The sequence below is a fragment of the Helianthus annuus genome, chromosome 1 (genome assembly GCF_002127325.2).
Source record: "Helianthus annuus cultivar XRQ/B chromosome 1, HanXRQr2.0-SUNRISE, whole genome shotgun sequence".
NCBI classification, from domain to species: Eukaryota; Viridiplantae; Streptophyta; class Magnoliopsida; order Asterales; family Asteraceae; genus Helianthus; species Helianthus annuus.
This window is the reverse complement of record NC_035433.2, coordinates 90,900,260-90,972,348: the sequence shown is the minus strand read 5'-3', so window position 1 is coordinate 90,972,348 and position 72,089 is coordinate 90,900,260. Positions and strand designations below refer to the sequence as shown.

Here is a 72,089-nt window from a genome sequence, read left to right as displayed (position 1 = left end):
AGTTCACTAATTGGGTCGGGTTGATTCCCGTCCGATCAGGAGGACCAAGTATTGACAAATTTCCTGTTGTTGGACTCGTTATCAAAAAGCCTCGATACAACGACAAACAATCAAAACGACCAAGTGAAGGACGAACGGGATGACCAGCACGGAGTGTTATCCGACCGGACTACTGTCCGACCGAACAGCCATCCGAGCGGCCGGTCGCCCGAACGACCGACACTTTGGGTCCCACACTTAATCAACCTCATTTAAAAGTTGAGTATTGACGAATTGCTATCCGATCGGACTACCATCCGATCGGACTACCATCCGACCGAATTACTCTTTGGATCATGAGATACTTGACTTTAACACGTAATCGATTTTTTGACATGTTCAATGCACTTAGAGATGCCACCCGACCGGACTGCTGTCCGATTGAGTGACAACCGGCTGTGAACTTGTCCTCACTGAAGTGTCAACCTACCGGATTTTTGTCCGATTGGACAACCGACCGATCGACCGAGCTGAAGGGTAGAGATACTTCAATGTTTTTCAAATGCTACAACAAAAACTTCAAAAGTCAAACCATCATACACAAACACATCCTTCTCATAGGAAGAAACAATCCACTCGAATAGTCATCCGACCGGACTACTGTCCGACCGGATAACCATCCAAACGGATTGTTATCCGCACGAATTGACCATCCGATCGGATTACCATCCCACCGAACTACCATTCGACCCATCAGCGCTATTTCTCGTCTTACGCGTCACTTATCGTTATGTTAACGTTCTGATCAGCCTAACCCTACTCTCAAGCGCTCCTTTTAATCCATCCAACCGCTGTGAGTATACTCGATCCCTTTTTGCTTTATGCACTTTTGAGTGTTACATACGTTACATATACAAAATTACAATCGAACACACTACGCAATGCTTTAAATGCTAACCGTTACTGCATGTATTACGTGACTAAATGAATGCTTGTTGTTATGTTTACACGTGGAATGCTGTCTACCTGCCTTAACGACGATGGTACTATAGTTTGGACTCAGCACCCGTTCACACGGGGGTTGTTAAGGACAATTATTTGCATGGATTACGGTGGTGATCATGTATTACGAACTGCCTTGGGCAGTCAACCCGCAGTCATTGGTATCGATAGATCCATGTTGATAATTAACATGCTTCGTTTTCCTCTGTGTACGTGATGGTTATACATAAACTATTTCGAACTCTATATGCTACTATCAAACTTGTATGCTCACCTTTACACTATGTGTATTGACTTTTACTTTAACGTATGTGACAGGTTTTTAGGATGCTTAGCTGCTAGGAAAGCGAGGCTATAATAAGTTTCTAGAGGCCAACAAATAGTTGTCTGTACTAATGTAACCAAGAGTCTCTAGAAGCAGATAAACAATTGCTCTATTTGAAAATCTGAGTTGTCGGAATAGAACTATTTGCCTAGAATTTGTCTGTAACAATTTGTTTACCTTTTGAGACATGGTATGGGACATGTTACTTTAAATTGAATGGTAATGATAATTGTTATGGAAACTTCTGGACAATCTGTTTCGCTCAGTGCCGCGCCCCGATGATTCCGCCATTGGTTGGGGTGTGACAAATCAAACCGATGGGTTTGTTAAGTTTTACATAAAACGCCATATTTTGGTGTCAGTTCTTGTACTATTAAAGAAGAGAGAGACTGATGACAGTGAAGATTGTGAAGAGAGATCCGATTAGGATTTTTAATTTATTTTCTTCGCTTGTATTTTCTTTTCTTTTCCTGTGGCTGAAATATAATCCAACAATTGTAAAACGCCAAGATAACCCAAACGCCAAAATGTTTATAAAAAATAATAGAACAATGGGCTATCTTGTTTAAAACCCCTTGAAAAACGCCATTCAAATAGATCTCCTGCCCCCTGGGTTCCAATGGCATACGATGTGAATAAATGCCATAAACGCCAAGATGTTGATACAATGAAACCACTAAAACGCCATAAATTATTGAATTTGGTTAACGCCAAAAATCTTAAAAACCAAAAATTAAAACAATATTGGGAAAAGCGGAACTGGAAAAGAAGAAGATGAAAGGACAAAAAAGCCCCTCCGCCCTTCTCTAAGCCGCATGACATGTGTTGGGCCAGGAAGCGTTCTCACCGTTCTCACACTTTTGAACGTTTTCTCCCAATCCCGTTTCTATATATATATATAATAAGTGTAGAATACAAATCCCCTAATCATACATTACGTACGCGACGATAACAACCCTATACGTGTCCTTGATTCATTTTTCTTACATAAGGGTATATGAGACAATCCACTTAATCAGCAGAGGGCAAATTAGACAATTCTTTCAATAAGCAGATCGCGGGAAGTTTGTTACACCCCTATCCCGGTAATTATGAATCGTATCAGTTTAAAATTTTCATAATTCTTAAAACAATACATTGCGGTTTTCGTTTCTGTGCGTTTAGGGTTTAATCGATTGTTATTTTCAGTGGATCCACAGAGCAACACCGGACGGAACACGGATGTTGATTTTGAAGATGCTGAATTCGTCAGTGATCACGTTCAATTGGCTACTGATCAGAGAGTTACGATTGAGGAAGTCAGAAATCCTAATTCTACAAAAGCAAATGGTGTAAATGAGTGTTCCAATAGTAAGTTTGTTAATTCAGATGTTTAAATGTTCAATGTCAGTTGTTTTGTATACTGGGTGTAATGATTTTTGTATGACTGTAATTGATTGGAAGATTTTCAATGTTATTAGAGGTAATTGATATGGAATCATAATGTTTTAACTTCACATGTTATGAGTCTAACAATTCGCATGTGACGAAAGGCATAAATGCTGGTTTCGCATGTTATGATATCATAAATCGCATGCATAAAACATGGAATCAAAATATCTAGTTCACATGTTATGAGTCCAACAATTCGCACGTTCATAACATGTTGGTTTCGCATATGTGACAACTGTCAAATTTCCATGTATCCGTACAATAATTAAACAGTAATTTGTAAATTAATGACTGTGCTTTATCTGGATTAATGACATGAATGCTTTCTGATTATTGTCATATACATACAAGTGCATCACATATTGCATGATGTCATATCATTATTGCATGCAACACTTTATGATTCAAATGATGCACGAAACAAAGTTAGCACATTTATCAGACAAGCTAGAAGTACTGACAGGAGTTCAGTACTCAGACAGACATGATGTTAAGACACAGAATGAGCCCAAAACCAAGAGTTACACTAGTATAGTGTGTAGGAAGGTAAGGATCATAAAACTGCCTTCCTAGAGATAGTTTAAGTGCTGGAAAGTGCCTAAAACTTACACAAACTGCAGAATTCAGCAATTTTCACCAAAAATCAGCACTTTAACACTACAATATTATGCAGAATTATGGTTTAATGGTCCAGAATACCTTCCTAAGTGTCGGGAATCAAAACTATCACAAAAGGGAACATAAAGTACATAAAACTGCGTAGTTTAGCACCTTAACGAACCAGTAACCAACCGAACAACCGGACACTACCCGAAACACCAAATTTTCACTAGAAGCATTGTTTTAACATTTCTGAACTAGTTATGGTCACCGAACATCATAACATGTATTATAATTACATAACATCTAAAAACACTAAATGATACACTTAGATTCTAACTTAATAACCTAACTATCCATTACATCACAACCAATACCCTCCCTAGTTCGACGGTCACCATGAGGGTGGACCCACCCTTGATTTGTTGAATTGTTTAATAGATCATGTTGGATACTTAGAAACACTAAGACCTTTGGTTACTTACATGTTGGAAGTTTGTTTAAATCGACCACAAGATCACACAACTCCTCATTTCACAAACACAACACACTTTAACTCTGTCTCCCTTCTCTCTTGGTCTCGGTTGTGAGCCACCACACCACCACCACCACTTTCAAGTCTTGTTCATCCATTCCAAGGTGTTACAAAGGTGCAAGAAGCTAGATTAAGGAGCTTGGAGCCATTGGAAGTTGAAGGACCTTTCTCAAGAGCTTTTAACCACCTAGTTCATCTTCTTCTTCATCTTTGATCTCTTCCCTAGCCTTGTGCTAGTAGTAAGACTCTCATAACTTCATTTTACTTCTCATTATGTTGGTTAAAAGGTTATGTAAGTAACTAATCATAAAGATCCTGAAAGAACAAGAAGATAATCTTTAACATAAAGCTCACTAACATAAAAATCTTTGTTGTTTTAGTGTATGTATGAATCTTGATTGTTGATTTCTTGTGATTATGATGTTAATCATCATAAGAAACTTGCTAGATTGTGATTAAACACATGATCTAGCAAGTGAGAGGATGATCTTGTGAAAAAACAAAATGATCATCCTATTATGTGGAACATGAACTTGAAAATGAAGATGTTTTTGAACATGATGATGATCTATACATAATATAAGTCTTGTAGATGGATGATTTTCTCAAGAAACCAAGTTTATATATAAGATGTACATCGTCATGATTTTTAAAGAAACTAACCATGTTTTTAGTGTTAAATCAAGTATAGAAATATGTTGTTAACAAGAAAAATTCAAAAGAATGATTTTTAGAAAAATCATCTTATAAGTTGTAAAAGACTAAATCTTTCAAGAAAGGGAGTTACAAACAAATAACCACACTTTTAAGGGTAACTAAGCTTACTTAACAACCTACTAAGTTGCTACAAATTTTTACAAAATTTCAAGTTCATGATGTAGTGTAAATTGCATGATTTTGGCTCATGGTAAGTATTGATTGAATTGTTGTTGATTGATGATGATTTTAAAAGAAAATGATATGCTTTGAAAGCATGGAAACCACCATTTTTAAGGGGAAACTATGGCAAAATTTTTCTAGAATTTAAACACTTAGAAAAAATATTTTTAAACAAGTGGTTACAAGTAGATTTTAACCATAGTTTTTCATATAAAGTTTGCCATAATTCTTGTTACAAAAATTACAAATGTTGGAGGTTGTTTTTAATAAATAAAAATGACTAAGTATATATTTAGGAAAATATATATTTAGATGTCATAATTTGTGTGATTACTTGTATATTATGTGTATTAGTTATATAATTTTAGGACTTGAAATAATATAACTTACCAAAATACCAAGAATTATAATACAAAATATTACCAAAATTCCAAGGAAATGAATATATAATTTATATCCGAAAATTGGACAAACCGAACAAGGAATATGGATTACATATATATATATATATATATATATATATATTCCAAAATTAAGTTCATATATATTTTGACAAATAAGTTAAACGGTATTTTGGAAACCAAAGAAACAGGAATTATAATTTATACAAGTGTTACAAAAATATATCATATTTTTTGTCAAGAAGAAAATATATTATTTTTGAGTAAAGGAAAAATATATATGTTTTCTTGAACTATTAAGAAGATATATTATTTTTGAAGAAAATAAATATTTTCTTAAACAAACCAAAAATATATTATTTGGGGTGAAAAATGGAATTATGAATATTTTCTAAGTTAATCTTGAAAATATATTATTTTTGAGGTTTATACGAAAATATAATTATTTTTGCCAAGAAAGGATTTTAGATAATTTTCTATAAAAAGTTTTCTTAAAATATATATATATATTTTAAGAATATAGATTGGTGACTTTTATTGGTTAAAAATAATATTCCGGAAATTTAAATACAAAATTAAGTATAAGAATACTTAATAAATACAATAAAAATACGTATCCTCGTACGTACAAATACACACCGGAATACGCCACCAATACTTAGCAAAATACACAAGTCTAAAAATACAAGTATAAGTATACCCATCCTTGGGGAAAATATTCATGGAAGGATACAAGGCAAAATAAATTAAAATATATTATTTTAACTAATATTCCAGATAATTGTTAAATACAATTTAAGTTAAAATATTATTATTTTAACAAATAATTATATACTTTGAAATAATATTTATTACATCAAAACGTAACTCAAGGATACTAAGTCATAATGATTAAGACTAAAAGCCGTGGCACGACCCATCCGTCTAATAGAACGTAACACGTGTGTAGGTAGTTGCACGACTCCAGGACCAGATCTTTGAGTTACACCAGTTTGCAGGACGCAAGATTGTGAGTTCATGTCCCCTTTTTCTTTTAACTGTTTTCAGTTTTATAACTTCGGGGGTGAAATACATGTTACAAATGTTACAATGTTTACAAATGGTATGGCTAGCTAAGGAATGAACTGTTAAATCATGTGGATGGGTAGGCGTTAACTTGAGACCATTAATCCTTGTATAAGGACCCAGGGGCATGAGTGATAGATCTATTTGGGTGTTGCGAGCCCCACCCATGGGTCCGCGAGTTGGCCGCATGTGGTGACCATGTTGTTCCAGCCGGGTGGCCCGGTATGAAATACACAAAGGATTGAGCCTTCTTACACCGTTGCACACATATTAATGACCTTGCAAATCATTAATTAATCTATTCATAAATGCCTTCATACCGGTTTTGCAAATACATACTTACAGTGATTACAAGTTTATTTCGAGCTCACATACAAAACACATGAACTTGCTCAACTTTTGTTGATGTTTTTAAACTACATGTATTTCAGGAAATTGAAAATGGATCTGGCGGGCGTTCAAGGTTTTCAAGTTGTGTCTACAATAAACGATGTAATCCGCACTTTTGTAGGGTTTGACTTGGATGTTTTATCTTAGATAAGACATTCAATTCAAAGCCTTGTTTTATCAATGTATTTTGTCAAGTCCTTTATGGAACTTTAAACATGTGGTTGGTTTGTATTTTAAACTCGAAGTCTTGGTTGGTGTTAAACAATGTAGTTGTAATATTTTGAATCATATTTATGGATGAACATCGTGGTTTTAATCATTTAGTTGTTTGGTATAATTGAATGCAATGACATTAAGCAAGTCACACATAATACTCTTCCGCAAAAGTCAGGGTGTGACAGCATAGAATGATACCATAAATCGCATGTAGTTTTCATTATATATAAAACATGTTGGTTTATCTTTTTATTTAATTTTGTAGATGAAAGGCTTTATATTCCGGTAGTTGAAGCATCAACTATACCTGTGGTTGGCATGATATTTAATTCTATCGAACAATCATACGTGTTTTACCAAACATATGCCAAGTTAGCTGGTTTTTCTGCCCGCAAAGGTGGTGAAACCCACAGTGGTGGCATAATCAAAACTAAATATTTTGTGTGCTCAAAAGAGGGCATAAGCCATTGGTTATTGACGATGCTTATTCGAAGTCTAGAAAGCCATGCAAAACAAGGAATAGAGGAAACATTAGAACTGGGTGCAAAGCTCAACTTATGCTTGGTTCGGTGGATGGGACATCATTTACAGTCAAGAAATTTGTTGATGGTCATAATCATAAGTTTGTATGTCCTGAAGATATTCATATGCTACCAGCTTGCAGGCAATTGTCAGAAGTACAAGAGGAAATAATATGGATATTAGGTACTCTAAACCTTGGCCCGGTTAAAGCTTTTCATATAATGAGAAAACGATATGGTGGTTTTGAGAAAGTTGGCGCCACTGTCGATGATTGCAAAAACTTTAGAGCTCGAATTAATAGCTATATAGGAGAATATGATGCAGACATGGTGATCAATAGGCTGACTGATAAAAAAGAATATTTAGTTGATTTTTCTTTTGAATATTCAGTTGATGAGGACAAGCGGTTAACTGGTTTGTTCTGGGCCGATGGGTTATGCAAGCGTAACTTCATGGAGTTCGGGGATGTAATATCGTTTGATGCTACTTTCAAAACAAACAAGTAAGTGTTACTTTAATGTCTTTTTTAACATTTTCGCATGTTGTATGATTTCGTAAACTGGCAAAATCGCATGTTAATAAACATGAAAGTTAGGAGTTCAATATATCGCACATTAAACTGGCAAAATCGCATGTTACTAAAACATGCTCCAATGCGAAGTGTTTCTTTTTTGTAATAATTTTTAATTTCTTGGTGTGTAGGTATAAGATGGTGTTTGTACCGTTTACTGGGATAGACAACCACTGTCGAAATGTAACCCTTGGAGCTAGGTTGTTGGCATCGGAGAGAATTGAGTATTATAAATGGCTTCTCAATTCCTTTGTAAAATCATTTTGACGTCAGCCAAAGGTTGTAGTGACAGACCAGGACCCTGCGATGAAACAAGCTATCGAGGGTGTTTTTACTATCAGCAGACATAGAATGTGCATGTGGCACATAATGAAAAAAGTGGCAGACAAGGTTGACTATGCTATATTGTGTGTCATTACCATTTTTTTACATTATATATCCGTTACATGTTGATAAGAAAAGCATTTTTTCGTGTAGGTTGGGTACGAGTTGTGCAATAATGAGGATTTTAAAAGGAAAATGTGTGATATTGTATGGACAGATTCCGTTGAGCCAGGAGTATTTGAGAGAGAGTGGAAGTTGGTAATGATTGAGTTCGGTCTTACCGAAATAAATGGATTGATGATATGTTTGTGATGAGATCCATGTGGATTTCGGCTATTTATCGGCATGAGCCGATGTCTGGACTGATGCGAACAACTTCGAGATCAAAGAGTGAGAACCATTTTTTTGCCAGGTGATGAATTCACAACTCACTCTTCTGTCACACCCCGACCACGTATAACATGCAACCGCGGCGGAAAACGTCGGGGAGTGTTGTGGACAGAATTAAATTGTTTCATAACCATGGCATACAAGTTGTATTTTATTTATAAACAAAGGTGTTACATTGTCTTGGAAAGAGAGTACGGAAATCAAAACATAATTAAGCTAGTTCAAACTTCATTTTTAGGCTCTAAGGCACAGGTCCGCCCTAGAATCATGATCATCGTCCTATGGAATAGCTCCTGAAAACACATGTGAAAGTAGGTACGTCAGCAGAAAAATGCCTGTGAGATACATAGTTTTTTTGTGAAAATGGGATTCATGACTTGAGCTTAAAGAAATGTTTAATAACAGTCAGTCATGAACCTTGTAATTTGTTTTGCTTTGTAAACCATTTGGAAAACGATAACATCAAACGATATGTATAGATAAGTGCAAGGTTAAACGAATAACCAAGTAAAATGAGTTGAATAAGATAAGTTGTTTGTGAAAATAATGTCTTGTGAAGAATATGTTATTTATGTAGAATGTAATGTGTCTAAACTGAAATGACTTAGATAACGCCACGATATGTAATATTATACAAACATTTATATATAGGAAGTACCAGCGGCGTATCCACCATGTTAATATCATATTACATACGCCCCGTTAGTTGAATCATTTACCCAAACTAATCCACCATGTAAATTGTTCATGTGTAAACCAAATGTCAAGTGTTATTGTAATCCATGTCAAGTGTTTATGTTCAAATGTAAACCACCAAATGTATATGTCAATGTCGACGTGTTTATGTTCAATGTAAATCATGTAATGTGTAATCCCAAAATGTATCATGTATGGTAAGCGAAATGTATCAACTTAAACCATATGCACAAAACAAGTCGTTGAAGTAAAACGTGGTTTAAATCAGCGTTATGTTCTGCGGGAAATGCATGCTCTATTGATATTAACATTTATGCGGTATTGTAAACTATGCATACATCCAAGCCTTGAGACTGCGGCGATAAACCCTTAAACAAATTAAAGGTTTATCTAAGTTATGTATATCGAATTCGGTCATTCCTTCCAGTCCTATCAAACCCAGGACTTCAGGAATGGGAGTTGTCAATTCCTATGGTACCACTACCTACTAACGAACGGCGTGATCAATGTTAATGAATGCATTGTCCCATGTTAAACAAACCAAATGTCATACCAAAATGAAGGCATGTGATGTAAACAATTGTACTAAGTATGCTAAGTAAACATACGAAGCAGAAATGTTCATGTAAATCAATGTGTCCATATGCTGAGTAAACATATGCAACAGAAATGTTTATGTAAATCAATGTGTCCATATGCTGAGTAAACATATGCAACAGAAATGTTCATGTAAATCAATGTGTCCATATGCTGAGTAAACATATGCAACAGAAATGTTTATGTAAATCAATGTGTCCATATGCTGAGTAAACATATGCAACAGAAATGTTCATGTAAATCAATGTGTCCATATGCTGAGTAAACATATGCAACAGAAATGTAATGTAAATCAAATGTACTAAGTACGCACACAATGGGCATACATAGCATGAAATGTAATGAAATCGTGTACTATAATGTACTAACAACATAGCAGGCATATGATGTGAAAGCATGGAAAGCATGAAAGTAACAGATAGGCACATGTGTTTCACCCCAAAACAGTTTGGAAAACAGTAAAAGAGGGGTTCTATGTACTCACCTGAGATTGCTTTGAGTTCCTTGTATAATAACCAGATAATGCTAAAGATCACGGAATATCAACGGCACCTAATAGGTAGCTTATGTTAATATACCGGACCAAATCGGAAGGATCGGACAGTACGCGGGTTCGTAAACCAAACGAGTATGGAGACTCGTGTAATATGGTTTAACAAAGCCTACATACAAAAATGAAACTTAACCTAAGTGCTTACGGTCCATCACGACCCGTTTAGGTAGCTTATGCCACCTTACGCGTCGTTCGCGTAGAACGCGTTCGGAACGCCTAACATCGTGACCACAAGGTATAACCTCGGAAGGTTATAGCTATGGTCACCTAATGTGTTTGGTCGAATCCTAAAGATCGACCAAATGGGTCGGGTTCGAAAGCATAAGCGATGGTTTAGATCGCTTACCTTACGACCCTATATAAGCACTATACCAAACGTGACGAGCTAAGCATGTTAGAACATACTTAACTAAGTTTAGAAACAGGTTTGACATCAAAACAAAGGGCTTTGATGCCCACGAGTAGTTTGGTTACAAAATATGCAAGAACGCACATTTTGGCCGAAACTACGACTCGTCACCGAGCCTAGATAACGTGGTGATCAGTAGGTATGGTCACTATGGACCATAATCATCGTGATCACGCTCACGTTATGAAGTTCCAAGAACTTCGCATCGACCATAAGCTGGTCAATGCAGAAAGTCAACAAAACGTTGACTTTCGGACTCGAAAAGCGAATAAAAGAGCGAAAGAAGACTTACGAAGGGTCCCCGAGTGCAAATCAAGATCAAACAGCTCAGGTATGAAACAATGGTTTCAACTTAGAGCTTTAGGATCTGATTTTGTGATTTTTACACTAAAGGGGGGGGGTATTTATAGGAAAGGTGGAACCGTTAGGATCGTTTTATCGAATATCATGCCTTGATCTCGTGCGTACATGTGTCCAGGGGTTAAATACACTGAACTTGGCCCTTGGCCCTTCATTTGGGTGAAAAGGCATCGCCCTTTGATCGAACGAAAGGCCAGATTCTGCATTAAATGCAAAATCTTTCTGTCAGACATCCCCACGCGGCCCGCCTAAACATTTAGGCAAAACTCACGCGGGCCGCCTGGCCCTCTCTGATCTGCACCACTTGCAGAATTTACACATTTGGTCCCTGTTGCATGTTTAAGCTATTTCCAGCCCTTCTAAGACCTGTAAAGCCATCTTTAAGGCCCCAAAATGATGCCTAAACATTGTGGACATGAAACATGCCCAAAAATATGTCGGATGTCGGTTCGTTTGGCCGTACGATCGCGATGTTCGCTTAATTACGACGGAATGCGCATAAGCGCGAAAGACGATCCAAATGACGCGACGAATGGATTTTTCTCATGCCAAACACTAAGGCATAATATAAGGATGCTTACATAAATTTTTGGATGTCCGGATGTATTCAGAACATAAGTTATGCGTGAAAGTGCAAACTTATGCACTTTTTGACACTTTTAGTCCCTGAATGATCCAAAAGTTTGTTTTAGCATACCAAACCTCTCAAAGCCTATTTCTAAGCTATGTAAAGGATATTTATGGTATGTTTAACTTATGGACATGTTCCGGAATGTTCGTTACAGTTCAAATTGGCATACTTTCGCAGTTTGTCAAGTTTAGTCCCTGTAAGCGAATTAACTTGTTTTTGCTATACCAAAGCCTTCAAAACTTATTTCTAAGTTATGTAAAGGTTATTTAAGGTATGTTGAGTATATGTTGATGTTCCGGAGTATTTGTCGCATTAAACTGAGTACGTTTACGCACCAGTTTGCGTATAATGCTCCAGAAAGCGGTGTAGAGTTTGAAATTGAACGAAAGTCAAAACATGAAAAATGTAAAACACAATCACACAATCATTGGGATAAAATAACATTGTTTTATTGATAATTGAACTGTTCATAATGATTACAAGCACAAATGTTACAGTCTCCCCTACTTGTGGAAATTTCGTCCCGAAATTTATTTAGAGGAAACTGATTGAAAAAGATGCGGATATTTTGCCTTCATTTGATCTTCACGTTCCCAAGTAAACTCGGGTCCACGCTTAGATTCCCAACGAACCTTGACCAAAGGAATGCGCTTGCGTTTAAGCCACTTGACTTCACGTTCCATGATTTCCACTGGTTTCTCGACAAATTTCAGGGTTTTATCAACACGAATTTCGTCAAGCGGTATGTGGAGGTTTTCATCAGCTAAACACCTCTTGAGATTGGACACGTGAAAGGTTGGATGAACATTTCCAAGTTCAGGAGGTAACTCAAGTCTGTAGGCTACCTTGCCGATTCTTTCGACGATCTTAAATGGTCCAACGTATCTAGGTGCAAGTTTTCCTTTCTTTCCAAATCTGATCACACCTTTCCAAGGTGAGACCTTAAGTAATACACGATCACCGACTTGAAAATCCAAGGGTTTGCGTTTTAGGTCCGCGTAACTCTTTTGACGGTTTCTAGCTGTCTGAAGGTTATCACGAACTTTCTTTACCTTTTCTGTTGTCTCTAAAATGAGGGCAGGTCCAGTAAGTTGAGCCTCACCGATCTCATTCCAGCAGACTGGTGAACGACATTTTCGACCATAGAGAGCCTCGAAAGGAGCCATGTTGATGCTGGAGTGATAACTGTTGTTGTAGGAGAATTCAATCAACGGAAGATGTGAATCCCAACTACCACCAAAGTCGATCACACAAGCTCTAAGCATATCCTCCAGTGTCTGGATTGTTCTTTCAGATTGACCATCCGTTTGCGGATGATAAGCTGTGCTCAGATTAAGTTGGGACCCCATAGCAGATTGCATGGTTCTCCAAAAGTGAGAAGTGAAACGAGCATCTCTGTCAGAAATGATGCTCAAAGGAACACCATGTCTAGCTACAATTTCATCCACGTAGATTTGAGCAAGTTTGTCAGCCGAAAAATCCTCACGGATTGGCAAGAAATGCGCTGACTTGGTAAGACGATCCACGACTACCCAGATGGCATCGTGACCTTTCTTTGTGCGCGGAAGTTTAGTAATGAGATCCATAGTAATGTTTTCCCATTTCCAAACTGGGATCTCCGGTTGCTCTAATAATCCGGAAGGACGCTGATGTTCAGCCTTAACCTTAAGACAAGTAAGGCATTTTGATACATATAAGGCAATGTCTTTCTTCATACCAGGCCACCAATACTGAATACGAAGATCCTTATACATCTTATCTGAGCCAGGATGAATAGAATAACGAGACTTATGGGCTTCATCCATAAGCAAAGTACGAAGATTATCTTGGCTTGGGACCCACAAACGGTCCATGAAGTAATATGATCCATTGTCCTTCATCTCTAGAGCAGGAGTTATGTGATAAGGAAATTCCTTATCCATTAAACCTTGTGAAACACAAGCTTGTTGAGCCTGAGAAATACGGGCTTGGACATCGGTTTGAATAACAGATTGGACACGTACACAATGAAGCTTAGTACGTTCCTTGCGACTCAATGCATCGGCTACGACATTCGCCTTACCAGGATGGTAGCGAATTTCGCAGTCATAGTCGTTTAGAAGTTCAACCCAACGTCGTTGTCTCATGTTGAGCTCTTTTTGATTGAAGATATGTTGAAGACTTTTGTGGTCCGTGAAAACCACACATTTTGTACCGTACAAGTAGTGTCTCCAAATTTTGAGAGCGAAGACAACTGCACCCAACTCAAGATCATGAGTGGTGTAGTTCCTCTCATGTATCTTCAACTGCCTTGATGCGTATGCTATGACTTTGTTTCTTTGCATTAGGACGCAGCCAAGGCCTAATTTAGATGCGTCGCAATAAACGACGAAATCATCATTGCCCTCAGGCAATGTTAGGACAGGCGCGTCGCAAAGTTTCTGTTTCAAAGTCAGAAACGCTTCGTCTTGTTTGACTCCCCAATCAAATGGCTTGTTCTTCTGAGTTAGAGCGGTTAGAGGAACTGCAATCTTTGAGAAATTCTCAATGAAGTGGCGGTAATAACCCGCTAGACCAAGAAAAGAACGAACTTCAGTAGGAGTAGTAGGCGTATCCCAATCCTTAATGGCACTGATCTTGGAGGGATCCACATGAATACCTTGTTCGTTGACAATATGCCCTAAGAATTGAACTTCTTTAAGCCAGAATTCACACTTGGAGAATTTGGCGAAAAGTTGCTCTTTCTTTAGGAGTTCCAGAGTAAGACGAAGATGTTGCTCATGTTCAGCTTGCGTCTTAGAATATATCAAAATGTCATCAATAAAAACGATGATGAACTTATCTAAGTAAGGTTTGCAGACCCTATTCATTAAGTCCATGAAAACAGCAGGAGCATTAGTCAAACCGAATGGCATGACTGTGAACTCATAATGTCCATAACGAGTACGGAACGCTGTCTTTGGAATATCTTCTTCATGTACCCGAAGCTGATGATATCCAGATCGTAGATCGATCTTTGAAAATAAGAAGCGCCTTGCAATTGATCAAAAAGATCATCAATGCGAGGTAGGGGATATCGATTCTTGATGGTAAGCTTGTTAAGCTCACGATAATCGATACACATCCTAAAAGATCCATCCTTCTTCTTTACAAAAAGAACGGGAGCACCCCAAGGTGAAAAGCTAGGACGGATGAAACCTTTATCGGAGAGCTCCTGAAGCTGTTTAGATAATTCCTGCATCTCCGATGGTGCAAGAAGGTATGGAGCTCTTGCAATGGGATTTGCACCAGGTACGAGATCAATACGAAACTCGACTTGGCGTGCTGGAGGTAGACCAGGTAAGTCTTCAGGGAATACTTCGGAATAATCCCGAACGACAGGAATATCTGAAATAGACTTACCCTTGCCTTTATCTGCTGTAACATGTGCTAAGAAAGCCACATAGTGCTTTCGCAGATACTTCCGTGCTTTAAAACAAGACATGAGTTTGAGACCACCGGCAGGCTTCTCACCACGAACCTGTAGGATCTCGCCTGTAGACAGCGGCACACGAACAATCTTCTCAGAACAAACTATCTCTGCGCGATGCTTGGATAACCAATCCATTCCCACTATAACGTCGAAGCTTCCAAGTTGCATTGGTGTGAGGTCAATAGGAAAAATATGGTCGTTAAGATTCAACTGGCAGTTGCGTAGAACAGAATTAAGAACAATGGGTTCACCACTGGCAACCTCTACTGTCAAAGGTTTACCTAGTTTTGTTCTAGACACGCGAAGCATTGTCTCAAAAGACAATGACACAAAGCTCTTGTCGGCACCCGAATCAAAAAGAACAGATGCTGGCTGATTATTAATAAAGAACGTACCGTTCACCACCTCGTTGTCTGCTTGTGCTTCTTGTGCATTCATGTTAAAGACTCGACCTCGAGTCGGTGCCGGATCCTGGATTGCATTCTGGTTCTGGTTGACTAGTCTTGGACACCGATTTCTGTAGTGGGTCAGATCCCCACAATTATAACATGCACCTGGTGGGTAGTTTGGTCGTGCAGCCTGACCCTGTTGTTGAGCAACTTGTGGAGCAGGGTTCTGTACTGCGCGGTTCTGAGCAAACCGACAAACATTGGCAAGATGACCTGACTTCCCACAGTTAGTACAGAAACGGCACTGATATTGCGGCTGATGGTGACTGTTGCATTGATTGCACAAAGGTGCACTTCCTGAGTAGGGTTTCTTTGCTGGAGGCTGGTTGGGAGCTGCCTGGTTTGTTTGGGCAGTGACAGCATAGTTTTGGGAAGCCTTACGCTTCCTTGACCCCCTTGAGGAACCAGAGTCCTTTCCCTTCTTGTTCTGACCTTTCTTACCGTCCTCCTTGTCTGCCGACTGCTTCTTGCCCTTGTCACCCTTCCTGTGTAGTTTATTCTTTCGGATCTGCGACTCAGTCAACGTCGCCGATAACTCGATTGCCTGACGGAGTGTGGTAGGGTTGCTACCAGTAAGGATATCTTGTACTGAGTCAGGTAGGCCGTCGATGTATCTTTCGATGGCCTTATCGAGTGTGGTAACCATAGTCGGGCAAAGAAGACTCAGCTCCTCAAACCTATCTGTATAAGCCCTGTGCTCGCCACTATCTTGCTTCAACACATCAAATTCTTTCTCCAACGCTCGTTGCTCATGACGAGGACAAAACTCCCTCATCATAAGAGCTCTCAGTTCAGCCCATGTTTGAGCTAGAGCAACTTCTGCACCTTGATCTCATAACCCCATTCCACCATGTAAGAGCCCTCTTCTGAAACACGCTTGAAGAAAACTCGACTTTGCGATTGTCAGGACACTGCACATGACGGAAAGTGTTCTCGATGCTCTCGAACCACTGAAGAAGCCCAGTTGCTCCCTCAGAACCACTAAACTTGAGTGGCTTAGCCGAGCTAAAATCCTTGTATTTGCATGTACCATTGTTGTTGTTGGCCTGGTTCCATTGAGCAAAGAGATTCGGAAATTGAGCAGCGATCTGCTGCGCAATAATCTCCGCCAGCTCGGCAGTAGCTATCTGGTTGTCGCGTCGAGGAGGCATTCTAGAAGAGAAAAACATGAAATGAAACGAGTGAGATGATTGGATGAAGAGAATGAGATGAAGCAAAAGCAATCAAAAGCAAGGATGGCGGTTATGCATCGCAAAGCAAATAAGCGGCGTGAAATGTCTAGTCAAAGTAAATGGGTCAGGATTAGTGTATCGCGAAGACATGCTCGCCTATAAGTGAACACTCACCCCAAGAGTTCCCAGGTAAGAGTGACTGGTCCGATTATGTGGCTTTGTACGAACACTCTAGCCTTAGACAGAAAACCCAGGGTACAGGCATTCACTCTTCCAGTTCGCACGTGTTCACACTATTAACCCAAAACTTTGACGGGATTTTTGAAATCCAAAGAGGTTCAAAACCATATAACAGAGGGTTCAAAACCTTATAATAGAGGGTTCAAAACCTTATAATAGAGGGTTCAAAACCTTGTAATCAATCATCCTAGAACAGATGATTAATTTTCAAAGCGGATTCGGAACCGAAGTTCCCGTTGTGGTTATCACCTAAGGATAGGTGATGTGCATGTTTTAAACTCTAAACACAAGATAACTTGTGTTAGGGTCCTAAAGTTATAGTCTAGGTCAAAGCATTACTAATAACCTAATTCCCTATAACCAATGGCTCTGATACCAACTCTTCTGTCACACCCCGACCGCGTATAACATGCAACCGCGGCGGAAAACGTCGGGGAGTGTTGTGGACAGAATTAAATTGTTTCATAACCATGGCATACAAGTTGTATTTTATTTATTAACAAAGGTGTTACATTGTCTTGGAAAGAGAGTACGGAAATCAAAACATAATTAAGCTAGTTCAAACTTCATTTTTAGGCTCTAAGGCACAGGTCCGCCCTAGAATCATGATCATCGTCCTATGGAATAGCTCCTGAAAACACATGTGAAAGTAGGTACGTCAGCATAAAAATGCCTGTGAGATACATAGTTTTTTTGTGAAAATGGGATTCATGACTTGAGCTTAAAGAAATGTTTAATAACAGTCAGTCATGAACCTTGTAATTTGTTTTGCTTTGTAAACCATTTGGAAAACGATAACATCAAACGATATGTATAGATAAGTGCAAGGTTAAACGAATAACCAAGTAAAATGAGTTGAATAAGATAAGTTGTTTGTGAAAATAATGTCTTGTGAAGAATATGTTATTTATGTAGAATGTAATGTGTCTAAACTGAAATGACTTAGATAACGCCACGATATGTAATATTATACAAACATTTATATATAGGAAGTACCAGCGGCGTATCCACCATGTTAATATCATATTACATACGCCCCGTTAGTTGAATCATTTACCCAAACTAATCCACCATGTAAATTGTTCATGTGTAAACCAAATGTCAAGTGTTATTGTAATCCATGTCAAGTGTTTATGTTCAAATGTAAACCACCAAATGTATATGTCAATGTCGACGTGTTTATGTTCAATGTAAATCATGTAATGTGTAATCCCAAAATGTATCATGTATGGTAAGCGAAATGTATCAACTTAAACCATATGCACAAAACAAGTCGTTGAAGTAAAACGTGGTTTAAATCAGCGTTATGTTCTGCGGGAAATGCATGCTCTATTGATATTAACATTTATGCGGTATTGTAAACTATGCATACATCCAAGCCTTGAGACTGCGGCGATAAACCCTTAAACAAATTAAAGGTTTATCTAAGTTATGTATATCGAATTCGGTCATTCCTTCCAGTCCTATCAAACCCAGGACTTCAGGAATGGGAGTTGTCAATTCCTATGGTACCACTACCTACTAACGAACGGCGTGATCAATGTTAATGAATGCATTGTCCCATGTTAAACAAACCAAATGTCATACCAAAATGAAGGCATGTGATGTAAACAATTGTACTAAGTATGCTAAGTAAACATACGAAGCAGAAATGTTCATGTAAATCAATGTGTCCATATGCTGAGTAAACATATGCAACAGAAATGTTTATGTAAATCAATGTGTCCATATGCTGAGTAAACATATGCAACAGAAATGTTCATGTAAATCAATGTGTCCATATGCTGAGTAAACATATGCAACAAAAATGTTTATGTAAATCAATGTGTCCATATGCTGAGTAAACATATGCAACAGAAATGTTCATGTAAATCAATGTGTCCATATGCTGAGTAAACATATGCAACAGAAATGTAATGTAAATCAAATGTACTAAGTACGCACACAATGGGCATACATAGCATGAAATGTAATGAAATCGTGTACTATAACGTACTAACAACATAGCAGGCATATGATGTGAAAGCATGGAAAGCATGAAAGTAACAGATAGGCACATGTGTTTCACCCCAAAACAGTTTGGAAAACAGTAAAAGAGGGGTTCTATGTACTCACCTGAGATTGCTTTGAGTTCCTTGTATAATAACCAGATAATGCTAAAGATCACGGAATATCAACGGCACCTAATAGGTAGCTTATGTTAATATACCGGACCAAATCGGAAGGATCGGACAGTACGCGGGTTCGTAAACCAAACGAGTATGGAGACTCGTGTAATATGGTTTAACAAAGCCTACATACAAAAATGAAACTTAACCTAAGTGCTTACGGTCCATCACGACCCGTTTAGGTAGCTTATGCCACCTTACGCGTCGTTCGCGTAGAACGCGTTCGGAACGCCTAACATCGTGACCACAAGGTATAACCTCGGAAGGTTATAGCTATGGTCACCTAATGTGTTTGGTCGAATCCTAAAGATCGACCAAATGGGTCGGGTTCGAAAGCATAAGCGATGGTTTAGATCGCTTACCTTACGACCCTATATAAGCACTATACCAAACGTGACGAGCTAAGCATGTTAGAACATACTTAACTAAGTTTAGAAACAGGTTTGACATCAAAACAAAGGGCTTTGATGCCCACGAGTAGTTTGGTTACAAAATATGCAAGAACGCACATTTTGGCCGAAACTACGACTCGTCACCGAGCCTAGATAACGTGGTGATCAGTAGGTATGGTCACTATGGACCATAACCATCGTGATCACGCTCACGTTATGAAGTTCCAAGAACTTCGCATCGACCATAAGCTGGTCAATGCAGAAAGTCAACAAAACGTTGACTTTCGGACTCGAAAAGCGAATAAAAGAGCGAAAGAAGACTTACGAAGGGTCCCCGAGTGCAAATCAAGATCAAACAGCTCAGGTATGAAACAATGGTTTCAACTTAGAGCTTTAGGATCTGATTTTGTGATTTTTACACTAAAGGGGGGGGTATTTATAGGAAAGGTGGAACCGTTAGGATCGTTTTATCGAATATCGTGCCTTGATCTCGTGCGTACATGTGTCCAGGGGTTAAATACACTGAACTTGGCCCTTGGCCCTTCATTTGGGTGAAAAGGCATCGCCCTTTGATCGAACGAAAGGCCAGATTCTGCATTAAATGCAAAATCTTTCTGTCAGACATCCCCACGCGGCCCGCCTAAACATTTAGGCAAAACTCACGCGGGCCGCCTGGCCCTCTCTGATCTGCACCACTTGCAGAATTTACACATTTGGTCCCTGTTGCATGTTTAAGCTATTTCCAGCCCTTCTAAGACCTGTAAAGCCATCTTTAAGGCCCCAAAATGATGCCTAAACATTGTGGACATGAAACATGCCCAAAAATATGTCGGATGTCGGTTCGTTTGGCCGTACGATCGCGATGTTCGCTTAATTACGACGGAATGCACATAAGCGCGAAAGACGATCCAAATGACGCGACGAATGGATTTTTCTCATGCCAAACACTAAGGCATAATATAAGGATGCTTACATAAATTTTTGGATGTCCGGATGTATTCAGAACATAAGTTATGCGCGAAAGTGCAAACTTATGCACTTTTTGACACTTTTAGTCCCTGAATGATCCAAAAGTTTGTTTTAGCATACCAAACCTCTCAAAGCCTATTTCTAAGCTATGTAAAGGATATTTATAGTATGTTTAACTTATGGACATGTTCCAAAATGTTCGTTACAGTTCAAATTGGCATACTTTCGCAGTTTGTCAAGTTTAGTCCCTGTAAGCGAATTAACTTGTTTTTGCTATACCAAAGCCTTCAAAACTTATTTCTAAGTTATGTAAAGGTTATTTAAGGTATGTTGAGTATATGTTGATGTTCCGGAGTATTTGTCGCATTAAACTGAGTACGTTTACGCACCAGTTTGCGTATAATGCTCCAGAAAGCGATGTAGAGTTTGAAATTGAACGAAAGTCAAAACATGAAAAATATAAAACACAATCACACAATCATTGGGATAAAATAACATTGTTTTATTGATAATTGAACTGTTCATAATGATTACAAGCACAAATGTTACAACTCTTGTAGAGTTTTTAAATCATTTTGACGGTTCAATGGATGCCCAAAGGTTCAATCATAGAAAGAATGATCATATATCAAGATATACTGAGCCTGACGATTGGCGCAAAACTACTCTGGAAGCTGATGCTGCTAAAGTCTACACCAGGTCTATATTCTTCGATCAGCAGACAGAGATATATGGAACTATTAGTGAATGTCTGCCAATGGAGACCAAAATTGAGGGTGACCAGTTAAGGATATCGATGAAAGACTTTAAAGCTGATGCCTGATGGAGAAGGTTTTTTTTAGAGGTAATACAGAATATATTTTTTACTTATGAAAAAACATCCGTTTTTACAACATGCGATTTTAATTCTTTTTCAAGAAACCTTTTTTACAAATGCGATTTTGTTAACCACCCATGCGATTTTATGTTTTGATTTTGTTTTTGTTTTCTGTAGGTGTGTTTCAAGAAACTTGAAGAAGATGTAACTGCGCAATGTAGTTGTCTGCGTTTTGAACAGTACAGGCTGCTTTGTAAACACATTTTTTTGTTTTCAAGATGTTTGGAGTTAAAGAAATACCAAACAAATACTTTATGAAGAGATGGACGAAATTTGTAGTTCCGAATGAATTAAACTCCACGTTTGATATAAAGGTTGATGCAAAGGACGAGTTATACAAGCTAAACAGATTGCTTGTGAAATCATGTATACAGGGGAGTAACTGGTTAGCAATTTGATTACTGACCTTGATCAACTCGTTCTAGTTAGGGATAAAATAAAGGAGATTAAAGAAAAAATGGACCAGAGTCGCATAACCAAACCGATTGATCCGAAGTATGACCGGTTATCAAAGTTAATTGGTTATCAATAACCAGCAACCGATGCACCGCCTACTGTCTGTGTCCCAACTTGTATAAGAAACAAAGGTCGTGGCTCACATAAAAAGATTAAATCAAAGAAGGAACAAATGATTAGTCGCAAAGGGAAGAGGAAAAGGACATGTAGTGTATGCAATGGAAAAGATATTCGGACTTGTAAGGAATTGAAAGGTAAAAAACAAAAGAAGATGAAGGGAGTCCAGATTGACAAAGATCCCGGCCACGAAGTCGATGAAGTGGAAGATGATTTCGAAGATGATAATGGACAGAGTGATGATGATAGTGAAGAAGATGTTTGGGAAGAGGTTTCAGAAGATGAAGATTAAAAAAAACCTGCAATTTTAACGTTTGTACATGTGATTTATGTGATAAACATGCGATTTTATATACATGAGGGTTTATTATAGGAACATGCGATTTTACGCGTTAAACATGCGATTTTATATACATGAGGTTTTTATTATTTGAACATGCTATTTAATGTGTTTCCATGTTATAAAATGCGATTTTTAATAAGTTGTGTGTGTTACCAACATGCGATTTTTTATAAATCTAAGTGATGCGATTTGATATAACACATTTGCAAGATCATAAGCATACAAAATAAGCATAATTTTTACATTAATCACAGTTAAAAGTGTTCAAAATTACAACCATCAGAAGTTATCAAAACAACCATAGTTTCAACATAGTATTGATTAACACAACAAAAGACAATATAAAGATGAAGATAACCTAGTTTCTTGTAGCAAAGATCTTGTCACGTTCACTCGAGCTGAACTCCATCTTTTTCTTTCACTGTAGACAGAGCATCCTTCAGAAAAGAGAAGACCAAGTCATCAGCTCGAGACTATTCCTTAATGTGCTCCAACGCGGTGTCTCTGAAGTTCGACGGTGGTTGTTCAAGGAGTCTTTACGACATGTCTTGATTTTTCTTTATCCCGGCAAGAACCTTTCCCTACACATCAAGAATCAGGTGAGAAGAGCTGACATCGGTGCTCATTTCTATCAACATGCGAGTTGACAATAGTTCTTTGATTGCAATGTTCTTTAATTCCTCAGAATCAGAAGACATTTTTTTTGTCTTGATGAACGATTTTTTGTGTGTGTTGTTTTGGTGTCTTAATCTGGAAGTTTGTTATCTATGAGCATCATATATTAAAACAGTAAATTTCTTAGTTAGATGGGGTGGTAAGTTATGGTATTTATTTTACAAGTGATCATTATAAGTCGCATTACAGTCACATCGATATTAATTCCTTTTTTTCCTTTATATAGAGGTTTTTAATATTTAATAATTACATTGTTCACTTCACAATTTTCTTGTTGTGCACTTTCATTAATGTGGATATTGGTATATCAAACTCATCATCATAATCAGTTTCTACAAAATCGCATGTGACTCAAAAACAGACTTCGCATATTATAAGAAACCACACTAATATTTTCACATATGTTTCGCATGTTATAATAAACCACACACAATAGTTTCACATGTATTTCGCATGTTGTAAAACGTTGTTTTCAAGCACAAATATATGCAATGTATAATTAGAATTCGCATATTACAATAATCCGAACATTATTTTTACATCTATTTCGCATATTATAAGAATCATAACCAAGACATAACCTAATAGTTCAAATGTATTTTGCATGTTGTAAAAACCCTGCTTTCAAAGCACAGAAACATGCAACGTGTAATCAGAATTCACATATTACAATAATCAATAACCTGGATTCATCTTCTTCAATTTTGGTCGATCGTTGTTAGTCTTGTTTCGTTTCTCCATTACAACTCCCAAATCAGTATTCCTCATTAATGTTCGATGAAATCGCACCGAAAGGGACGAACAGAGGTTGGGGAAGAAGATGTAAGGTTTTTGAATTTGATATAGGGTTTGTGAACTATCTTCAGTCAATTACAGAGATTTATGATCTCGCAATGACGATTTTAACCTTCTTGGTATGATTTGAAGGTTAATTAACATAATTTGTCCTAACATCAACAACGATGAAGTTGACCCTTTAACACATATATCCTTGTAGTTGATCACCAACCAAGCTTAATTATGCATGCATGCATCATTTTCACAGCTTTAAAAATTAATCATGTCCCCCAAATTCTTAAATACATCTAACATTTTGTGTTAAAACTAGTGAATCAGTTGCTTTCAACATGTCTATTGTAGCATACAACTTATGTCACCATATCTTATAGAAAGATGCTCTTTATACTTTAGTACTTATTTATGAAAATAATTTGATTAAACATATTACGTGTCATGTTAACACCGGTCGACTAACATCCTTTTGGAATGCCCATGTCACGCAATCTTGTTCTTTAGCAATCTAGATAGGTGTTTTGTCGTATACTAAGAATTATATGGCAAAATTGTGAAAATTTTAGTATATCATATAAATCTTTGAAAAAATAAAATATATTAAAATTATACTTAAAACATTCACATTTTGGTCTTCTTTTTTATATTCATCTCTAAGTTTTAGATGGTCTTCTTTTTATAACATTCACTTTTCCAATGGTTGTTGAAGAGCATTCACATTCTTTATATGCATCCCTATAAGTTAGTTAAAACTAACATGTATCGAGTTGTTCATCTTAAAAAAAAAAACTCTTAACGGACCTCTCAATTGAAGAGCTTGATTTGCAGCAAATTCGTTTTAACGGAGTTGACATAATTCACACATCGTACGCTGATGAAATCCATTATTTGAGGACTCGTCGAATTCAACAAAGTAGATGGAGGGGGTCGTCGACTATTGTGTAAATGGGGGTTGTCGACAAAATGGAGGTGTAGCTAATTACAAAGAAACAAAGCACCTCTCTTATATGTACGGGAGGTTTGGGCAAATTATGGATTACAATGAAACTTTAAGAAGTTTTATGATGGTAATGTTAGTGACATATGAAAAATTTATACTTGAATATCCAGATCAAGTTAAGAATTATTTTTGGCTAAAAGCAAGTAAGGAAGTAGAACTATTTTCGGTCATTTATTCTTAAGGGTGAGAAGGGTGCTCCCCTATAGGTGAGTGGTAAACTTTCACTAGAGCCAATCACAACATGTCATTTCAACTCCCATAATACACTCAATCACAAGAGGTGCTCTGTCCATTTCTTTTTTTATTTATTTATTCTAAATTATGTATTAATAATTAAAACATGTTTTAAATAAAATAAAATTACATTAAATTAAAAAAAGACATTACGTTAAATTTAAAAGAAAGACATTACATTAAATTAAACTAAATAAAATTAGACAAAATAAGGAAAATACATTTTTAAAACCTAGGAAAATAAAAATTACAATAAATTAAAAATGACCACTCATCGTCGGAATCCACCAATAGATGTGGTAAATCTAGTGGTCCAAGATGCTCCACGAGATCATATTTTTGTCTCCAATACGTATTTTCTTCAATGAGCTCGTCAAAGGCAGTATCATCGAAAACGGGCTCGATTGGAGAATCCCGAATGTGAACCGATGCTATCGCGTTTCCGTCATCTTTTAGAATCATGTTGTGTAAAAATGCATGTATATACGATATACCTAATCTTACTCACACTCCTAGAACGCATTGGTCGATTCATGATACCCCATTTTGACTTTAAAACACCAAAACCCCGTTCCACGTCTTTTCTTGAACTTCTTTTCGGTAAGATAAAATCCTCGTTTGTAAAAGTGGTTGTTCACGTAAAACGAACATTTTGGTGTGGTCCCATTTCGCTTAGTAAGAAACAATGGAGATTGTTGGAGCACATTGAGGTCATTTTGTGAACCTGGTGGACCACAAAAGCATGCCAAATCCACAAATCTTGGGAGGCCACCGCTTTGAGCATAACTGTCGGGTCCATGTGATCTCCTCCCATATATTGGTCACACAACTCAGTTGGACACATTCTCCAAACTAAATGTGTACAATCAAGGCTACCCAACATATAAGGGAGGTGACGCTTCTCCTCGTGAGTTTGATACAAAAGCGCAACTTCGTGGCTTGTTAGTCTACGGAAAAACTCGAGACTGTAAATGCTACATATTGTTTAACATAAATATTGTAGACATTCACGCAAAGTCCTTTCGGACATATTTAAATATTCATCGTTCTCTCGTCTGGCGGGTTACCGGTTGCAAGTTGTTTAATTGCTGATATAACTTTTTGCAACGATGTAAAACTTTTCTTCATCCTCCCACCAATGCCCTCTACAAATCACGGATTATTCGCTTCCACGTCAGTCCCAATTTGTAAAAACAACTTCTTTGACATACGAAACCGATGAAGAAAAATATCATCATTGTATTTCTGCTTCTCGACAAAATAATCTTTCATAAGGGTTTCGTGGCCTTTCTCCCGATCACGACGGATAAATCTTTTTTTACTAGACATGCCCGTGTCTTCAAGCTCGGCTTGTTCGATAATATTATTTCATATATTAATAAGCAACTTATATGTGCTATCATGACTTGTAACTTGTGCTTAGGGAGTGTTTCAAAAAAAAAAACTTAATTTTCCACTTCTAACCCAAAGATTTCATATTTTACATTTTTACCCCTTTTCATTTTTTACTTTTAACCCAAAGTTTTCCATCTTTTATAATTTAACACAACACTTTATTATCTACAACTTTCGTACCCCATACTTTTTATCCTTCGCAAGTTTTTCGTTTTACATTTCGTTCTAAATTTTGCTACCATGTCGTAGCGTGCATGTGAGATTCAACGTTTTTGCTCTATTTTTTCATATTTGACAGACCCGTTGCAACGCGTCCATTTTTCCCCTTTTGAAAAGTTCGCCGAAACGGGCAGGTCGTAGATCGACTAAGTTATTATTTTCTACGTTTTACGTTTCTGGTTAATTTCTTCGTATTAAGACACTGTAAAGGGTGTGAGTGGTTCAACGATTTTAGTCTGCTTTTCGTTCAGTGTAATTTTTACCATTTTATCTATTTTATTTTTACGATGTTCAGAGTCGATGTGGTTGTGGCATTGGTGCTACTTGGCACGGTTTTACGAATGTTTTTAACCTATTAATTTTTTTAATAATTTTTTGTTACGGTTTACCCCTATATTTCCTTTACTTAAAAACTATTTTTACGTGCATATTTTATGTACGGGTATGCATAAATATGATTTCTTCTACATTCCGACGTAAACCTTTTTTTTATAGACGAGTCAGGTCAAATATAATACGTTTTCGTTTAAAGAAACCATTTTTACGTGCATATTTCTATGTACATTTTTGTATAAATTCAAGTTCTACGTTTCGACGAAAACTTTTTTGAGAAATGATTCAGGTCAAATATAATATGTTTTCGTGTTTATTTTATGTACGTTTCGTAAAGTTTGTTACGAACCGAGTGGAGTCAAATTATGGTTTCTTTTTCTCGCCTTTTTTTGAAAGCTCTAACTAATCCCTTTCGATTACATGTGCATACTTTCCTTCATACCCGTTACGTTTTCTTTGTATAAGTTCAGTCACATATAATACGTTATGATTGTTCGATATGAATTCCATTTACTTTATGTTTGATCCAATCACAATGCTTATACAGGTTACACTGAGTTCAACTGGATACATCGAAATGTGTGTTTTCATATGGTTTATGCATCATATAACGTTTGGACTAATCCATTCAATGTTTACGATGTACTCGCGCCGCAACGCGGGCGGGTCTTAACCTAGTTTTTAAAAAATATTAAACTACTATTGCTTGAGGAGCTATCATCATCGGTAAAGTCAGGTGGAAGAAATAATAGTATTTCGCCCGCCATATTCAAAAATAGATTTATGTAGGTTGCGAGTGAGTGGTGTTTTAAAGTTGTGAGAACAATGAATTGGAAAATGGTGGTTTAAATAGAAAACAATTTTTTTTGAACGACATGTAGCCGTAAGAACTTTCCAACGGTCAAAAAAAGCATCACAACGGTCCTTTGTACATCGGTGAGTAGTCACAGAGATTTGGGGTTTCACCGAAGGGGAGGGAGGTAGGCGACGGTGTTAATGCTCGGCAAACCTTCACCGATCCCCTCCCCGCATACGCCCCTCTCACCCTAAATAAAGTCTAGTAATTCATTGTTTAAGAAATATTTCGTATATCTTCTCTCTTTTAATTTCATTTTTTATTTCGTTGTGACACAATCTTTTTTTGGACATATTTATAAGCTAATATTATTTTTGTTAAATCAAATACAATGAATCTTACGGGGAACACTTATCAAATCACGGAAATCTATAAAGATACACTTATCAAAAAGATACACTTGCTTTTCTAATTTTAAAAGCTGTAAAGTCTAATAGGATTTTAAAATTAGAAATTACGAAAATAAATTATATCTCTGATTATGACTGTTTACGTAAAGAAAAGGTTTGTAAAGTGTTTAACTATTTATGATTTCAACTTTCAAGTGGCCGTTGAAGAATCATTGGCTATTGTACAACTCAATCATATGTAAAAATAAAAAAAATATTGATGAGTTTACATGTGATAATTTAGGGTATAGCAAAGTGAATTTTCTATTCATTTGTTTGTTATGGTAAATCACTATAAGTGTACGTCTATCCACCCTGCATATTGCAAAGTGAATTTTCTATTCATTTGTTTGTTATGGTAAATCACTATAAGTGTACGTCTATCCACCCTGCATATTATTATGATGTAGAGCAAATATAGTTACTTCAAATCAAACTTAACTTTAGTTTGTTTACTAGTTTATTACACGAAGTAGTATTGATGCTAAACTGGTGGTGGAGTGATAAGGGAGAGACATAGTATTCTAAGTGGTCCAATCTCGATTCTTGTCCTCAGGATTTAGTTTCGACAGCACTCGGTGATGATGAGAGACTAGGCGAGTATGCGGCGATCGCTAGTTAGATCCTTGAGCTAAGCGAGTTTTGTCTAACACACTGTCGTGCCTTCGGGCGAGTGTTCATGGGCTTCAGCCCTATGTGAGGGTTATCCCTGGTTCGGATACGAGTATATCCTGATGTGGTGAATTTCGCCAGTAGCACATTTGGAGGCTTTTTTGGCCGTTAAAGTTGTTTAAATACAGACTATTTGTTAAAAACTTTAGAGAAGTGTTTAGCAAACTCATGCTCATTTTTGGGTAAGTCTAAATTTAGGTAAAAAGGTGAAACCGTGGTAACTTTTTTTTTTTTTTCTTAAATTGTTGCACAAAGCTAAAAGATTGAGTTTCCACTTTATTAATATAACCTTTTGTTTTAAAATAATAAAATGTTATTCTTTCTTTTCTTTATGGAGAACAAGTTGTATTGGCATGCAAGATCGAAACCATGGGCTGCATTCATTGAAAATACTGGTATTTGACGAAAGAAGATGATGCGAATAGTGGCCGTGATAGAAACTTCTTGAAACCTTGTATCCTGAAAAATAAAAAAAGATTAAAAAAATGAGTAAAATAAATAGGCCACTCTTGGTCTATTAAATGTTAAAAATATCACAGTTTTATAATAGTTATGTAGGATTTGTAATGGGGTGTGTTACGCACACATGGACTACATTGATTATGAATACAATATATAATATACTGATTCAATGATTTTATTGATGAATTACAAGTTTTAAAATTAATGTTTTATTGAAGACAAAAGGTTTTTTTCTTTTTTTTTTCTAAGTTTTAAAAATGCTTTAAAATTACAAGTTTTAGCATTTCATTTATCCATTACATATTTAACTCTAAAAGTGATTTTTGAAATGCTTTAAAATTACAAGTTTTAGCATTTCATTTATCCATTACATATTTAACTCTAAAAGTGATTTTTGTTAAAAATGCTTATTAACTTATAACATTTTTAAAAATTGTTTTTAAAAAGGTGTTTGGATTAGCTTTTGTGATGGAAAAAGTAAATTAAATTGACTAAAAATGATACGATGAATTTTCATGTTTAGTTGTTATTTTTAACGGTGAGGTTATATTGGTAATTTTATGTTCAAAAAGTTAAAAATCATTTAAAAAGCCAGGTTTTTGCGGCTTTTGAAAAAACAACTCTTTTACTTCTTCTCAAAAAGCCAAAAAAAAAAAAACATTTTTATTATTGCCATTTTGGTCCCTGAGGTTTGGACAGTTTTGCCACTTTAGTCCAAATCTCAAACCTTTAGCATCTGGGTCCCTGTGGTTTCAGTTTTATTGTCATTTTGGTTCAAAAATAAAATCAGCTCATATTCCTCAAATTTAATCCTGATATTTTGTCATTTTCCTTATAGGTAAATTAGTTATTATAATTAATTAAAATAATTAAACTAAATAAAAGCTTTGACCTTCATCTTCATCTTCCCCAGGAGCATCACCACCATCTTATATCAACTCAAACCCAATGAATCCTTCAAAAAACCCCATCGAAAACCATCGCAACCAGAGGTCTCTAATATCTCTCCTGATTCGATTTCGATACAATACAATCACTAATTTCACCAACTGATCATCCAAATCTCCACAACCCATCATTAATAATTCGATCAAAGCTTCAATTTCATACCTTGATTTGTGTGTACGTTGATTTTGCAGGTCATAGTGTTCACATCTCACCCAATTCATTCTCCAAAAATTGATTCGTTCATACGATGATCTGGGTTTGTGATCTTTAGATGCAAAGTTTTTGATCAATCAGCTATTTTATCTTTCAACTTATTGCACTCATGGGGTTTGTAACACCCCGTGTTTCGAAAGTCAAAGTCAAAGTCAAGATTGAAGTCAAAAGAAGAAAAGATTGCTAATTGTGATCTGTCTCTCCTTGCTCAATTCATGTTTTGACTTCTTTGACTTGTAGATAGTCTTTTTATGCATTTACGTTAGTTGTATTATGTGGAGTATATATTACGAAGTTTTATCGCTATTTATCGATGTGTATCGCTTATTTTATTGCTTTATCGCTTATCGCAATCGCACTCGCAACTCGAATTACGCATTCTGGATATTATTTTACGTGTGTGTGTGCTTTTATGTGTTACTTTTGCATGTTTATTTATGTTTATGTGTGGTCATTAATCGAAACGCAATCGAAACTCAATCGCAAACGCTAAACGCAAGTTATTTAGGATGATTGTATGTTAGATATAGTAGTTGGGATTAAAAGTAATTGAAATAGGGAACTCTATCGCATCGCAACGCTCAACACACGAATCGAAACTGCAAAACTCGTCGCGCAAATCACTCCAATCGAGTGGCCAGCCGACCGAGCTGCCACCCGATCGAGGTGCCCCTCGATCGAGCTGTCACCCGATCGGGCTACCACCCGATCGACCAGCCACCTTACTCCTTTTCCTTTTATGGAAACCCTATAAATACCCCTGTCAACATCACAAACTTACCTTTTCTGCACCTCTCGTCCGACAAGCGCTTCTTGCCCACTTTTCTTCAGATTTCTCGTGATTCTTGTAAGTACTCAACCTAAATCTTGTACTTTCTTGATCTACACGCTCTCCTACACCTTTCTATCTTTTGAATCTTAACTTGTAACCGTGAAATCACTAGATTTGAGGTGTTCTAGGATGATGTCATCATGGTGTTCTTATGAACTTTATGTTTTCGCTTCAATCCACCAAGAACAACTTAGATCTGAACGATTTCCACACAAATAAACAAAGATATTGCATAGATCTGAACATATTCATGGTGAAAAAGGATTGAAATATGGTTTTTAACTTTCTTTCAACTCTTTTACACTCAATGCACTCAAAACCGATGAAATCGGATCTTGTTCTGACCTCTACTCATTCTTAGTGTTGTGTTGGTTCAAGTTCTGGATTCTATCCACGAGACCACCGATTTCGGGTTAACCAAGAACAACCGTCTTGAACCGGTTAACTGGTTGAACTTGGGTGATTCCTGTTCGATCGGGTCACTGGGGTCAAATGGGGTTCTGTTGATTAGCACGTTGTCACACCGTCTCGATGCAACTACAAAACTATCAAAACAACCAAGTATAAGATGATCAGGTCGACCAGGATGGATTGCCGTCCGATCGGATTGCCACCCGCTCGGGTTGCCACCCGCTCGGGTTGCCACCCGCTCGGGTTGCCACCCGATCGGCTTGCACCTTGGGTCCCACACTTAACTATTATTTCAACTTTTGAGGTTTAAACATTGAACGACTTGCTGTACGATCGGATTGCCACCCAATCTGATTACCATTCGACCATGTGATGTTTTGACTTCAATACAGTAGAAACTCGATAAATTAATACTCGATTATTTAATAAACTCTCTAAGATAATATTTTTTGCCGATCCCGACTCGGGGATAGGGTGCTAAATTAATAATTCGCTAAAATTATAAGATAATACATTTTTGATAATTTCTTTAGACCCCATATAAAATATTAATTAATAATTCCTTGTTATGAACCCATTCTTGCAATTGCTTTTAAGTGAGACTTGGATTATCCTTGTTGTGCTTGCATAATGCATTTCGAATCTCGTCTGTCATTGTTGTTTTTTTTCACACCTTTAAGATGGGAAGCCATGTTGTGTGTATGATTTGTTTGTGTTAACCTATTTTGATCTTGTATTTATATAGAAAATATTTTTAATGTCCATAAAGTGATACACTGAACACAAGAAGCATAATAAGGTGGGAGATTGAAGGTTTCTTTCAAATTGGACCGTTCATTTGATATACATGCATTGTATACAATAATTAAGTGGAAGCTTGAAAGGTGTTTGTAAACTAAGTATTCTACTATAAATTAATAAAATATTAATTAATATATAAATTAATAATTATTAATTTATCGATTAATTAATAACACTTTTAATTAATAACTTTTGGTGGTCCTAAATGTATTATTTTATAGAGTTTCTACTGTACTTAAAGAATTTTCAACATGTCTGTACAGAATGTCACCCGATCGTACTACAACCCGATCGAGTGACAAACTGTTGTGAACTTGTTCTCACTAAGTATCCACCAATCGGATCATCGCCCGATCGAACGATCGTTCGATCGACCGACCTGAAAGGTAGAGATACTTCTATGTTTTCAAAATGCTACAACGAAAACTTCAAAAGACCAGCCATCATACACAAACACATCCTTCCCAGACGAAGTAACAATCCACTCGAAAGGTCACCCGATCGGATGACCGTCCGATCGGATTGTCACCCCATCGGCCGGCTACCCGATCGGATTGCCATCCGATCGGATTACCGTCCGAGCCACTGACACCTCTCACCGATTTACGTATCACTTATCGTTATGCTATCGTTCTGATCAGGCTAATCTCACTCTAGCGCTCCCTTCAATCCATCATCGCTGTGAGTATACTCGATCCCTTTTTGATTTACGAACTTTTGGGTCTTACATACGTTACTTATTCTAAATCACATCGAACACACTACGCAGTACTTTAACGCTAACCGTTACCGCATGTTATACGTGACTTAATGAATGCTTGTTTGTTATGTTTACACATGGAATGTTGTCTACATGCCTTAGCAACGATAGTACTATTAGTTTGGACTCAGCACCTGTTCACTCAGGGGTTGTTAAGGACAATTTGTTACATGGCTCACAGTGGTGAGTGTGTATTATGAACTGCCTTGGGCAGTCAACCCGCAGTCATTGGTATCGATAGGTTCATGTCAATAACTAACGTGTTTCATTTCACACTATGTACGTGCTGGTTATGCGTAATAGATTTCGAACTCTATTATATCTATTAAACTTGTATGCTCACCTTTACACTATGTGTATTGACTTTTACTTTAACGTATGTGGCAGGTGCTTAAGATGTTATATTGCTTGGCTTGCTGTGAAATCGAGGCTAGGAAAGGTCTAGAAACCAATAAACGAATTGTCTGTATTGAAATCTGAGTTGTCGGAACAGAACAATTTGACTAGATTTTGTCTGTAATAATTATGTTATCTTTTATGTCATGGTATGGGACGTGATGCTTTAAATAACTGGTAATGATAGTTGTTATGGAAACTTCCGGATAATCTGTTTCGCTCAGTGCCATGCCCCGATGTTTCCGCCATCAGTTGGGGTGTGACAGATTGGTATCAGAGCCATAACTATAGGGAATTAGACGAGACTCGACCTAGTCCGGGTCGATGTCTTAGAAACGACCTAGTCTATAGTTAGGTACCAACAGACCGACTTGTGCATACCCTTAGGGGAATTGTACGAGCTTACTTGCTATATCTCGCTATTCTCGCTACACTATCACTGCACACTAATTTTCGAAAATGAACGAGCGATTAGGTCGAGATTAGGTGTGAAAACCGCAAACTCTCGACTAAATTGCTTGTTCGACCCGCATTTTTATCTATAAACACAAGAATTTGCGTTGAATCAGGAGTGAAATCCGTACTTTAACGCAGATTTTCGTCTCCATTTTATCAAAATAGGAACAAGGTTGTTAAGTCAGGGGTGACACCCGAACCTTGACGACTTATCCGCCCTATTTTTGTTTTACAAAACTCTCACCAAAGTCTCGACGGACTCCAACGACTTGAAGTCACAATGTAGCTAGAAGGATGCGTGTCATTCGCCCAGATTCGAGGCGAGAGCACAGTCCCGAAGGTCGAAGTGTGTACTGCAGGTCCTTGTGAATAGTCGAATCACTTTGGGTAGTCGACGTCTAACAGCCGCAGACAATCTATCTCTCGATTTTTTATGTATCTCGATTCTGAGATCGCTACTGTCGACTCTGATATTTGTCGATTTTATGCGTTTTATGTGATTCATCTGTTTATGTGTTACGATTTTTGGTGATTTATTCGCTTTTCTGTCACACCCCCAAAATCCACACGCGGAGTATCACCGCTTGGAGGCGTGACATGACCAGGATCAAGCCATCAATCATATTGAACATTGCAAGTATTAAATAAAGTTCAACCCATCAATATAAAAGGTGTTCAAAACAAAACATAGTTAAGTGTTTAGCGGAAGCATAATTGTGAAAACCCAAACATAAGTAACAAGTTCAAAATGTCATAATGTTTTTAACATGGCATCCACTGTCCATGTCCCACAACGACTGCGCCTCTCAGTGCAAGCTTCATGAGTACCTAACGTCCTGCAAGGCATGTAACAAAGAGTCAACAACAAAGTTGAGCGAGTTCACAGTTGATTGTTCAGTAAATGAGTTCGTTCAGAAATCGTAAGTTCGTTTTTAACCATGCGTTTACCCAGTACCCTTGTTCCCAAACCTTTACAGTAATAAGTGGGGGCTTCCCATGTCGTATGTACTAGACTAGTTGTATCTATAAGTGTCCTTCCCAATCCGTGGACAATGATAAGTATAAGTTTACGTAAGTGCCCTTCCCTAACCAAGGACAGTACGTAGCAAGTACGTAGGTTTAGCACTGGCGTCCTTCCCAAACCGAGGACAGTGTTAAGTAGTCTAGTAGTCTAGTAGTGATGTAAGTACGGGCAGTGGTGAGTGTGTATTACGAACTGCCTTGGGCAGTCAACCCGCAGTCATTGGTATCGATAGGTTCATGTCGCTAACTAACGTGCTTCATTTCACACTATGTATGTGCTGGCTATGCGTAATCGATTTTGAACTCTATTATATCTATTAAACTTGTATGCTCACCTTTACACTATGTGTATTGACTTTTACTTTAACGTATGTGGCAGGTGCTTAAGATGTCTTATTGCTTGGCTTGCTGTGAAATCGAGGCTAGGAAAGGTCTAGAAACCAATAAACGAATTGTCTATATTGAAATCTGAGTTGTCGGAACAGAACAATTTGACTAGATTTTGTCTGTAATAGTTATATTATCTTTTATGTCATGGTATGGGACGTGATGCTTTGAATAACTGGTAATGATAGTTGTTATGGAAACTTCTGGACAATCTGTTTCGCTCAGTGACATTCCCCGATGTTTCCGCCATCGGTTGGGGTGTGACAGGGTTAGTCTTTATTCCGATTCTATTACAAACGTATCGATCTTGAAGTTAGTTTTATGATTTAATTGACATGGGGACAAGATGCAAATGTGTCTGTATTTTTGTGAAATTAATATCAATTAGGGTTTTTATGTTATTGACTGTAGAATTGGGGACTATTTAATTTAACGTTTTGTTAAGTTGTTGGTGCCATATGTGATATATTCTTTACCTTGTTGGTGAACTTGTCTACCAAACAGCTTTAATTATGTAGGGGTGGGGTGGATAAGGATTCATTGGGTTTGAGTTGATGGAAGATGGTGGTGATATTCCTGGGGAAGATGAAGATGAAGGTCAAAGCTTTTATTTAGTTTAATTATTTTAATTAATAATAAGTTATAATAAAATCATAATGACTAATTTACCTCTAAGGAAAATGACAAAACATCAGGATTAAATTTGAGGAATATGAGCTGATTTCTTTTTTAGACCAAAATGGCAACAAAACGTAAACCATAGGGACCCAGATGCAAAAGGTTTGAGATTTGGACTAAAGTGGCAAAACTGCCCAAACCTCATGGACCAAAATGACAGTTTACTCTTTTTTTTTTTAACTTATTGGCTTTTGGAAAAAAGGCAATAAGTCATTTACAAAATGAATCCCAAACACCCTCTAAAATTATGTTATGTTTTGTAAAATAACTAGTATAACCCTGTCCCCTTTATTAAATAAACATAATAAGTAAAGAGTAAATTGGTGTATAGATTTAGAGACCATTAGGTCCTGTATTCGATTCCCACAAGAAGAGTTTTTTCCAAATTTATTGGGTTTCCTCCTGAATTGGTGTATATGTATTATTGCCTACTAGAGATGGATATAACCGAGTGGCTCCGCTGGTGACACGATGATAATTCAATAGACCAACAGTGATCCAAAATTGTCATTAAAAAAAGTAAAGAGTAAATTCTATGATTGTCCTTTTTTCTTTATACTAAATTTTAGGTATTGTCATTTGCCTTTAAAATTAACGAGTTATGTAGTTAATGTTTCCAAATGATACACGTTATGTCTTTAGTCTTAACCATGTTAAATTTTTTTTATTAAATCTGGTCACGCAATGGTACTTTAGCCTTTTTACCCATTTATGTAAAAATACTTTAACAAATAAAACAACAATAAACTAAATAAATTTAATATAATATAATATAATATATGTATATGTATATGTATATGTATATGTATATGTATATGTATATGTATATGTATATGTATATGTATATGTATATGTATATGTATATGTATATGTATATGTATATGTATATGTATATGTATATGTATATGTATATGTATATGTATATGTATATGTATATGTATATGTATATGTATATGTATATGTATATGTATATGTATATGTATATGTATATGTATATATACATATAACCCCTTTGTCTCTCTATCTTTCTATCTCTCTGACCCCTTCTCAACCTCTCTTTACCACCACCAATAAGCGCGAACGTCAACCACCACTTTCCACCACCAGATCTGCAACCACCCACCCTTAAACGTCGTAGCCCCCTTCACCACCATTACCACCCTCCATCACCCACCCTCAACCACTGTAGCCCCCAGATCTACAGCTACCCACCCACCACCACCGTAGCCCACATCACCACCATTCCAACCATTGTAGAACCCACCACCAACACCGTAGCCCTCATCAATCACCCACCCTCCACCACTGTAGCCCCCATCAACCACCAACAACGTAGCAAACTAAGCACCACCACGCACCAACAACCCCTAGATTTGCAACCACCCACCCTCATCCGTCATAGCCCCTTCACCACCATTACCACCCTCCACCCTCAAACACCGTATCTCGACCACCGTAGTCCTTCGATCTACAACCACCTTCTAGAACCACGTACCCTTCACCACCGTAGCCCCCATCACCACCAGACCCCGTTTTCCTCCTCACCTTTTCCTCTCACGTGATAATATTTAATAGAAAATTTAATTGGGTTAAATCTAGAGAAAATTTAATTGGGTTTAATATGAAGTTTATCAAAAGGTTTTCGGATTTGTTTGAATACAGAGAAACACCACTTTGGGGATAGAATGAAATCAGAGTTAGACCACCACTCTAACTCTGATTTCACCTTTTCCTCCTCATCACTTTCTCTACTTCGAAGGTCGTCAAAAGGTTATGTTCTTTCTCTAGGGGTTGTTCATCCTCCTTCATTACCCTCATCCCCAAAGTTAAAGACCCCAGTGATTTGAGCGATTTCCGCCCGATAAACCTTGTGGGAATTATTAACAAAGTTGTCTCTAAAGTTTTAGCTAATAGGCTCAAAGTGGTTATCGGGTCGGTTATTTCTAAAAACCAATCGGCTTTTCTCAAGGATAGGCTCATTTTGGACGGTCCCCTCATCCTCAATGAAGTTTTGGCGTGGGCTAGGAAGAATGGTTTTGAGTTGTTTTTATTCAAAATTGATTTTGCTAAGGCTTACGACAATGTCAATTGGAATTTCCTTTCGTCGATAATGAATCAGCTCGGTTTTCCTCCGAATGGTGTCTTTGGATTCATGGCATCCTCTCATCGGCTCGTTCCTCGGTTCTCGTGAATGGGTCGCCTACCTTCGAGTTCCCGTGCTAGAAAGGTATGCGTTAGGGCGATCCGATTTCACCTTTTCTCTTTTTATTAGTTATGGAGGCCTTTTCTAGTATGATCAGGAAAGCTTGTGGGGTTGGGGCGTTTAGGGGTATCCAGCTTCCGAATGAGGGACCGGTGCTCTCTCATCTTTTATACGCGGATGATTGTGTGCTTGTCGGTGAATGGGCTAGTAATAATATTAAAAAGGTGGCGTTGTTGTTAAGATGTTTTTATATGTGTTCTGGTTTGAAGATCAATATGAACAAATCCAGTCTTTTCGGGGTGGGAGTGGCCGTTTCGGAAGTTGAAGACATGGCGGCGGCTTTGAATTGTTCTGTGGGGAATCTCCCGTTTTTTCATCTTGGTATATTAGTGGGGGGCAAGATGAGTAGAGTTTCAAATTGGAATTTTATCTTCGATATCTTTGAGTCGCGTTTGGCGATTTGGAAGGCCTCTTTGTTGTCTATTGGTGGTCGGGTGATGAATGCTTACCAAATTATTATTTTTCGCTGTTTAAAGTTCCTGTTTCAGTTGCTAATAAACTTCAGGCGATGATTAAGAGATTCCTTTGGTGTGGTGGGAACTCGGATCGTAAGCTTCATTGGGTCGCCTGGGACCGGGTGTCGGCTCCTATCGATAAGGGAGGTATTGGGCTTTTAGATCTTAAAGACATTAACATCGCTTTGCTGAACAAATGGATCTGGAGATATCGAAAGGACAGCAATGCTCTGTGGAAAAAGGTGGTGGATTCCATCCATTTTTCTAGTAGAAGTTGGTCTTTGGTTCCGCTGAACAAAAATATTGATGGTGTTTGGAAAGGAATTGTTACTGTCTGCTCTAAAACTAAAGTGGGAGGAGTTTCGTTGTTTCAAAATTTCAAGGGCTTGCCTGGTAATGCGCTCTCGATCAGGTTCTGGCTCGATTCGTGGGTATGTAATGTCTCGCTTAAGGAGAAATTTCCGGCTGGAGTCGGAAAAAAGTTGTTATGTTGCTTCCAGGTTCAATTGGTCGTTGTAGGCCTTCACGGGAAGCTGGGGATGGTCTCGAAGCCCGGCCTCGGCTGAGGAATGGAGAGAATGGAACGAGTTTTTGGTTCTTATGGATTCGGTGAAGCTTTCCGGCAACAGCGATAGGTGGGAATGGATCGGCGGTAAGGATAACACCTTCTCGGTTGGTGCGGTTAAAAGGTATCTTAGAAGCAATGTCGATTTCAGTAATAATTATGTCTTGCAATGGTCGAAGTGGGTGCCGAAGAAGGTTAACATCTTGGTCTGGCGGGCCCAAATGGGTTAGATAGCTACTTTGGATGCTCTTACAAAGCGTAATTGTTTTTTTGGAGACGGAAATTGCGTCATGTGCAGCGATGGATTAGAGACGGCGGAACATCTTTTTTGCTCGTGTGAGGTGGCGTCGGAGGTTTGGTATCGTGTCAGTAGATGGTGCAACGTCAGTCCGATTTATGCTTTTTCGCTGAATGACCTCCTTGATGTTCATGAATTCTCCGGGTTGGGCGCTAAAGCGAAGGACATTCTCAAGGGCATCATTATGGTGGGTTGGTGGTGCATTTGGATTGCTAGGAACGAAAGAAGATTCTCTAATAAGCAAAGATCGGCTGCGAGCATCGTTCAAAACGTTAAGTCGCTTGGTTTTTTGTGGTATAGTAATAGATCGAAGGATAGAGATGTTTCTTGGGAAAACTAGATTTCTTTTGTTGTGATGTAATCGGTTTTGTTGTGTTGTTGGCTGCCCTTGTGTTTGGGGGGCTTGCCTTTGTGAATAATAGTTACCTTTCAAAAAAAAAGTACAAAACTTATTAATTCTAAAGGTAAAGAACATCGTCTAAAATTTGGTATAAGGATAAATGACAAAACTTACAATTTACTCGTAAGTAAATAAACCAAATAACCCTCACCTTAGTTCTTCTTTTGATTACCAAATAACCCTCACCCTAGTTCTTCTTTTAATTCTTTGGCTTCCCGGCAACCTCATGGGCTCCTTTTCTACTTTGTCTTCTCCGACAACGATGGCGTTGTTAGGCGAGCTCAACGATGTTGGATTAAGTTTCTTAGGCAATTCGTATTTTTAAGTTCAAACGTTGCAAAACATTTAAAATCTAACAATTTACTGGATTTAATGATTGTTATGATCTATGTGTTTGACACACTTTAGATGAGGACCACTAATACAACCACCACAAACAAAGAAGTACCCAAAGAAGAGGGTACGACGGTGGGGCGAAGGTTAATTTATATATTTTCTTTTTATGATATAAGAGTTTATTGGTAATATTATGGAAATTTAACTATGTTTTTTAACGTTCACTGCGAAGGATCAAATTATTATGGTTGAGTAAACAATAAAGAATATTAGTTTAATTTCTGAAAAGTTGGAATTAAAAACGTAATATAGGATTACCAGAGATCATTGTGTGATATATTCTTTTCTATTATTTTTAACCAAAAGAGTTTGTATCCTAACGGTATCTAGGTATATAATATGTTACTTCCTTTATTGAGGGTTCAAGTAACATCGTAAACATATATATAAATTTAGTCGTTTGTAAGATCTACGTATGTTAAAATTTATTCAATATATGTATATTATTAATATTAATTTAAACTAATATTATATTTATAGATCTAAAATACATATATTTACATAGTTTAAATGGTTATTTTTAGACCTTCAAAATCTGTTATATTGAATATTGAGGTATAGTTTTTTTTTGCTGTAACCTAATTTTTTAGATAGTCTTATACGTTAAAATTTTAACTAACAAATATATTACGAGTGTTTGGGTTGTGTCAGCGAGTTAGGTGTTGAAGAATTTAGAACGCAACGGATGATCTAAAAGTCGTGTAATAACTTTCAGATCGAAATATTTCGGTGGTTCCCCGAAAATCCAATCGAATACAACTCAAAAGTTGAAAACAAGAACCTAGTGCATGTGTACTGTGAACTCGTTTGAACAATAAAAATTTTAACAAAATTGATTACGAAGTTTTTTTTCCTGGGATAGGGTTCGTAAGTGCCATCAGGCAGTTATCCATTTAATTATGGGTTATTGGATTTTAATAATCCTAAGTTTCATCAGTTGGCCGATAATAATCCAAACTTTAAAAATTCCCTCTAATAATCCCATTGTAAAAGTTTGGCTGCCATTGATCATTTTTAAACATATAAGAATTTGGTCTAATAGATTCAATTACATCTAGAGACTCCTTAATTGATTTAAGTGCGCCTATGTTAGAAAATGATCAATGGCAGCCAAACTTTTACAAAATTGGAGGTAATTTTTAAAGTTGGGATTATTATCGACCAACTAATGAAACTTAGGATTATTAAAATCCAATAACCTTTTAATTTTCAAATTGCTTCAAAAGAGAGCCAATTTTTATCTCGAAAGTAAAAAGAATTTTCTTAAAAAATATATTTTTTCTAATGCATTTTTAATGAAGCAATTTAATTAAAATAAGATTTTTTCATGCGACCACAGCCAGGGGCTCTGCCCCCTTGGACTCTGCTATCAGGGACGCTGCCGCCCCTTTGGAACCACCATTGATTAGGGGCTCCGCCCGAACATTTTGATTTATAACAACTCAAGCAAGCGTGCATTCTCACACCTCCTAACTTGCTTGATGTTTATTGTAATTTACTTTGGTCACCAAGTCTATCCCGATTATACTAAAATATCCAACATTAGGTTGGACACGAATTGAAAATCTAACACGGACCCTAACACAACACGAGTCTTCGAGGGTTAACACAAACATGCACCGTTTGGTGCTCAAATTCTATGTATATTATGTTTTTGCATATTAATACTCTAAATTTGAAAACACAAGCACAAATCTAAGTGTATCTACAATAATTTACATACTCAAAATTTGGGAGGTTTAAAAAAAATATTTTTCATTTTTAACCCAAAAGTAGTTTTTTTTACTTATAACATCAAAATTTTCATCTTTTTCAATTTAACCTCACAACTTTTGTATTTTCAACTTTGGTCCCCTATACTTTTCATATTACGCAAATTATTCGTTTTACGTTCTGTTCTAAATTTTGCGAGTTAACACGACGCAACGTATTTAACGTTTTACGTCGTCTATTTTTTCCCGTTTGACAGGTTCGTCGCAACGCACGTGCTAAATCAACTTAGTTATTTTATTCTATGTTTTATTTTTCGGTCTAGGTTATTCGCATTAACACGCCACAAGATCAATGTTGGTGGCCCCGTCGCAACGCGAGGTTGTTTAATACTAATACCAGTTAGGTTTAAAGTACAAAACTTTATTTTTATCATTTAAATTCCAGACATACACTACCCACTCATTTAAATTATATCATTAAAAGCATTTTTTGACACACAAAGTATCAAATTAGGGAGTTAATATTCTCACATTCATCCTCTCTATCTCTCTGTATACATACATAGATATATATAAAGAGAGATAAGAGTGAAAAGGGATCTGAAAATAAGATTTAGGGGTGTAAAAATAATGAAAGCCTTAAATTAAAAGGTCAAACCACGAGCCTATCGGGTAAAATATAACATGACCTTTTTAGCTAAGGGGTTCGCAAATTCAGTCTAAAACTGACCCAAAATTGTCTAAACAAAATTCAAATCCGTGAATTTTGGGTTATTATGTTAGAAACTAGTATTAAGCCCCTGCGTTGCAGCGGTTGTCATAAAACTGTGTTAAGTAGTAGCAATACTATACCATTGTCAGCGACCACCAACACCTGAAAAGCTCGTAAAAACAAAATAAATAAAAACAGGAAAAAAATAACACCATGCGAAAAGCAGACGTAAAATCTTTGAATCACGCACGCTCGTTGCTGAGAAATTAAACTGAAACGTAAAATATTGGAAAAAATAACTAAGTCCATCCAGGATCTGCGTGTTGGACGAATTTGTCAAACGCAGAAAAATAGATGTGATGTAACGTGGCAGTCAAACGGGAAAAAAATATACGAAAAAATGTTGAACCCCACACGCACGTTGCGATGCGTTAACTCACAAACTTTAGAACGAAACGAAACACTTGAGAAAGATGAAAAGTATGGTGGACCAAAAATGAAAATAAAACAGTTGGGATTAAATTACAAAAGATCAAAATTTTTGAGTTAAAAGTAAAAAAACAAAAAGGATCTAAATTGCAAAATTGAAGTTATTTATTAATTTTAGATAAAGATAAGGATAAAATTATAAATAAAATTTATAAGGTTGAAGGAGAGAATGCCATGTGTTATTATTTTAAGTCTTTTATTATAAGTTAGATTATCTCCTAGGTTATATTTCATAATTACGAATAAGTATAAGTGTTTAACTAAGAAGTATTCATTAAATACGATTTGCATGGTCCGGCTGAGTTGAAATTCATCACAACTAAACCGATAAAGGCTTATAAATTGATTTAATCAAAATAGTTAGTTGTTAAATGAGATATTATTGTTGTTGATGTTGATAGCTATATGAACCCGACCAAAGCCGATTTAGACGCTTATGAAGCGGACCCCTATGCAAATATTGACCCGGCCCAAACACGTTAAACCATTTTTTCTTTCTCCTCAATTCTGTAAATTACAACTATTAATTAGTTGCAATTAAAAAAACAAATGTATGTTATTGTAAATTACCACAATTAGTTAGTTACAATTAAAAAACAAATATATGTGTTATATCCTTCAAACTGTGCTTATCTATCTTTGTTTTGTAACTAAACCTAATGAACTATTCAATAAACGTTTTGGTTTCCTATAGTTTACCAAAATTTTGGATTTGCTCTCTAGCTATCCAAAAGTACACAAATGGTCCTTGTGGTTTGTATTTTGTAACGCATTTATTCCCTAACTTTTTTCTAAAATTACATGCATGGTCTTTATGGTTTGCACTTTGTAACGCATTTAGTCCCTAACTTGGACATGCTAAAACTATTAGATTTGTTGGCTAGGGACTAAAAGCGTTACAAAGTGCAAACCACAGTTACCGTCCGTGTACTTTTAAAAATCTGGGACCAAATTAAAATTTTTGATAAACTACAGAGACCATCCGTGTATTTTACTCTATAATCTATCTTGATGTTGATATGTTATATTTCATAATCTATAATTTTTCATATATTTTGCTATATGAGTTATAAAATGATGTATTTGTTTTAACAATTACATAGTTTAAATGATTTTTTTAATGATATGGTAACAACTAGAGGAGGGAGAATATATTATTTTGAATTATCTTTAGAGTAAATTACGGTTTTCATTAAATGCATATTTTAGTTTATTGTTTGCCTAAAAGACATTATGATAATTCAGTGTCTATTTTTTATGTTAAATTTAAGGGCATTTGAATCTTGATGTACCTACTAAAGGACTATTTATGTACTTTAGACAAAGGAACGTAAAGGAAAACATTTATTGAATAAATTATCACCACCTAAACCCTGCTACAACTTCTATTAAAAAAAGAACTCAAAATTTATCACCATCTAACTACACTTGTACATGAGAATTGTAGGTGGTGATTGTTTTTTCAGATGTAAAAGGTCTACAGTCTGCGGAGCACATATGCAAATGTCTGCACGAGAAGAGATGGACCAAATGTCTGCAGAGTGTAATAAAAAGAGTGTTTGATTATCTCACATCTTTTTAAAACCCCACATCTGCAAACGTATTCTCCGTATCTCTTCTCCCAAACCCCTTTCTCTTGAAAACATTTTAGATCTGCAAACGTATTCCAAAGGAGGCAGATGAGGAAGATCGATGTTGCAGCCGTCGACTGCAGGCCATTTATCCCGTCGATTTCATGTTCGATTTCCAGATCTTCATGTTCGATTTCTCCCAAGTTCTTCAAGATCGATTTCATCTACCGTTGATTTCATCTTCATTTTCGTTTGGATTTCCAGATCTTCAACTACCGTCGATTTCATGTTGGAGCATCCATGGCTGCATAGAGGGTTTGGAGAGGTGGGAAGACATTAGACCATGTCTACGTGGGAAAGAGGACGTGCAGAGGTTTAAAGACATTTTTTAATGAAATGTCTTCTAAAAAACAAATGGACTGCAGAGCTAAACATCTGCGCATGGTCTGCGCAGCACAGACATAAAAGGCCAGAAATAATTTTTCTAAAAAACAAACACCATCATAGTGTATTGATATAAAGGTGTAGTGCATGAATACAACACTATTTTAGGTTTTACCCTCGTAAAGCTAATAGCTAGCCATATACCTCAAATTAAATGTCAAACTATATAATTTTAATATGTTAAAATGAGTAATAAAGGTGTAAGGTGGCATGTGAAGGACAACAATTTTGTTGTAATAAACTATCCGTGTTTATTTTATTTATATTTGACTTTTAACATAATAAACCAAAAACACAATTTGGTTTGACTACAAACCCCTCTTGTTGAATTAAGTATTCGTAGGATTAGGAGTGAGTCGCCCGACAAAGTAAATATGCATCGAGATAAGAGATGCTATCTACTCCATCTACAAGAATAATATTCAAAAGATATACTATACAATTATACATATTGTTTATAAAACGGTTTTTACATGCTCTTTAACAAACATATTTTAGAGCATTGTGTTTGATCTTTTTTTGTTTCTGTTTGTGGTTGATTTGGAAGTATAGAAATGAGGCCATTTTCAAAGCTAACGACGTAAAAAAGAACCGTTCTTTGATAGTGTTAATACAACAAGGCTATGGTAGGGGGAGGTTTAGGATTCATGTCCGCATGAAGTTCCTTGGATAGAATGCGCGAACAAAGAAGCACCGTTAACATTAACGCGGGAGCTAGGCTCCCACGTGAAAATAAGTAAGGGGTTCTCGGGAGTTAATAAGCTTAAGAGAATAAGATAGTATAGTTTTAGAGAGGGAGAGTCATGAGTGGAATACCTTTGGAGTTGTGAGGAGACTCCTTTATATAGGCAGAGTTCTCTCTGCCCTGTGGAAGCCATCTCGACAACTCATCTTTTATAAGGGGTAAGTCGTATCCTCTTAGGTGTTGCTTGTGCGGATGGCCTTGTCTTTTTGGTGAAAGTCTGAATCGTGAGTCTCAATGTTACTTTTGCACACTTTTGGTTAAAGTTTTATCAGTTTGACTTTGCAGACTCGGGACTTGTTGAGTGTACAATAAATGAGCTTACAGCTGCTGGTCATCTGTGTGACTACTTCCAGCTCTGCTAAGTGTGAGTTTCCGGACACCCACATCATCAAATAGCATTCTTCATTTTTCTTTTACGTGGATCGTCACCGGAAATAAACAAACTCAATACATCTTGGACCGATTGAATTAAAAATCCCATCCGTTTTGTGTAATTGTTGTTTGGTTAGGGATTTCGAACCACCATCATTTTTATATAAATCATTTTTGTCTTCCGAAATTAAAATAAAAAGTTAACTGAAACCTCAGTAAAGAAACATGTTAAGGATAACTAAATAATAAAAAAAATTAACAGGTGTTAATATTCACACACTCATCTCTTTTGTCTCTCTCCCTCTATATATATTGATACGTAAAGAGAAAGATAGAGTTAAGGTGTGAGAGTAAGCTATAAGGATGCTTGAATAAGATGAACGTTTAACCTAATCATTTTTAACCATTCATTCATATTTCAATCGGATTTGAGATTTCCGTATCTTATATTTTTCACTCCTGTCATCATGAATCACAACTGTTCTCATCGGTGACGGCTTTGATGGTGTGCGGGGAGGACCTCCGCACAAGGCCCGTGATTTCGAGGGACACGCGTTTTAAAAAAACCGATATATATATATATATATATATATATATATATATATATATATATATATATATATATGTTATTTTTTTTAAATAGTAAACATATACCAATTCCAATATAGGCTCATTTACAAAATATTTTTTATGGTTTACAATTTAGTCCACTTAGTTTTAGATTTATTGAGCCCAATACTAATTTAATTCTTGGTAAATAATAATAAAACATTACGGAAGAGCACATTCTTTAATATCGAACTGGGTACGTAAATTCTGAGAGACGTCTCTACTTCTATTTTTTGTGTCTCGTGAATAAAGAGTAAAAGTGATTTTTTAATTCATAATTTGAATATTGTCAAATATGAGAAAAGACGTTATCTTAGAAATGCCTTAGTTGTCATCCATGACTGAAAGTGACATTTGGAAAGGTTTAAAAACTTTAGAGTGTATAGTTGCACTCAAGCAAAACTTGAAGGGCTTATTTAACTTACGCGAAAGACAACACAAATAAATTACACTTCAGTCCCTTATTAATTTGCATCAGACTATTATTGACCATAAAAATACATATATGTATAACCCATCCTTTCAATCTGTACATATTTGGGGTGAGATAAGGCTTACAAATCATTAGGTTCTGAGTTCGATTCCCACAATAGAAGGGGGGAGGGGGGGGGGGGTCCCAGATTTATTAGGTTTCCTCCTCAATCTGTGTATAAACATTATAACCTAGTGGAGATGAATATGATCGGGTAGTTCCGCTGGTAGCACGATGATACTCTAGTGGTCCATCAGTAATCCAAAATTTGTCGTTAAAAAAAACCAGTACATGTGTAATTGCAGACGTGAGTAAGTTTTTCACTTAATTTTATACGTATTTTTATAATCAATTTTATTCTAACAACGTATATTTGTTACGTAAAAGTTATATTTTCTAAAGCTAAAAAAACATAAAATAATAATAATAAATGATTATTCGACTCGCGATATCATATTTGTAACACATGGAAACATCCGATTGCCGCAGACATGTAACATATTTCTTTGCTTTCCGTACTCGTACTCTAAGTCGCCCCCTACACTATGGATATAAATGAGCTATAGAGTCAACTCAGTAAGTAAACAACACATTTAAAATGTTCGATTAGTTCTTGTATAACTTTGTGAACCACATATCTCACCATTTATGATAGTCATAGATGCATATAACAATAAAACATTGAAGATCATTCAAAACAGTAACACCAAGGTCAGACGCTACATTAATATTACCCTAACCCCACTGTCACAATGTTCAACTAAATAAAAGTTGAGATGAAAACTATAAGTTTGACAACTTAAATCTTGCAACTGCATCCAAATCTTAAAAATTGATACCAAAGTTTTACTGTATGTATAACAATAGAAAAAGAGTTAAATGCCCGGATAGTCTATATGGTTTGCCCATTTTGCACATTTAGTCCCTAACTTTCTAAAATTACAGCTATAGTCCCCAATGTTTCAATTTTCGTTCCCGAATAGTCCCTGGGCCCAACATCAGTTAGTTTTCTCAGTTAAGATGGTGTGAAATGACCTAAACACTATTTCCTTAAAATATATAAAACATTAATAATTAACAAATCATTTAGAAAGAGAAATACGGCCTACCACTATTATTTAAATATAAACAAATGGGACCCACCTTCCCCTCCTACTTCATCTCCTCAACCCCAAGCATCACCGTTCACCACCACCTCTACAACCAGGAAACCTTCTCTCGACCACAACATTTGACCACCATTCACCACTGCATCATCACTCTATCCAGCACCGTCACACCACACCAAAACCACCACTCGAGCCACCCACGTCTAAACCCCCGTCTTCGAACCACCATCACCACATATATGAAATCGTGTTCAGATCTGCAATCGCCTACCTCCACCCCTCAACCACCGCCTCCACTACCCTCCAACAACAACCGCATCCACTGCCTCCAACCACCGCCTCCACCGTCTCCAATCATAGCCTGCACACATCAGGCCCGACGCCCATCGCTTGAACCCATCACAAATTGGCCGAAAAGGGCTGCCTGCAGTTGTGGTGGTGGTTGGTTATAGAAGATGGTGGTGAGTTAAAGAAAGAGGGATCAAAAGAATTTTAGGGTCTGTTAAACAATTTCTGCCTACCTCCATGTCTGTAGCCCAACACCACCATATGTCACCACTTACAACAACACTAAATCATACCTAGATATCTAAAATTAAATAATATACAGATCTGTAGAAGTTATAGAAAGAGAGAAGTTACACTGGTGGGTGTAACAGAACTGTTCGCCGGAGGTTGTGGGTTTAGCTGAAATGTTCGTCGGAGGTTGTGGGTGTAGCAACTTACTGGAGTTTCTTTGATCCACCCATCAATAATAATAATAATAATAATAATAATAATAGTAATAATAATAATAAGTTTACCAAATGAATTGGAATTGAAAATGAACTAGAATTAACAGACTCATTGTCGTGTTTCACCTTCCATTTCTCGTATTTATATAGAAAAGACCAAAGGTACAGAGTGTGTTTAAGTGTGTGTTCTTGTGGAGAAGATGGGATGATGATGTTGCGGGGTGAAGAGAAGAAAGAGAGAGGAAGGTGGGGGGTGGGGTTGTTATTTTGTTTTTATAAAGGAGTGGGTCCTACAAATAAATAAATCTATTAAGTTATTTTGTTTTATAGTAAGGGTATTTTTGTCATTTCACACCCTCTTAACTGAGAAAACTAACTGATGTTAGGCATAGGGTCTATCCGGGAACAAAAATTGAAAAGTTGGGTACTATAGCTTTAATTTTAGAAAGTTAGGGAATAAATGTGAAAAAATAGCAAACCACAGGGATTATCCGGGCATTTAACTCAAAAAAGAAGGATATTTTTTATACATAATGTTACTAGAATTACCACCCGCCGTAATACGGCGGAGAATTCATTAGTTATATATCACGTTAGTTACGTTAGATGAAAGGAAAATGTTTCTCACATGACCACGAGCTTATGTGTAAAACCGATAAAAAATAATTAATCGCACGTTGCGACAGATCTATCAAACGGAAAAAATAGACGCGCTGCGACGGACAGGTCAAACAGGAAAAAAATAGATGGAAAAACGTTGAACCCCACACGCACGTTGCGACGTGTTAACTCAGAAATTTAGAATGACACGTTAAACAGAGAACTTATGAAAGATGAAAAGTATATAAGAGACTAATGTTGAAAGTAAAAAAAGTGTTGAGATTAAATTGCGAAAGATGAAAAGCTCTGGGTTATATGTTTAAAAACCCGCTAGACTTTATTTCTGCCATGATTTTTGCAGCGTCCGCCCTTGCACTTCTGAATATGATTTCGTTCCTTTTTTTCCAAATCCACCAGCAAGCGAGTAGAATGTTCGATTGTACTAACCGCTTTTTTGCGTTTGAGCTCGTCACATGCTTGTGCAATTTGAAAAGGTCGTTGGCGGTGAAGGCGGAAATGGGAGGCAGTTTCATCCAGCTTGAACCCATCTGGCAAATAATGGAGCTAACAAGACATGAGTAAGTGATTTGTTGTTTCCTCCTTTTCGTTGGCGTTGGGATGTTTATGTTTCTGCGCTACAACGCCACGCGAGTAGGAAGTCGATCCATACCGAGGTAATTACATAAATATACATAAAGGGTAAAACATACAATTACAGAAGTCAGATAATGCTTGTAAGGGTGGAAGGGGCACCATTCGGTGACCCCTTCGGTGAATTAGTTGTCGATCGGAGATACACCCCCTTCGTATTTGCGGTGAGTGGTGAACAGTGAATACGGTGACTACTCACTGATATGGGGAAGAGAAGAGATAGAGAAGAGAGAAGGGGTTAATGGTAAGTCCCATTCTTTTCTAACAATCTCAAAACACTTTTAACTTGAATAAAAAAATATTTAAAATACTTTCTAAACCAATCTCAAACTTAACTTGAATAAAAAAATATTTAAAATACTTTCTAATTAACTTGAATAAAAAATATTTAAATACTTTCTAAACCAATCTCAAACCTTCACGAGTTTACCTTAAAATTCTTGGGCTTCTTTATCCATGTTCTCCTTGGTTACAAAAACCGATATTCATTTATGATGTTTTTAGTTTCTAACAATGCTAGACCTTTTAGTGTTTTAACGTTCAAGGCCCGGCATTCACACTTTACCCAATTTTATGCACCCCCCACCCCACCGTCACAACCAAGAAAAAAAAATAATAAAAATATACAAAAGAATAAATAATAATAATAATAATTTCTTTTTCTTATATAACTTCTACATAACTCACTCTGTACCCTTCCTTACCCTCTCTCTCAATCCATAATTCTGTATTGCTTGTATTTGCATCACCATCACACCAACCTTTCATCATCAAACCCAACTCACACAATCACTTCAACTTGTTGTGTTACTAACACTCTACTTATATAAATATCATGTAACTCTTTCAACCATTTCATCAAAAAAAAAAAAAAAAACATTTTCTCATCCAGCTTCACAAAAAAAACAAAAAAAAAATTGTCTTTCACCATCGAATTTTCAATCTTGTGATCCACAATGGATGGAAACTTCTTCTTCGACACCGGGTTGCCGCTCGAACAGTCGTTCGAGCCGCTTATCAACCGAATTCCCGGGCCAAACTGGGAGAAAACAGAGCAATTTTCACAATTTGAATCTACTCTGTTTTCCATGACGTCATCCCCTGTTTCAAGTATCAAAATGACGTCATCCCCTGTTTCTGGTACTAAATTAAATTCACCAATAATGGGTCATTTGGTGAAAGAAAACTTGCCCAGAATTCGTAATTCGATGCCGATGAATCCCAATTTACCGTTTCTCCCACCGGATCCTGGGTTTGTCGAACGAGCAGCGAAGTTTTCGTGTTTTGGTAGTCGAAGTTTTAACAGTAGAGTTAATGTTAATGCTGATCAATTGGGGTTGAATTCTCACAAAACAGAGATTCAAATTGGATCTACTGGAAACTTAACTCGTGTTTCGAGTAGTCCTGTTTTGAAAATTGATCGAAATCGGGTGGGATTTGAAGAGATCAAGAGTTTAGATGGAGTTAACATGAAATTGAACAGAGTATCTGGCTCTGTTTCAAATTCTAATGAGGGATCCTCTGTTTCGGATCAAGTTCCTAGTGGAGAACTTGGATTTAGGAATCAGAAAGACCCGAATCCGAGAAAACGAAAAGGTTGTTCTTCAAAGGGAGCCGTGTCAAACACGAAAAAGGTACTAAATATATTTTAATTTTAAGTTTACGTTCATCCCTGATCAAGGTCGGCTCATACTTTTTACGGGGTTAAAGCGGATTTTCTAAAATCAACACCATTTTCGTAAAAAAAAAAAAAAAAATTTTGAATATTGCGAATATTATGATGCACATTTTTTGTTTACGGTTTTTAATAGACACATAATCAATTAATCATACATGTTAGAGTTAAAATGCTTTTTAATGAAATGACAACCTTTTTATCTAGATCATTTGCCCTCTTTGGCAATACCTATGTTATCAGAATATATTTTTTTTTTTATATTTTATAGTCGAGTTGTCTGGTCCCACGGATGTAATAATTAAGTTGATCATCCGAATTTGAATGAAAATTAAGAATGTGTGATTGATAGGAAGAAGATGACGTTGATGAGTCGAAAAGATTGAAGAAAACAGAAGAAGAAAATGTTGGTAAAACGGAGGAAAAGACGAAGCCGCCTGAGCCACCGAAGGACTATATTCATGTTAGAGCAAGACGGGGGCAAGCTACTGATAGCCATAGTTTAGCTGAGAGAGTAAGCTTTCGAACAGATTTCATTTGTTGATTTGATAATGGGGATTTTTTTTTTAATATCTGGAATGTTTTTTTGTTTATTTTCAGGTTAGAAGAGAGAAGATTAGTGAAAGAATGAAGATGCTTCAAAATCTTGTACCAAATTGTAACAAGGTGAGCATAAAAAAAGCAAATTTTGTTAAAGCAAATTTTGTTAATAGTTTTTTTAAGGCAAAGTGGTTAAATGATGCATTTTGAATGATTAGGTTACAGGAAAAGCACTTATGCTTGATGAAATCATCAATTATGTACAATCATTGCAAAGACAAGTTGAGGTAACACAATAATATACAAATCTAGTGTTAACATAGTGTGGAAACTAACCAAATTTTGCAAAACTTAAGCAAGTTGGTTGGTTCTATCACGCTTCGGTTTTAGTAGTTTAATAGTTTAGCTACAGTTTGGAACTTAGAACAAATAGTAAAAGTTGTATGTTTCACTTTGATGACTTTATTTTATTTTTATAAAAAAAAATTAATGATTAAAAAAAACAATGCGAGCAATCAAATTGTCAAAACACCAAAACGGTAAAATCAACTGGTCTAGACGACCACCTAAGCTGGCTAGTTTGGCTTGTCGTTTTCCAATTCAGTAGCTTGCGTTTTCACTCATAACACTTATTAAAAAAAACAAACCAAGTCGTAAATACAACAGATATTCTATTTAAATCTTAGATTTTTCATCATTTTTTTTCTAATTATCCAACTTTTCTTGTAATTCTTATCTTAAAAAAAAACGCCAAAGTGACAAACCAAGTTGTAAAATACAACTTATATTCGTTTTAAATCTTAGATTTTTCATAATTACCTTTTTTTCTAATTATACAACTTTTCTTGTAATCTTTATTTCTAATTATCTAACTTTTCTTGTAATTCTTATGTTTGTATAGTTCCTTTCAATGAAGTTAGCTACAGTTAATCCAAGTCTTGAATTTGACACCAACAACCTAATATTATCAAACGTAAGTTAATTTCTCAATCCAAAAACAATTTTTTTCTTTGTATTTTATATCTATTAAATCATATTTTCTTATGTAAGTATGAACAACATTTCAGGTGGATCAATCAAACCAGAATTTTTCTCAACTAACATCGACCGTTTATCAGCAAAACCCGCAAGCAGTGTTTGATGGGTCTGACCCGATGACCCGACCCATTCATGAATTCACCGAACCTTTTCATCATGTAAAATTTTTTAATCACCTTACAAGTTCATAACTAAAAATCTTTATATTTAGTGCGAATTTAATCGAGGATTTGAATTTTGTTATTGCAGATTCAGGGTTTTGGTCAAGATGATCTACAAAGCATTGTTCAAATGGGTTTTGGAGAAAATTTGGATGTTGATATGTCGTTTTTTCATACCGCGCATGATCAACCATCTAATATGAAAATCGAGCTATGACCGCTACTATCAAAGACTAGTGTATATGTCTTAGTTCTAATTGAAGCAATATTCTTCCTAATATTTGTAATTTTTTTATCAATTCCTTATGCATATGTAGTTTGTAATTGTATAACACCATTTGTGAAAATAGAGTTTTGTGTTTTATCAATTCCTTATGCATATGTAGTTTTTAATTGTATAACACCATTTGTGAAAATAGAGTTTTGTGTTTTTTAGTTAATGGATGACAAATATAGTGAAAGGAAAAGTGGGACGGTTATTTAATTATACATTAGAGAGTTTAAATGAAAAGAAATGTTCTGTAACAACAAAAAATAAGAAATTTCAACCAATAAAAGTACTTTATTTTACTTCATTTAATATTTGTATTAAATGTTATTGTAAGAGTATATTGGTAAAGTTACACAGATCATTAATTTGTAGTTTTCCTCTTAAATAACTAAGAGCATGTGTAGTGGTAATGCCCCTACCCTTGGGAGTTTTGCGCCATGTGGCAGCCCAGTCAACAATGGGGCATTATGGGACGTTTTCTAAAACGGGTGTAGTGAGGATTTGGGGTATTATGTTAAAAGGGGTGTTAAACAATTAAATAAATAAAAACCATCAAAAAAATCTTATGATAATTTATTAAACTTATAACTTATTTTCATAATTTTTTTAAAAATAATAATTTAGAGTGTATGATAATTACGAGGTATGTAGGATAAATTAGTAGGTGTGTAGGATAAATTAGTAGGTGTGTAGGATAAATTACGAGTTTTGTAAGATTAATTTGAAATGTGCAGGATAACTTTTAATGTGTGTAGGCAAAAAAAAAAATAGTGTCAAAATGATAGTCTTTATAACTAATTAATTAATCAAATATAATAATAAATAAGATGAAAGAAAAATTATTTAATATTTTACTATTATACCCTCTATTCTTTTTATTCTCAATTAAATTTTATTTTCAAATGATCCTCATCGTTTTATGTTTGAAGTGTTTTATTTATATTAGGCTTAGGTTTTTTTTTCATCCCTATAATCAATTATAACACAGAAAAATCAGGTGGAATATTAAAACTTGATTGGCTGATGAAAAGAATAAAGACAAAAGACAAAAGTAGATTTTAGTGGATTTACAGGTATTATTAAAGAAGCTGAGTTTAAATTTATGGGGTGGTTAGTAAAAATCCATTTTAAGGGTAACTATTTTGAGTTTTTTAATCTTGTGGACATTTGCAGCTTTTTAGGGTTTGCATTATTGGATTGATTTTCTTAATATAAAGATTCTTTGAAAATGATATGATTAACAGAAGATTAAAGAGTTAAAAAGTACAATTAAGATTAAATTATTATAAAAATGTCCAGATGCCAGAAATAAAATGCTCCAGTATATTATTATTTATATGTATTCAATTATTCATCATCTCAATTCTCAATCACATAGTGAAGCTCTATCCGGAAGTTCAGTTATATTTTTTTTTCAAGAAACACTAAGTTACATTTATATAGAGTTAATTGCCCGGATGGTCCCTGTGGTTTCATGTTTTTTCACGTTTAGTCCCCACCTTTTGAAGATTGCAGGTATGCTCCCTATTGTTTGTCATTTTGTTACTCGGATAGTCCCCTGACATTTACTCCGGGGACTATCCGAGTAACAAAATGACAAACCACAGGGAGCATACCTGCTATTTCCAAACTAACTGACATCTACTCAGGGGACTATCCGAGTAACAAAATAACAAACAATAGGGAGCATACCTGCTATTTTCAAAAGGTGGGAACTAAACATGAAAAAACGTGAAACCAGAGGGACCATCCGGGCAATTAACTCATTTATATATATACTCTAAACCTTCTCTTAAATCTAAACCATAATAATATTCATTATACGGCTAGAACCCTTAACCACTTAAAAAAGAAACAAATTTACTATACACCTTGATGCCGCTACTATATTTAAAGCCTTTGGTGGTTATATTCTTTTATCTTTTAACTGCGTTTTATAGAAAAAAAAATACTGGTGTCAAATTGTATGAATTAATATTATCATCAGGAAAACAATCATTATGATAATTTATTGTATTTAATCTGCTATAAAGTCTTTGCCCGTATCATCTTCAATAAACAAATGTTGACTATTTACACATCTACTTGTTACTCATGTCAGAAATTAAAAGATATAATTTGTTTAGAAAAGTAATTTAACATGGAATTAAAGGCGTCAGAATGAGCTTTCAGGCAATATATATGCACCTTTAAATAAATTTTGTTTAATTTGACTCAAGTATTGCTATATATATATTTTTTCAAAAGTACGATAATTTTTAAAGTTCTAATAGAATTAAAATACAAAAAATGTTAGCCTATAACAATGCATCCAACCTTTAGTTATGATTTTCTTTATGTTGAGTTTTGACAAATTGTTTATTAGAATGATTCATCCAACTCACTACAACAGTGCGTCCAATTTCGCAACTCTGATTTGTTGTTGTAACAAATTTTGATCATGCATTAATGCATTCCATTGCATGATGAATCCAAACATGGTTTTATCGTATATCGTTGACAAAACTTTGTGTATTTGAACAGTGCTGGATCCAGCCCTGTTTTGTGGGTTCACATGAACCCACTTGATTTGGAAAAAACTAGTGAGAACTTTGTATGATTTGGAAAAAATTGTGAGAATCTATAAAAAACGAACCCACTGAAAGAAGTTCTCAAATCTGCCACTGTATTTGAACCGAGGCAAATATAATTTCTCCTGAAATTTAAGCGCACACAAGTTATGTCCATAATTCTTACTATATCTCTTATAAATAACTTTATACAATTGACACATATCATACATAGTGGCGGATCTAGAAAATCCACATAGGGGTAACGTTTCAATAAAAAAAGGGTAACGAAAACGAAAAAACGTCAATTTTTCCAAAATTTACACTACCGTCGGAGTGTCACCGGAGCGTCAAGCGACAACGGAGGTTACCCCTTCTATAGTTCTATCACTCTAGGTCCGCCCCTGATCATACATATATCTGTGTTGTGTATAATATGATTTTTTTTTTATGTATTACATTGTATTTTACAGATAGATGGGAATCCAGAAACAATGATAAAAACAGACATAATATGATTGATCGTACAATGATGAAATGTTTTAACGCGTTACTAGTATTATTAATCATTATTTAGTCTTTAATGGCTTTTTAAGTATATATTAATTAAAAAATTAGAATCTTGTTAACTTGTGGAATTTTTATTCTTATGTCTTCATTCAATGCATGAGTTTCTTTTTAATTTTTATTAAGTTTTTTTTAAAATGATTGTTGAAACTTTGTTGAGGATTGTATTTAATTAAACACTTTGTGCTGGGTTTATTATTATTTTTTCTATGTGATGGGCAATGATCACATGGCATGTCTAGTTTTTGACCTCCAAAAGACATTTTTTTTGTGCTAAGTTGGTTTAGACCACTAAGGTTCAACAAAAGGTACTATTTTTATATTAAATACTACACTAATTCTTTTATATAGTTTATAGCATGTCATATATGTAATATATGTATATATTGTTTGTGTGTGGGATGGGGAAAGGGTGTGGGGGGCTAGAGGGAGAAGAAGTTGACGGTGGTGGTTACAACCCATGATCATTTTTGGTGGGTCTCCATTTACACAATATTAAGATTCACTAGCTTTTTTCATTTAGATTCTTTTGATTACAAGGAAAAATATTTATAATAATAGGTAACAACTAAACCGGCGAGGGGTTTTGGAAAGCAATATTAGCAAAGTTCCTTACGACTATGGAACAAGGTCATTATCGCAATATCGATTTCATCTCTTCGAAGTGGCGAAAGATGCAACCGGTCGTGAACCAGTATGCGTCGATATATAATAATTTATATGCTAGTAATCGTCGTTGTAACATCCGACAAAAATGGGCTCCCAAAATCCGACCCGTTTTGAAAATCGGATCCAAACGTTCGTAAACCTGCATTTTTTTTTTCTCTTTCGTCCGCGTTATAAAATAAGGATGAAATCTAATTAGTTAATTGTTATTTATTCATTCAATTATCTCTTTCTATATTTAAATTCAATTATTAAAAAGTTATTATACAGAATTATCAAAATGGGAATAGTATTGTTAAACCTTATAAAACTAAGTTAATGTAAGTTAAAAAGTGGAAGGACCTAATGTGCATTTTCCTAAAAGTTGTTGAGAGTAAATCAAGAAGTGAGTCAAGGTTGAAAATTTCACAATAACCCAGGGACCAATTGTGTGAAAGTTGAAAGTATAAAAAAAAAAAAACAAAAAAGAATGGTGGAAACCATTGACATCAAACATGGAAATCATTCTACACGAAAGTTTCTTTTTGAAACTTGCCGCCCATAACACAGCTAATTTACAGTTATGTTTCCATCTTTTAGTGATTGGTACTAATTAGTCATGATTGACAAGTTTCTTTTTTTCCAATTACATGAACATAGACGCTATCGTCAACCGCATACACGAACCGTTCTAATCCGGAAAGTTAATAAAATTTGGAACTCGATTTCGGAATCTATAATTACCCACTAATGTTCTAAAAACATAAAAAACCTTTAGACCACTCTCTCTCGACATCTATTACTCAAAAAAAAAAAAAAAGACGACTTCTGCCGCAACTTGCCAGAGATCGGAGAAGACCCACCAGAGCTCGTCAAGGGCCATCCACTGCCGTTCCGGTATACCTTCGTATTTCATTTTGTTTCTTTCGTTTAAATGCTTGATGAGCTGTTATGCTATTCAACCCAAAAAAAAAATTATCTTGAGAAAGTATATATGATTACGTTTTAACCTTATGTTATGTTTTCAAGCATTCATATATCAAACACTAATACTACAATAATGTGCTTTTAGACAATTTACACATATATATCAACATTAATACTCCACTACAGTGAGATAAAATATCACAAGCATGTGTACGTACAGGTGCTTGGACTGTTATGGATGTAATGGTTCTTTGAAACCTAGTGGTTACTCGTTTTATAAATTAGATCGAAATTATTTTTATTTGTATTTCAACTTTGGGGAATTGACTAACAACTTATTAAAATAAAGAAGATGATGAACTCTTTAATTATTTTATCCCTTACAATTTAATCTTTAAATTTTATAATAACCTATATAGTTAACAGTTTTTATTTCTAATTCGTTAATAATAAAATCATTAAATTCAATAATAATTTAAATAATTAACAATTTATTATAATTCTTTTATAATATTAACGGGTTATTATAAGATAAACTATAATATACAAATAATCAAGTTGTAAACCCTAAATATTAGGAATTATATTTTTACTTATGAATATTTAACTAGATCGTTATGTGGTATTTGAATATCTAGGACAACCGTTTCATTCGCTCGGTTTCTTAATCTTTACTCGTGCGTTATTTTACAAGGAATCGCAAACGCAACCACTGTGAGTAGATCTTACTTCTTCCCCCTTTTGTCACTTTAACTTTTTTTTTTGGGTGTATCATGTGTCACGTGTTTATAAGTGTTTTATATTATTTCCAACATGCAAACTTAAATGTCATACGTGTTCATGATTGGTATCGCATTGTTACGCTATTTGTTTCACATACATGTATTATGTGTTTACCGCTTTGTGTCTCTGTTTCTCTGTTTCGCGTGGATCCACCACCGGTTGACCGGTTCCCCCACGGCCATGGGGCGAACTCGGTATCACCATCATTGTTTCATGGTTTCGCTTTTCGCCTCCCGGGGCTTGAATCGCATCATTTGTTTCATTGATTATGTTTCATTATGTCTTGTTACATTACTTGTTGATGTGGATTGATTGATGAATTATTTGTTGATGTCACTATTACATTTAATATTGCATGTTACATAATTTTTATTAAATAAAATCAACTAACCTTTTAAGGTTAAATAAAAACAAATAAAGATCTACTCGCCAACTTTTGTTGACCCCAAAACCATTTTTACACATGATACAGGTGAACAGGTACGAAGTGAAGATTGGACATAGGATGGGCCTTAGTTAACAAGAAATGGATTAGTGTAGTTTATTTATGTTTCGCGTTTGTAATTGTTTATTTGAATAAATTGTTTCGTGAAACATTTGTTATGAATAAATTATTATTTAAAACACGCAATAGCAAGTCATAAGCTCTCGAGTTAACCCGATCATGCTCCGATCACCTATTTCCGCTGCGGGTCGGGGTGTGACAGTCGTAGAGGGATGAGTGACGAAGATGTTTTCAAAGAGGCGATGCGTAAATACGAAAATTCGCATCGGGTCGTTTTCCCACACGTACGGGCTTGGGATGTTTTGCGAACCAAATACAAGCGAGCGCCGGTTCCAAACGAGGTTGCAATGACGAACAAAAACCTCAGAGACCGGTAGTTATAGTGCGGGGGGCTCGGACGCACATGCCAAATAAATATAAACAACAAGCCCGAATTTGACGAAGAAGAGTACGAGGTTCGAGAGGAGGAACGTCCCCCGGGCAGGGACAAATCCAAAAAGACGGCGGCTGCAAAAAAACAAGCCGCAACGGGGGGCGGTTCCAAAATGGACGAGTTTATGGCCCAGTTCAAAGCGTACACCGAGGTCACGGCCCAAAAGGCAAAAGCGAATGAACGTGAGGTGGAAGAACGAGTTTGATTGAAGAATGAAAAGAACGAATATAAAGATTGGGAGATAATGACAACCGATATAAACTCGTATCCGGAAGAACACCGAGCGATTTTACGTAAAATGAAAGAAAAGATCGCGAAAAAGTGTAGTTCTTAGGATTTTTATTTTTTTAGGTTATGTTTTTTGAGTAGGAGTTGGGTGGAAAGTGTGTTTTTCCTAGAAAGTCTAGGAAGTAATAAGAACACGACATATGGCATTGAAGGATTTTATCTAAAAGGGCATTTATGTACTTTCACAATCTATTTTTATTTTAGGAAATTATCTTCAATAACTAACTATACACAAATTTCGGAATTTTTTGTTTTCGATTTTTGATCTCACGTAATATCAATCATTCCTTCGTTTTCTTGCTGGAATCTATCAACATGTTCTTGGTACTGTGTTTTAACAGTTTGTTCTTGGTGATGTGTTTTAACAGCAAGCAGATTCATACAGCTGTGTTTTATTATTCAAATTCATACAGTTGTGTTTTAACAGCAAGCAGATTCATACAGTTGTGTTTTAGCATTCAGATTCATACAGCTGTGTTTTAACAGCAAGCAGATTCATACAGTTGTGTTTTAGCATTCAGATTCAAACAGTTGTGTTTTAACAGCAAGCAGATGCATACAGTTGTGTTTTAGCATTCAGATTCATACAGTTGTGTTTTAACAGCAAGCAGATTGATACAGTTGTGTTTTAGCATTCAGATTCATACAGGTGTGTTTTAACAGCAAGCAGATTCATACAAATGTGTTTAACAGCAAGCAGATTCATACAGTTGTGTTTTAGCATTCAGATTCATACAAGTGTGTTTTAACAGCAAGTAGATTCATACAAATGTGTTTTATCATTCAGATTCATACAGCTGTGTTTTAACAGCAAGCATATTCATACAAATGTGTTTTATCATTCAGATTCATACAACTGTGGTTTAACAGCAATTCAGATTCATACAACTATGTTTTAACAGCAAGCAGATTCATACAAATGTGTTTTACATCAGCAGATTTCGCCCCGGCTTTCGATCGGCTTTCGGTAACTGTTCCGCTGCTATCTATCCTTTCCAAAGTTTCCTGCTTTTTGAATCTCTACCCTGCAACCAGCAAAATACCGTCAATTACAAACAAGAATCACCCGTAATCGCTTTGTAAAACACGCAGTACAATGAAAGCTTGATCTTACGTATATGGAACAAGGAATATCTCTTATCTTCATTCATGATTTTAGGTATTTTTTGTATGATTTTGGGGGTTTCCGAATTTGGGTTTAGAGAGAGAAAGAGAGAGAGAGAGAGGGGGGGGGAGGAATTGGCGTGTATTAAGGAGATGTGATATCTCTGACGGTTATTTTTTATTGGTTTAAAACACACATAAGGACGAAATTGTCCCTACTCATTTAAAACAATCTATTAAATATAGTTAATTATTACAAGATTGCCATTGATTTAATCTCAACCCTTAAACACACCAATCGGATGGACAAGATCGCTTCCTAGACTTTCTAGGAAAAACACACTTTCCGTAGGAACCCTACTCATGTTTTTTTTAAACTTATGTAATGTTTGGTTTTTAATAGTAATGATTTTATTTCTTATTAAATGTTAAAAAAACAAGATGAATTTAAAAAAAAATAAATAATTTAACTAGGTGGGGTAGGGTCATTAACAATTTCCTTGGGTGGAGGCTTGGAGGGGCATACTTCAAAGACTATGACGTCGCGCTGAGGTGAAAGATCATCCTCCAAAGACTACCCAGGCATGAGAATACAATATAATCCAAAAGAAACAATAAGGATACAATATGAACAGGGTGCTATTTAATTTTGGTTTTGAATACATGTACCAAATGCAGAAGTGATGTTTTTGTGAGTAATATAATATACATAGATGTTTTTGTGTTTTAACATGTTGAACATGATACAATATTAATTAAAGGGAGAACAAAACAAGGTTAAAAATTAAAAAAAAAAAAAAAAACAATATATAAAGAGAATGACAAAATATCCCTTATTTAACGTTTATTTTTAACATGGTTAGCAAAGTGTATGGATCTATCAATTGCATCTAAACCTTAGGAACGATTTTAGCAGTTTACTCTAACAAAATATAATATTTTACAAGAATAGAATAGATTTACGAAACTGCCTTATATTTCTTCATCATCATCATACTCAGTAAATCCCACCAATAGCAAAGCTAAGGTAGGGTCTGAGAAGGGTAAGATGTAGACAGCATTACCTCTACCCCGTAGGGATAGAGAGGCTGCTTCCAGTGAGACCCCCGGCTCGATAGTAGTTTTGCATCAAGCCCTGGGCATAAGGCACATAACATTTGGCAATCGGGACAAAGGCCGATTAGTGCATGTAACCCCTTGTCTTTCGACTATCAACTCCACCACATGATGCATGATTAACCGTCCGCCGCTTTTAACATTATTTTCACGAAATTAGTAAAATAACGTTAAAACTGGTGCAATTTCACTTTTGCCCCGAAGGTCCACACATATACACATTATATGCGCACACCTCAACCGGGGCGTCCTTGTATAATAGACAAGTATAGTATTTTGCACTTTTTGGTATGACTAGCTTTAAGTGTGAGTTTTCCATGGTGCCATCCAACGTGTGATTTCTTAGTTTTTTCCCCTTTTGGTCCTTTTCATTAGAAAGCAACTTTCCATTGTCCACACATGATGTGTCTACCTTCGGCAACCAAATACTAGAAAAATTTAGCCTTATGTTGTCTACCTTAATATAGGGCATGAATGGCATCCATAAATCAATCTTTCGTTATCTTTTTTCTTTAATTTAATATGAAAAAAAATTGTTAGATTCGAATGCTAAAAGTGTCAACTTCTAATACACGATTATAATAGCTATATCAGTATACCACATACCCTAATTGTGGTTAAGTTACTAGGTTGATAAGTCGAAAGAAAGATCATGTTTGTATCATCCTTAGAAAGGGTAACTTCTTTTACCTATTCATTTGATTTGCATTGTTGTTAATATCTCAATAAATTATAACTCAGTTCAACAAAAATGTGTCAATGATGCATAAAATCCCCTTGTAATAATGCATTAATACACTTAATTACACTATTTCGTTGGCTTAGGGAATTAAAAATACTGATAGATGGTTTGATTTTTTTTTTTTTGAAAGGTTAAATTTTATTAACAAATCAAACTGTACAACAATCCCAACGACGGATAGACGGACAACCCAATTTTACATACAAGGAAACTTTTAGAAACTAAAGTTACATCATTGCTCCCATTCAAACGGTTCGATCTTTGACTGATTCTTGACCCATAGGTATCCCATTGTTTTTAGTTCAGCTAACATATTTCCAATTTCCAAGTTTTTGGATTTGAAGATAACTTCATTCCTTGTTCTTGTAGGTCCCTTTTCTCGGAGGATCGAGAACAAACCTAAACCTTGTTATACTAACCCACTAGCAAGTGCGGAATCCAAGCTAGTAGGCAAACCGAGATGAAGCAAGTAGAGAAACAAACACACAAGATTTCACCGATTAACACCACTGTATTAATACGTATGAAGGTTCCGGTTACAAGCACAATGTTTACAATCGGTTTGCAAACTCTCAAAGTGTGTGTGTGAGTTTCGGACAGAATACTCTCTGCTCTTGTCTGTGTGCATCTATCTTTCACACTATACTGCATGGGTATATATATACCCAGCACAGGTTGTCTATCCCGAAGGATCCGATAGATGGTCCGAAGGATCATCTATCGAGGACAAGCCATTCGAAGGATGAGCAGGGACCTCGAAGGATGATCCTTCGAGGTCTAACAGTCGAACCATATCTATCGACCATCTCGAAGGATCAACAGTATCCTTCGAGTCTATCCTTCGAGCCTATCCTTAGAGACAGACTAACATATTACGGCTTATTGGCCAAGTCAAACTAGGAGGATAGTTGACTTGGTCAACTTACAGACTAACTTTGGACATCGTTTATATACAGACCGAATACAGACAAAGTACAGACACAAGTGCACCAACAAACTCCCCCTTGGCTGTAGCTTTGTCTTTATCTTCTATAGTTGTAGACTCGTCTCGAACTTCGACGGTCTTTGGTCTTCGAGTTACCAAAACTCTGATGTCCTTTCAAGTCTTCAATGTCGGAGGATCTTCAAAGTCTTCACGTCTTGAAAGCAGAGAGTGTATCAACAAAATACCCGTATCATGTAGGTAGTGTGTTAACAAACTCCCCCTTAACATAAGCTCCCCCTTGAGTTATGCTCGTGAAATACTTTAACTTTATGAAGTGAGATCCTTGTGGTGTTGATGATGGCCAGCGGCAACTCGATCATATTCATCTTTTGAGCGCCTTCTCGTCGTGTCTTCATTCCGAAGCTTGTCATCGACCCTGTTCTCCTTGCCTTTAGAATCTGCACATGCAAGAAATCTAAACGCGTAATGAGAACAACTGCTTGGAATATAGTATAAACAAATGACACACGAATGACCATGTCATAATCAAACACTGTCCGACAGTTTGAAAGTTTAAATTTGTCAATTTTAGTCTTTAACTTTCAAAACTTGCAAATTTCGACCGTTTATGAAGATTTAGTCAATTCGGTTTTCGTTCAGGTTTCAGGTAACGAAGACTCGAGCTCCAACATCGTACGATCGAAAATAAAGTAGAAAGAAAATCTTTTTGGCTTTTATAAAGTTTATATTAAAACACAGATTTTAGGTGTGTTTTTGAAATTAAAAGACAACAATTTAAAATCCTTTGAGTGTTATCAAACGACATCACCGCTAATGTCGTGCTGATATGCACCAAACGACGAAACTGTTTAAAAGAAAAACAATAAAAGTTAAGCAGTAAATAAATAAATATATACAAACATTCTTTTTGCGAGTTTCGAGGGTAAGAGAATCATATCAGTGTACGGTCATGCCAAAACACTCTTGTTGTTCAGTTAGTTAACATTAAGATAAGCATCCTATAACAATTATCGGTATTGTTGTCCACTTAAGCTCAACTTATCAGATGTAATCATGGCGAGGGGATACGTTAAGGTATGATTTATACTTACCGACCGGTGTTCATCCACATCACGACACATTCCCGTATCAAGGTATGCACGAGAGTTCATCTTACCGGTGAATATACCGATTATCATCTGTTTGACCGTATAAGCTGTGAGAAACTCACTTATTTTGATTTGAAAACAAGCCCTATGTGATATAATCACTTATTGATGAGGAACTTGATTTTCATATGCATGAGGGCACAGGTGCAAGTCCGTGAACAGGTCAGTACTTTCGTACAGCAGAGAGACGAACTTGACACCCGGATAAATGTGATATTTTTATCACTTATTTGTTTTGGACATGTGATTGTTTATCACTTATTGAGGTCGAATGCAGTATGTAATATGTACACGTATGTATAGTATCATGGAAGATCTAGACTTGCGTCCCCGTAATTTTTCGGTAAAAGATACAACCATGATACCCAGATGATAAGCAGCATAAAGACCGAATATCTCAGAACCTCGGCAATCTATCAAACGAAATTTCGGTACTAAGACCATATGCCAATGAATGGTTCCCACCTGGTCTTCAGTCGATTAAGATTTATATCACCCTGCACACTTTAGAATGATTGTGAGCCTACCGATACATCTTATATAGAGCTGCTTATCGTTTTTCATTTAAGGTTTAAAGAGGTTTGGATAGACCACTGATGTACTATCATTTTCTCTTTTGCTCTCCAGGAAACTCATTTTTGTTTTTCTATTGTTTTTGTGTTTTTGAAATTTTTCGATGTTTTTGGATTTTCAGATTTTCGGATTTACTCCCCCTAAAATCAATAAACTAAGATAAATTTAAAAACACACAAGGATATTTACAAAAATGATTTTCCGATGTTGGTTTACTCTTGCTTGACCTTAATGCCGTTTACCAATAATAAGAAGTCAAATCTAGATTTGTCAAAAGCTTTGGTAAATAAGTCGGCACGTTGGTCATCGGTGTGGACCTTAACAACATCGATTAGCCTTTTCTCAAAGCAATCACGTATGAAGTGATATTTGATTTCGATGTGTTTGGTCTTTGAATGTTGCACAGGATTTTTAGTGATATCTAAAGCAGCAGAATTATCAACGTAAATAGGAGTAGTTAGGAATTCAAAACCGTAGTCCCGCAATTGTTGTTGGATCCAAAGAACTTGGGAGCAACAACTTGAGGCAGCAATGTATTCAGCTTCGCATGTTGATGTAGCGACACACGTCTGCTTCTTGCACTGCCATGTGACTAGGCGATTTCCTAAAAACTGACATCCAGCCGTTGTGGATTTGCCGTCGATTTTACATCCGCCAAAATCAGAATCACTGAATGCGACCAAGTCAAAGTTATTATCCCTAGGATACCACAGACCGGTGTCGGGGTACGCCTTCAAATAACGAAAAATCCTTTTGACAGCTGCAAGATGTGAGGCCTTCGGGTTAACTTGATATCTGGCAAGCAGGCACGTTGGGTACATTATATCTGGCCTTGATGCTGTGAGGTACATGAGGGATCCGATCATCGCGCGATAGTATGAAGGGCTAACAGGTTCACCCTTCAAGTCAGGAGTTATTCCGTGATTAGTTGGCAATGGGGTACCAATGGGCGTTGCATCGGACATCTGGAACCGGCTCAAGATGTCTCCAACATATTTAGTCTGATGGATGAATATCCCAGACTCCGTTTGTTGCACTTGTAGGCCCAAAAAGAAATTCATTTCCCCCATAGCACTCATCTCGAACTTATCCTGCATGATGCGCTCGAAATTCCTACACAAAACATCATTAGTAGAACCAAAAATAATATCATCAACATATACCTGTACCAGAAGAAGATCTCCATCTTGTTCTTTGATGAAGAGAGTACAATCGATAAGACCTCTTCGAAAACCGTTCTCCAGCAGATATGTAGATAAGGTTGCATACCAAGCTCGTGGAGCTTGATGAAGACCATAGAGAGCTTTGTTGAGCAACCAAACCCGATCGGGATGGACAGGATCTTCAAAACCTGGAGGCTGTTCGACATATACCTCTTCTTCAACCACACCATGTAAAAATGCACTTTTGACGTCCATCTGGTAAACCTTGAATCCTTTGAATGAGGCGTAAGCCAGAAAGATCCGAATAGCTTCCAGACGTGCAACTGGTGCATAGACTTCGTTGTAGTCGATCCCTTCAATCTGACGAAAACCTTGAACGACTAAACGAGCTTTGTTCCGAATAACTACTCCACGGTCGTCTTTCTTGCATTTGAAGACCCATCGAGTGCCAATCTTCTTGTAGTTCTCGGGTTTTTCAACAAGCTTCCAAACACCAAGCTTGTGAAATTGCTGTAATTCTTCCTGCATGGCTTCAACCCAGGCACTGTCTTTCAAAGCTTCTTTCCACGACTTTGGTTCTTCTTGTGACACGTAACACGCGAAGGACCAGTCATTTTGTTGACCAGATTCTCTTATAGCTGAATACAAACCAGCATTCCGGTTGTTTCTCAGCTGATTACGCGTCTGCACACCGCGATGGACATCTCCTATTATGTTCTGCTGGGGATGGGTATCGTGAATCCTCATTTCAGGATTATCTGGCACACGAGCATTGATACCCAAATTATTCAGATTAAGATCAACAACCAACTCCACACCTGGAATGTGGGTAGAGGTGGATGCATTCCCTTCAGCAGTGTCTACATTCTGCGTATGAGGTGTATCTACAGAAGCACCTTGAACTGGAGCAGCTGGAGCTGAAGATCCTTCGGCTGCATCATGATATTCATCATCTTCAGAAGAGTCATTATAATCAGCAGCATCTTCATAAACCTCATTTTGAACCATATTGTTGACTGACGAAGAAGCTTGAGGGTCAACAACAATAGGTCTAACCAATGGCGAGACAGCAGCGTTGTCACTTTCCAATAACATTCGAGCCGCTGCTGATTCTTCGTCAAAGGTTGGCAGATTAAAGGAGTCAAATAGCCCATCATAATCGAACATCCACGGATCACCCGGAGCCCTAACAGGACTCGTGTACCTTTGAACCCTAACTTCGCTCCATAGCTCAATCTTTTTGGTAGCTAGATTCCAAACACGAAAATTCGGAGTAGCATATCCAAGGAAGAAACCCTCGATAGCTCTTGCACCAAACTTTCCATCTGGCTCAATCATAGTACACGGAGCACCAAACGGTTCAAGGTAAGAAAGATCCGGTTTCCTTTTCTGAAGGAGTTCGAAACAAGTCTTGCCATGTCTCTTTACTGTAAGAACTCTGTTCAACGTGTAGCAAGCAGCCGATACAGCCTCTCCCCAGAATTGAATAGGGAGTTCCGACTCTACTAACATTGTTCTTGCAGTTTCAATAATAGTTCGATTCTTCCTCTCAGCGACACCATTTTGTTGTGGAGTATAACGAGAACTGTACTCATGAAGAATGCCTTTAGAAGTACAAAACTCATCCATAACTTGATTCTTGAATTCAGTTCCATTGTCGCTTCGGATCCTTTTCACTTTCAACGTATAGAGATTTTCTAACATTGTAAGAAGATCCTTGAGGATGCCAGGAGTTTCACTTTTGTGTGCCATAAAAGATACCCAAGAAAATCTAGAGTAGTCATCAGTAACTACTAAACAATAAGCATCACCAAACGTTGTCTTGTGCTTCATAGGTCCAAAGAGGTCCATATGAAGACGTTCGAGAGGCATGCTGACAGTGTTGATTTTCTTCAAAGGGTGAGACTTCTTTGTTTGCTTCCCCTTTTGGCACGAGACACAGATATCTTGCAGATGAAAACTTCTTACAGGCACACCATTCACAAGATTATTTTTCACCAAATGGTTCATCTTTCTCAAGTGAATGTGTCCCATTCTTCTGTGCCAAGATATAGACTCCTTTTCTGTGGCTTTTGAGACAAAACAAGTGACTTGTGCAGATGTTGTAATTGCCTGGCTCATATCGAGAATATAAAGATCATTAACTCTCGGAGCCGATAAGAGAATCCATTCTTGTGGAATTTTGAATCCAGGTTTCAGCACATAGCAGCCAGCATCATCAAAAATCACTGAGAACTTTTTATCGCAGATTTGCGACACACTCAGAAGATTGTGATCAATTTGCTTCACATAATTGATCTTATCAAAGCACACGATACCATTGGAGATACTTCCTTCTCCAGTGATGTAGCCACCTTTATCACCCGCAAAGGCAACATACCCTCCTCTAATATTTCTCACGTCGTATAGGAGTCGTAAGTCGCCAGTCATGTGCCTGGATGCTCCACTATCAACAATCCAATGACTATTAATAGTTCCTCCTAGAACATCCTGCACATGTCAAGTAAAACATCAGTTGAGAATGGGGACCCAAGCCTTAGTGGTCTTGGGTCGTCCCTTGGCATCACGATACGTAAGCTCTATCTCTTGATGGTTTTCAAGAACAACTGCTCCCCCTGAATTGTCACCCGACTTAGGTAACCAAGTTTGTCTGTGCCTACCAGTTTTTGAAGATTCTGGTTGTACAGGTTGTGACACTCTTGGTTCCTTCTGAACTGTTTTAACTTCAGATTTTAAAGCTTTTTCAACAGTTTTTATGTTCTTACGTCGTTGATTAGTTTCTTGTTCTTTTACAGTTCGTTTATCTTGTTTAGGTGAAACTGACCGACGTTGAGGGTGAACTGTTTCAGGTGGAGCCTTTTCAACCAATTTCTTCTTTGGAGCATTTGGGCAGTTTCTAATAATGTGCCCAATTTCTCCACATTTGAAACAAGTTCTCCTTTCAACAGACTTAGGAGAACTTGATCGACTACCAGATGTTGAACTTGTAGAACCTGAGGTACTTGCTCTTTCATCACACCCGTTTGTGTGTTGGGTGTAATTGTTATCACTGTTACGTTTCAAAATCTTGACTTGTTGTACAAAATCAGTGTTTGATTTGTTTTCAAAAGTCTCAATTTTATCTGTACCTTTTGATGCTACAAACTTAACATCTTTTCCTTTCTTCATGTAACGAGCTCCTTTTGATTCAACCTTAGCCTTTGGCTTTGGAGCTCGTTGTTGTTGTTTACCCTTAGAAGCAGTAGGTTGTTGAGTGGTTGGAGATTTTTGATTACCAAACTGTTTTCTAACCTCAGCCTTAGGAATTGGATCACATTGTGTTACCACAATTCCCGGAAGTGTTTTTCCCAAAAATTTGTTTGTATTGTCTTCAAAGACTTTGTCAATCAAGGATTTATTTACATTTTTAATTGGAAAAACATGATCTGAGTAGATTTTATTATCTCCAACCAAAGTGTACAACACATTACTGCTTTTAACAGTAGACACACCTGTCTCATCAACCTTGACAGGATCAATCACTTGCTTCTTAACAGATGGAATCTCAGGAGTATCAGGATCACAAAGGATGTGATTCTCTCGTGGAATATCTACTCCTTTCATCTTGCTAAGTGATTTATCCTGATCACTTACAGCCACTTCTGATTCATCATCCGATGTCTCATAGTCCTCGATAATTGGAGGACTTTGTTTCATGGATGGTGAAGGTTCTTGTTCCTTAGAGGCTGTGTTTGAAGAATTGTCCGGTTTGAACCCAAGGCCAGTAGTAAACTCCTCAACATCAAGAGGCACGCTGGGTTCATACCGAGGCATTTCTTCCTCATCCGGCATCTTGGTATAGTTGTTCATCAAAGGGGGCGGACATTTGTTATACCC

At 36.4% G+C, this 72,089-nt stretch overlaps 2 protein-coding genes and 2 long non-coding RNA genes across 4 annotated transcripts; 2 read left to right on the top strand and 2 right to left on the bottom strand.

The window, feature by feature from the left end:
- Positions 1-37,608: 37,608 nt before the first annotated feature.
- LOC110928699 (glycine-rich protein 2-like) lies at positions 37,609-38,609 on the bottom strand. Its single transcript, XM_022171737.1, has 3 exons — positions 38,520-38,609; positions 37,863-37,993; positions 37,609-37,747 (listed from the first exon to the last, which is right to left on the bottom strand). Exons 1-3 carry the CDS (start codon positions 38,607-38,609, stop codon positions 37,609-37,611), a joined length of 360 nt encoding a protein of 119 aa, XP_022027429.1.
- A 10,142-nt stretch (positions 38,610-48,751) lies between these two features.
- On the bottom strand, positions 48,752-50,021 carry LOC110873332. Its single transcript, XR_002555066.2, has 2 exons — positions 49,576-50,021; positions 48,752-49,478 (listed from the first exon to the last, which is right to left on the bottom strand). It is a non-coding gene; the product is annotated as an uncharacterized LOC110873332 (long non-coding RNA).
- Positions 50,022-51,729: 1,708 nt separating this feature from the next.
- LOC110873327 (transcription factor bHLH78) lies at positions 51,730-54,828 on the top strand. Its single transcript, XM_022122259.2, has 7 exons — positions 51,730-52,673; positions 53,067-53,228; positions 53,315-53,380; positions 53,473-53,541; positions 54,156-54,227; positions 54,322-54,450; positions 54,542-54,828. The coding sequence occupies exons 1-7, from the start codon at positions 51,996-51,998 to the stop codon at positions 54,668-54,670; spliced, it is 1,305 nt and encodes a 434-aa protein (XP_021977951.1). The 5' UTR covers positions 51,730-51,995; the 3' UTR covers positions 54,671-54,828.
- Positions 54,829-59,211: 4,383 nt separating this feature from the next.
- Positions 59,212-61,582, top strand: LOC110938426. The gene is made up of 3 exons (XR_002591387.2): positions 59,212-59,382; positions 60,051-60,126; positions 60,668-61,582. It is a non-coding gene; the product is annotated as an uncharacterized LOC110938426 (long non-coding RNA).
- The last annotated feature ends 10,507 nt before the right edge of the window (positions 61,583-72,089 follow it).

Excerpts from the sequence above, each read along its gene's own strand:
- LOC110873327 (XM_022122259.2), top strand. The coding sequence starts at position 51,996 with ATGGATGGAAACTTCTTCTTCGACACCGGGTTGCCGCTCGAACAGTCG. Across the intron at positions 53,381-53,472 it reads TTGTACCAAATTGTAACAAG|GTTACAGGAAAAGCACTTAT; the intron begins GTGAGCATAAAA and ends TTGAATGATTAG. Across the intron at positions 54,451-54,541 it reads TCACCGAACCTTTTCATCAT|ATTCAGGGTTTTGGTCAAGA; the intron begins GTAAAATTTTTT and ends TTGTTATTGCAG.
- LOC110928699 (XM_022171737.1), bottom strand. The coding sequence starts at position 38,609 with ATGAGAGGATGCCATGAATCCAAAGACACCATTCGGAGGAAAACCGAG. Across the intron at positions 37,994-38,519 it reads AAATTCCAATTGACATTGTC|GAAAAGGTGAGGAGGAAAAC; the intron begins GTAAGCCTTAGC and ends ATCACGTGAGAG. Across the intron at positions 37,748-37,862 it reads GTGTTTGAGGGTGGAGGGTG|TGGTGGAGGGTGGGTGATTG; the intron begins GTAATGGTGGTG and ends TGGGGGCTACAG.